General features: G+C 45.1%; 2 protein-coding genes across 2 annotated transcripts; one reads left to right on the top strand and one right to left on the bottom strand.

Annotated features, from left to right (window-relative positions):
* Positions 1–31,383: 31,383 nt before the first annotated feature.
* On the bottom strand, positions 31,384–51,684 carry ap4b1 (adaptor related protein complex 4 subunit beta 1). The gene is made up of 9 exons (XM_078420581.1): positions 50,401–51,684; positions 47,243–47,373; positions 45,712–45,859; positions 44,276–44,772; positions 39,123–39,206; positions 38,945–39,048; positions 37,842–38,049; positions 35,394–35,669; positions 31,384–33,543 (listed from the first exon to the last, which is right to left on the bottom strand). The coding sequence occupies exons 1-9, from the start codon at positions 50,736–50,738 to the stop codon at positions 33,095–33,097; spliced, it is 2,235 nt and encodes a 744-aa protein (XP_078276707.1). The 5' UTR covers positions 50,739–51,684; the 3' UTR covers positions 31,384–33,094.
* On the top strand, positions 50,910–65,305 carry LOC144605399 (uncharacterized). The gene is made up of 3 exons (XM_078420582.1): positions 50,910–52,073; positions 57,458–57,546; positions 64,646–65,305. Exons 1-3 carry the CDS (start codon positions 52,032–52,034, stop codon positions 65,061–65,063), a joined length of 549 nt encoding a protein of 182 aa, XP_078276708.1. The 5' UTR covers positions 50,910–52,031; the 3' UTR covers positions 65,064–65,305.
* The last annotated feature ends 6,784 nt before the right edge of the window (positions 65,306–72,089 follow it).

The following is a 72,089-nucleotide window of genomic DNA, read 5'->3' as shown; positions in this document are numbered from 1 at the left end:
TGTTGTTCCACTTCACACAAAGGGAAAACAGGAAGCCCAGAGCCTGAGGAAAGGGAGAAGTCACAACATCCAGAACAGATTTGAAAGAAATAAGTGTTCTCCCAAGAGCGATCTGCTCGCCCAAATAACTCATTTTATACTTTATTGTCACATGTGACAAGTCACAGTGAGATTCTTTGTTTGCATAGTCAAGGTTTGCAACAGTCGCCCATGAAGGGCGCTGAGAAAGTTACTGGATTCGCCCCCCCCCCCCCCGTGCCAGATCCCCCTTTGTTCTTCCCCCCTCTGTCCCCCCTGATGACGGTCCCCCCACGCCAGGTCCCCATTGTCCATTGTTCTACCCCCCTCACCACGGCCCCCCCATGCCAGGTCCCCACTGTCCATTGTTCTACCTCACCACGGTGCCCCCAGTCCAGGTGTCCATTGTTCTACCCCCCCCTCACCACGGTGCCCCCAGTCCAGGTCCCCATTGTCCATTGTTCTACCTCACCACGGTGCCCCCACGCCAGGTCCCCATTGTCCATTGTTCTACCCCCTCACCATGGTGCCCCTAGTCCAGGTCCCCATTGTTCATTGTTCTACCCCCTCACCACGGCCCCCCCACACCAGGTCCCCATTGTCCATTGTTCTACCCCTCACCACGGCCCCCCCATGCCGGGTCCCCATTGTCCATTGTTCTACCCCTCACCACGGTGCCAACATGCCAGGTCCCCATTGTCCATTGTTCTACCCCCCCTCGCCGGGTCCTCCTTCGTTCCCTCGTTCCACGCTCCACATGTCCGTCCTCGTCCGTCGGTCGGCGCCCCTATCGACTGCCACTCCGACCTCTCCACATCGCTGCCGGGCCCGCCTGAGGCCACCACGCCGGTGGGTTAAATAAAGGCTGAGTAATGGCAAAATTAGATAAACTAAGAATATGTTGTTGACTGAAAAACTCTGTTCTTGAGAGTCACAACAAAATCGCTGTAGTTGGACCTCGTAACCCTTCACTTAAATAGCAGACGCTTGTTACTATTATGATTTTTAACCCCCATTTTGTTTGCTTACAGCGGTTTTAAGCCGTGGTCATACGTTTTGGGTTCCTAACTAAAAATAAACGTAATTTATCAGGGCAGTGAGGAATAAACAGCAATTTGATCCAGTCAGACAGATGCTATGGATACAGGCACAGGCAAAAATGTTTTTGTGGTTCCCAGCAAAGGCATTATCCCACTGCTAAACAACACCACAGAGACATCCTCTTTATCCTAAGGACTATCACGGGTTTAGAAGGGGACCGTACTCTGCAGTATGAACCATTTCCCTCTCCTTGATAGACAAACGAGCTAATTCTTTCCCTAGATCGACACAAAATGCTGGGGTAACTCAGTGGGACAGGCAGCTTCTCTGGATAGAAGGAATGGGTGACATTTCGGATCGAGACCCTTCTTCAGAATGTCGGAAATGTCACCCATTCTTTCTTTCCAGAGATGCTGCCTGTTCCGCTGAGTTACTCCAGCATCTTCGGTGTTCACCAGCATCTACAGTTCCTTCCTACATAATTCATTCCTGATGTGAGAGCGGAAAAAATGGTTACAGACAGAATATCCTTCCTTCTTGCACCACAGCAGGCTTAAGCTAAGCAGATGAAGCACAGCCTTAACATGTCCCATCCAACAGATACCATGGCATCAACAGCAGAATACAACTGAAGTTGACTTAGTGTCCTGTGGAGGTGCTTGTGGGAAGCTTGCTCTGGAGTATTTTAGCAGTCAACCTCCACTTAATCCTTCAAGCAAGCCCATTGTACAGAGATTTTCCATTGGAATGGAAATAATTTTAGTTCCTGTAAATTCTTCCAGTGAATTGAAGATAATCAAATTCCTCATGATATACATGCTCTGGAAATAAAACAGGGAGTAACTCGGAGTAACTCAGCGGGACAGGTAGCATCTCTGGAGAGAAGGAATGGGTCTTGGTTCGAGACCCTTCTTCAGCCAATTCCTTCTCTCCAGAGATGCTGCCTGTCCCGCTGAGTTACTACAGCTTTTTGCGTCTATCTTTGGTTTAAACCAGTATCTGCAGTTCCTTCCTACACAGGGTAAAATGCCTGATATTTTTTTTAGATTGTAATAAAGTACAGCATCTGGAATATGTCATTCAGAACACGACAAATTTGGTGCAAGACTTTAAAAAAATCATGTTTTTCCCAAATTCCTGTGTGCTGATGCTGTTCTGAATTTGTGAACAAGGAACAGTTGGGGAATCTTGATATGAGGTCATCCCTTTGAAACTAACTGAGAGAGGAATGATGGAAATTAGCTGAAACGTTTTTATGAGTTGACTTATTGGACTACGGAAAGAATTACTGCAGGTAATATTTGTGGTTAATGCCGTTACACACTTTTAAGAGCTAACAGGGACAAATATTTGAAGCTGGGTAAGATCTCGGGCTTTTGAGAAAGAGCAGGGCCTGGATTCATAGACAATAGACAATAGGCAATAGGTACAGGAGGAGGCCATTCGGCCCTTCGAGCCAGCACCGCCATTCAATGTGATCATGGCTGATCATTCTCAATCAGTACCCCGTTCCTGCCTTCTCCCCATACCCCCTGACTCCGCTATCCTTAAGAGCTCTATCTAGCTCTCTCTTGAATGCATTCAGAGAATTGGCCTCCACTGCCTTCTGAGGCAGAGAATTCCACAGATTCACAACTCTCTGACTGAAAAAGTTTTTCCTCATCTCTGTTCTAAATGGCCTACCCCTTATTCTTCAACTGTGGCCCCTTGTTCTGGACTCCCCCAACATTGGGAACATGTTTCCTGCCTCTAACGTGTCCAACCCCTTAATAATCTTACACGTTTCGATAAGATCTCCTCTCATCCTTCTAAATTCCAGTGTATACAAGCCTAGTCGCTCCAGTCTTTCAACATATGACAGTACCGCCATTCCGGGAATTAACCTAGTAAACCTACGCTGCACGCCCTCAATAGCAAGAATATCCTTCCTCAAATTTGGATTCTGGATCTCCATAGCACAAATGTGTTGGACTGAAGGCTTCTTTCTGTGTCAAAAGTTGATCCCAGATTTCATTTAGCTGAAAGATTGAATAAAAATTCACAGATATTGTACAAACAGTAAATTTGTAGAGAACAGTAGCTGATACACAGCGGCTACAAATTCCACAGTTCCTTAAAAAGGCCCAGTAAAGCAAGAGCCATGGGTGAAGTCAAGAGTTTTAATTGTCATTTGTACGGACAACGGAACAATGGCATTCGTACTGGCTGCAGCATAACAAGCCTGTAACACGACACACGTAGATAATATAGAAGCAAGAAATACAATAAATTAATAAACCCCAGTACTAGTGCAAAAAAAGCTCAATGTCCTTAGTGCAACTAAAGACAGTGCAGAGTCCATCAGTGGTGTTATGTAGTGTTCAAGATCTTGATGATTTTGTTTAGTTTAGAGATACAGTGCGGAAACAGGCCCTTCAGCCTATCAGGTCCGCGCCGTCCAGCGATCCCCGCACACTAACATTATCCTGCACACACTATGGTCGATCTACAATTATACCAAGCCAATTAGTCTACACACCTGCACATCTTTGGAGCGTGGAAGGAAACCGGAGATCTCGAAGAAAACCCACGCAGGTCACTGGAAGAACGTACATATAACGTGCGGGCAGCACCTGTGGTCAGGATCGAACCCGGGTCTGCGGCGCTGCAAGCACTGTAAAGCAGCAACTCTACCGTTGCACCACTGTGACTCAGTGATTTTTATGAAAATATAGAATGACACAGCACAATAACTAACCGACTTGGCAGACCACTGGCGGCACGGTGGCGCAACGGTAGCCTTACAGCGTTTGCAGCGCTGGAGACCCGGGTTTGATCCCGACTAAGGGTGCTGTCTGTACGGAGTTTGTACGTTCTCCCCATGACCGCTTTCTCTAAGATCTTCGGTTTCCTCCCACACTCCAAAGACGTACAGGTTTGTAGGTAAATTGGCTTGGTAAATGTAAAATTTGTCCCTAGTGTGTGTAGGATAGTGTTAATGTGGGGGGATCGCTGGTCGGTGCGGACCCGGTGGGCCAAAGGACCTGTTTCCACGCTGTATCTCTAAACTAAACTAAAACTCTCTGGGAAATCTGGGCTTTCACCAGACCTTTTATAGTTTCTTCACTGCAAGTGTTTGTTCAATTCTGTTGTGAATGCTCCAGCCAATGTATTTCAAGTCATAATAACTTACTGTGTGAAATATTATCTCCTCTTTTGTTCAGCTCAAATACCAGTCCCTTCAAGTCTTCATCATCTGCATACCAATGGAAGCAGTATTCCTTTATGGAACCGATCAAAATTATCCACGACTTCTATCTATTTTTTTTAACCATCTTTACTCTTTGGAGAACAAATGAAACTTCTGAAGTCCCTCACCCCCAGTATAATTTTCATAAATTTATTGTGTATCTTCTTCAAATCTTTGCAATTCTTCCTGATGTGGAATACAGAAACACAGACCACACGAGTCCAGCAGACACCTACCTAAACATTTGGAATACCTTTCTTCTATTGAAAAAACTCAAGGAGCGAGTATTTTATTTTAAGCAGCCCCAACAATTTTTTTTGGCCGCTGTCAAAAACTTTATATCCCCAAAACTCTCTGTGCATTAACTCCCTTTACAATAGCACCATTTAATTCATGTTGCCTTCCTCGTTATTCCTTCCACAACCTATCAATTCACACTTTTGCACGTGAAATTTATTTGCCATGTGTCTGCCTATTTCATTAGCCTGTTTATAGCAAAGTTTCCATACTTTAAAACTATGCATTTTATTCTCAAGCGGAAGTCATTAATCTATGTACGAAAGAACAGTAATCCCTGTTCCGACCCGCGGAGAATACCACTGTTTAAAAACAAAAGCAACAAGCTCAAGAGTCAGAGATATGACTTCATTCTTTACAGCAATCTGATCTTGGCCTCAACTTCACATTCTTTACATGGACACAAGAGACCTCATGTTGGATTCTGGACCAAAAATCAAACTGCTGGAGGAATTCAATGGGCCAGGCAGTATCTGTGGATGGAAATTTACAGTCATCATTTCGTGTCAAGGCCTTTCATCAGTCCAGAGGATGGATCTGGACCTGAAATGATGATTGTCCACTTGGCCCAAAACGTCACCCATCCATTTTCTCCAGAGATGCTGCCTGACCCGCTGAGTTACTCCAGCATTTTGTGTCTATCTTTGGTATGTACCAGTATCTGCAGCTCCTTTCTACACAAAAGTGTACTATTTAGGTAATGAGTCTAAGAATCACTACTATCCTTTAATTGTCTCCCCGCAAAGAGGCAACAGGTTCAGACAACAAGGTTAAAAAAAATATTGGGGAAAATAAAGAAATAAAAACAAAATATATTTGTGAACCACAGAAATGAGTTTGTAATAGGCCTGCTTTTTATGGTGTGGTACTTTCCTGTGAAGGAGTTGTTCCTTATTATCTCTGTTGTTCAGTCATGTAATCAGCTTTATCTCTCAGCCATGCAAGGAGGTGACCTTTCTTTCACACTGTAAAACAAGCTGCCTGCATAACTCCACGATTAGTGATTAAACTGTCCTAGCTTAAGGACTCAATGGGTGGTCTTTAGTTTTGCCCAAATACTTCTGTTTAGGGTAACTCAGAGGGATGGGCAGCCTCCCTGGAGAGAAGGAATGGTGACGTTTCGGGTCGAGATCCTTCTTCGTCTCAACCCAATACGCCACCCATTCCTTCTCTCCGGAAAATAGACACTAAATGGTGGAGTAACTCAGCGGGACAGGCAGCATCTCTGGAGAGAAGGAATGGGTGAGGGTTTGGGCCGGAGAGCCTGTTTCCACACTGTACCTCTAAACAAAACTAAAGGAAACTAAACTGAGAGCTGCCATCTTCAGTTAGATGTGCTCCTGGAGGATATATCACATGACCTCTCATCTCTCGCTCACATGAGCCTGGGCAAAGAGTCTTTTGGGCAAATAGTCTTCTATGCCGAATCATTGTATTTTTACAACCCAAGTGTTCAAACAAAAAGGAAAATAAATGCACTTTCCCCTTCTAATGGCCTGTAATGCTCACATTCAATAGATGAAGATTGTAAAGTCGTTAAACTGTTAATTGCTGCAGCTAGTCACATCCGTAATCATCCTATGTCGTGGGACCTCTTGCGTTGCCCAAAAACCCAATCTATTAACTGATTACTTACCAGAATATGGTAACATTTTCTTTCAATATTAACCAGTCATTTATGAAATGCAATATAGATTTTAAAAAGCTAAGGGAATAGGTGACTTTTCAGGGCAAGATCCTTCTTCAGACCCCCATTCCTTCTCTCCGGAGATGCTGTCTGACCCGTTGAGTTACTCCAGCTTTTTGTGTCTATCTTCGGTTTAAACCAGCATCTACAGTTCCCTCCTACACATTTATGAAATGCAAGTACATTTAGTAAATGAAGGCTGCGTGCCAATTACTGAGCTGCACAATGGACCACACAGATCAACTTTTCATGTAATTGTACAAAATAATAAAGAAACAAAGTTTCCCCATATCAGTGATCCCATATTGTTTTTATTTATTATGGAAACAGACCCTTTAGCCCACCGATTCCACGCGAGTTTAAGGTGAAGGAGAAAACTTTAATAAGATCCCGAGGGGCACCTTTATCACACAGGGAGTGGTGGGTAGCTGGAGCAAACTGCCCGAGGTGGTTGAGGCAAGTACTATTAACAACATTAAAGAGACATTTGGACAGGTACATGGACAGGAAAGGTTTCAAGGGATATAGGACAAAAGCAGGCCGGTTGGACTAGTATCGACATGTGAAAGTTGGGCTGAAGGGCCTGTTTCCGTGCTCTATGACCATTTTTTACAACCACTCCCTACACACTTGGGGCAATTTACAGAGGCCAACCTACAACGCTATGAGGGAAGGAATTGCAGATGTTGGTCTATACCAAAGATAGACACAAAATGCTGGAGAAAAAAAACACGTGGTAGCAATTCCGAGTTAAAACATGGTCATCGAGCCTGAGAGCTGTAGGAATCACAGAGGGAGTCCAAAGAAGCGTTCCGACCCAAAACGTCACCTTGTGGCGACTCCTGAGAGTCAGGCCACTCCTCGGCCGAACCCTCAGCACTGAGATTGACAGGGTCTGGGACTGCCAGTCCACGGTGTTTCCCAGCAGGGGTTTTGTGGAGAGAGAGGAGAGTGAACATGTGCGCTGGCAGCTTGCTGTGTTAATAAAGCATCCCGACTGGACTATCCTGGCGTCTAGCCTTATTCCGGGCTGAACTGATCGCTCCCGCTACAACCTATTCTTTTTCTCCAGAAATGCTGGAATCTGAAGACGTGTTCCAGCCCGAAACGTCGCCTATCCGTTTTCTCGATGCTGCCTGACCCACTGAGTTACTCCAGCACTTTGTGTCTATCTGTCTATCTATCTAACCAACAAACTTGCACGTCTTTGGATGTGGGAACGCCCATGTAGTCACAGGGAGCACGTGCAAACTCCACACGGACAGCACCCGAGGTCTGTATCGCACCTGGGTCTCTACCAGCTGTGCCATTGTGCTGCACAAATCTTCACCATCTTCATCTATTTCCCTCTTGACCTAATTGTTATTTCCTGTTTGAGCACCAGACTGATTGCATTTTTGTGCTTCTGATCTGCAATTAACTTGCTGCAAGACCCAAAGGGGTGGCACATCCCTGTCAGCTCTCCCCAGCTGCCAGTGGCTGTGATCCACCGACGACCGAGGCAGGCTTGACAATCGTTTACTGGTTAGAATCTCAGCAGAAAAAGGTTTGGAGGCCCAGCCATCAGCTTTTCGCAAACATCAGCAAAAGAGGACATCTCACTTTACCAGGCCTCCTTCACATTTTCTCTGCTGTTGATCCGATCCACTATCTCCACATAATCGAAGGCTCTTGTCTTTATAACACAAGAACGACTTATCTTGTGTACTTCCTCTTCTCAGCTATGACACCCTTTCTGGACAAGAAGCAGCCTATCTGGGCACGATGACTGTATGATTTTCTTCTGAATTAGTTTCTGTGCTACACTGTGCTTTAGTTGGAATCCACTCTCGTGAGTGATGTGGGTGAATTTTATTAAAGTCAACCTTTTACTTCCATTTATTTGAAACTCATCCGATTATAGTTTCCAGTTTTAACTTCTTCAGGGCTGTTGAGCAAACTGAGAGGCTGGGAAGACCACAATAAACAAGCTGAGGTCACAGGCAAGGTCAGTAGGTGCAGGCTACCTCTGCCAGCTTGCAGCTGCTTGAGCTGGATTTAGCTGCCTGATTTATCACTGCTCAGGTCAACTTAATCTCATCTCCATTCAGGCATAAGGCACGACTTGTTGCTGAAACATGTCACATACGCGCATTCTTTCAATCCACCCCACTCCCCTTCCCTGCTGAAGGTGATTTTGAGTTGCCGTGTAAAGTAAGGATATGCTGGCTTAAGGCGAAGACAGACACAAAAAGCTGGAGTAACTCAGCGGGTCAAACAGCATCTCTGGAGAAAAGGAATAGGTGACATTTCGGGTCAAGACCCTTCTTCACACCCTTTTCCAGGGACTCCGCCTGTCCCGCTGAGTTACTCCAGCTTTTTTTGTGTGTAAAGGAGTCAGACATCTCTGGGAGAATGCCAGGTTTGCCTCGGAGTGTACGATGATTTGTGGAAGTTATCGGGACACCAACACTATTGGCACCAACTCTGGATCAGGGCAGTGAATGTTCAGTGCCGTGCTTTATGTTAACTGATGACTTTGGCCACAAGGGGTGACTGTCCAACTGTGTTCCTCACTGGAATAATATCTTTAGCAGAGAGCAGTGCCGTGGGTTCAATCACGGAGAGGAAATGCATCAAAATCAGCATCTGCCTCATGACCTGCAGGAGGGAGTCCACTGGCAACTCTCCTGTGAGCAGCTCTCCGGGGCTGGTGTAGGAATGTGATGTGAAACCTCCAAAGCTGCCTGCGCCCTCTGCAACAGTACCCAAGGCAACCTCACCCACACCATCCTACACCCACGTCCCATCGCCTCACATCTACATTTGATGTTATTTTGAAAATTATTTTGCCCAAGTTCCTTCTTTAATATGGAATTTGCCACAGAGCATTGGGGAAAATAAAAACAATTCTCCCACAAGAAAATTAACTCACTCCTATTAAAACTAACTTCCAATTACAGAGATAACATTCTTTGGCCTGGAAAATGCTTTGTGCCGGGAAACGCACCTTAATGCCATGAACTCTAGTGGGGCAGCACCTGTTGTGTGTGAGCCATCCACTGTAATATTCCTTCTCTCCAGAGATGCTGCCTGTCCCGCTGAGTTACTCCAGCATTTTGTATCTACCTTCGGTGTAAACCAGCGTCTGCTGTTCCTTCCCGCCCACAGTAATATTCCACTGCACCTGAGACTCTCGATGTTTTCCATCCCACAGGTCCATGTAATCACACATGCATGAAGGATTTACCCCCTGCTGGGAATTTATGGGGTCATGGGTTGTGGGTGAGAAGTGCGGTGGAAAGAGACCCTGCAACGGAAGGGGGAGAGTCAGAGTTTGCTCCAGTTGGGATGTCGGGGACAGAGGATTGCAACCAGGGATCTCAGAATTATGACCAGGTCAGTGTCAAGTGGTGTAGGGGTCCAACGTAGGCACAGCCAATGGCAAAGGGGCAACGGAAAGGAGGGTTAAAGCAAGTGGGTTGAAGGGAATGTATCTGCAGATAGATCCAAATGCATGAGGCCGGGGCATGAAGAAAGAAGGAACGTGGGCATAATGTTTTCCAAAATATCATTAAATGTACTGTGTGGCCGTGTGTTCATGGCGAGGAGTGTTCCCGGCGAGCAGCGGGTCGGGAGTGTTCCCGGTACCGGGGCAGCGGGTCGGGAGTGTTCCCGGTACCGGGGAAGCGCGGCGGGAGTGTTCACGGTGAGTGGGGCCAAGCCCTCCAGTATCCCCAGCTTGCCCACCACGACGTTGACAGGACCCGTGCCACCGCGAGAACGAGGAGGGACCCGCGAGCAAGCACTGAGAGGGAGGTGGGCCATAGGAGAGGGAGGTGGGCCATAGGAGAGGGAGGTGGGCCGTAGGAGAGGGAGGTGGACCGTAGGAGAGGGAGGTGGGCCGTAGGAGAGCGAGCTGGGCCGTAGGAGAGGGAGGTGGGCCGTAGGAGAGGGAGGTGGGCCGTCAGTGAGATGGGCTGTTGAAAACTCCTGGCAAGCACTGCAGAGCTGTCCAAGAGGCGTGTGTACTGTGTGCGCATGTGTACTGAGACAGTGGGCGGCCGAGGATGGGGCACGTGGGTGCTGGAGGTCGCATGAGGACACACCGCCTAGTGAACAAAGGGAGCCAGCATGGAGGGGGGGGGGGGGGGGGCGAGTGAACAAAGAGGGAGCATTGGAGACTGTATTGAATACTTTTGTAACTATGTCAGCGCCCTGCATACTCTTTGCATACCTTGTGTACGGAATGCAAAACAAAGACATTTCACTGTGACAATCAATCAATTTCAATCAATCAATTCAGCAAGATTAAGGCGTGTTCTCTTTGATTTTAGTTGCAGCAGAGCTCGCGTGTATCACAAGGCCTGAACATTGGTAACCACTCAGAGGAGTGAGTGAGAGGTGCCTAAATTTATATCAAGAACTGTCAAACGTCACTAGATTGCCCATTGCATCTCCAACCATTCTATAAAGTTGGAGGAACCAGAGCAATCTGGTGACTTTCATGCCTTTGATATTATAAGAAAATAACTGCAGATGCTGGTACAAATCGAAGGTATTTATTCACAAAATGCTGGAGTAACTCAGCAGGTCAGGCAGCATCTGAGGAGAGAAGGAATGGGTGACGTTTCGGGTTGAGACCCTTCTTCAGACTGATGTCAGGGGGGTGGGACAAAGGAAGGATATAGGTGGAGACAGGAAGACAGTGGGAGATCTGGGAAGGGGAGGGGAAGAGAGGGACAGAGGAACTATCTAAAATTGGAGAAGTCGATGTTCATACCACTGGGCTGCAAGCTGCCCAGGCGAAATATGAGGTGCTGTTCCTCCAATTTCCGGTGGGCCTCACTATGGCACTGGAGGAGGCCCGTGACTGAAAGGTCAGACTGGGAATGGGAGGGGGAGTTGAAGTGCTCGGACACCGGGAGATCAGATTGGTTAAAGCGGACCGAGCGCAGGTGTTGAGCGAAGCGATCGCCGAGCCTGCGTTTGGTTTCGCCGATGTAAATGAGTTGACATCTGGAGCAGCGGTTCATGCCTTTGATCGTAGGTACATACTAAACCATGATGATCTAATTGTTTCAGGGCCCTACAGTTTAAAGTGATGTTTTATAATGATCTCTAAGATTAATTGGAAGTATGTACAATTGTCATCACACAATCTACACCCTAAACAAAAAGCTCTTGAACTAATTTCTTATATGTTTTGATTAGAAAACGTATAGTTTTATAATGACCTGGGATAATTCTTCCAAAAGAATCAAGAGTGATTAGTGTATAATTTCTGGAGACTGGGCAATCACACAGGCTGGGCATCCTTAAATCCCTAGACAGCCATACTGTGTGAGCATGTGTACTGAGACAGTGAACTGCCAACAGTTATATCCAACAGTCCTGTCCTGACCCAACCTTCTTGGTGTTTTATGACAGAGGACATAAAATGAATAAGGTGATCAGGAGAAGAAAGCCCCTGTGCCTATTGGTGCAGAGGCCAATTTTAGAGTCTTTTAAAACTATTCTAGTACCTTCAAAAATCATTTAAACAGAGTTTGGCTTAACACTATCTATATACTAAACTCTCGTTTGTTTTTTCAGCCAAAACGGTACACGATAGCGCAACAATTTTACACCCACCTTACTCACCGTCGTCCCTTTGGTGCTAATGGAAGAAGTTTCATTGAAATCGGTGTTATATTTTTTAAGTTATTCGCATTTTAAAGTTTAAATCTATCTCCTAGGGAGGGAGGGGGGGTGGAGGGAGTGGGGGAGGATAAGGGGGATTGAAGGGGGATTGAAGGGGGGAGGGGAGGGGAGGGGGGTGGGGGAGGATAAGGGGGATTGAAGGGGGGAGGGAAGGGGGAGGGGGGTGGAGGGAGGGGAAGGGGGGGGAGGGGGAGGGGAGGAGGGAGTGGGAAGGAGGGAGTGGGAAGGAGGGAGGAAGGGAGGGGGAGGGGGGAGGAGAGGGTATTACACCAATGCAGGAGAGGTTTGAGTCCAACGGGTCCACTTAGTCTAGTAATTAATAAACCTGTTGCCAGTTCAACCCCTAGCTGAGTTAGCTTGCGTAGTTTAGGTTTAATTTAGAGATACAACACGAAAACAGGTCCTTCGGCCCACCGAGCCTGCGCCGATCAGCGATCCCCATATTAGAGTCTTTACTCGAGGTAAGAGTATATTCAAAACTAATTGTTCGGTTCTCTTTTCCAAACAGCTCTCTAATTAGGCTAATGGTCAGGGTTTACAGGAATAACTTGAGCCCTCACTGTGAGCTCTTCAGCATTGAGTGAGTGCATGAAGAACGATATCTTGTGTCTGACAGGCTGCAGCCAGACTAGAATGACCACCAGAGATAACAAGTCGGCACGGTGGCGCAGCGGTAGAGTTGCTGCTTTACAGCGAATGCAGCGCCGGAGACTCAGGTTCGATCCTGACTACGGGTGCTGCACTGTAAGGAGTTTGTACGTTCTCCCCGTGACCTGCGTGGGTTTTCTCCGAGATCTTCGGTTTCCTCCCACACTCCAAAGACGTACAGGTATGTAGGCTAATTGGCTGGGTAAAAATGTTATTAAAAAAAAAAAAATTGTCCCTAGTGGGTGTAGGATAGTGTTAATGTACGGGGATCGCTGGGCGGCACGGACTTGGTGGGCCGAAAAGGCCTGTTTCCGGCTGTATATATATGATATGATATGAAGTCGAGTTCCACCCGACTTATGGGCCTCTGGGTTTGGAAAGAGGCAATGGCTTTATCAAAAAGAGAGCTTGACGCAGGGAGGAACGGGTCGTTGTTGGAAGCACTCCACCGCCCCCCCCCCCCCCATCCCATCCCCAGCTAACAGCACAGCACAAACCCACAGCATTATCTCTGGGTGCAGAATGACAGCAAAGAGAACTCACAGTTACAGATGAACTGAATCAACGAATGATAAGGTCAATGATCCAGAACGGTGAATAATGCTGCCATCTAGCAGGAGGTGATCAATCTTAGTTGATTTTACTAATAACTAGACCAAGTGGACCCGCTGGGGCCAAACCTGCATTGGTTCAGCACCCTCTCCTCCCTCCCTCCCTCCCCCCCTTCCCCTTCCCCCTTCCCCTCCCTCACCTACTCCATCCCCCTCAACCCCCTTATCCTCCCTTCTCCCCCCTCCCTCCCCCCTCCCTTCCTAGGAGATAGATTTAAACTTTAAAATGTGAATAACTTTAAAAATATAACACCGATTTCAATGAAACTTCTTCCATTAGCACCAAAGGGACGACGGTGAGTAAGGTGGGCCTAAAATTTTCGTGCTCTCGTGTACCGTTTTGGCTGTAGTTCAGGAATGAACAAACAAACAAACAAACGAGAGTTTTAGTATATAGATATTAGCACAGCAGTCTACCTTATCCTTGAGAGGTGGTAAGACTTCATTTTGGTCTTTACCATCAATTGGCTATATCTTGACGTCAATTCACTAGAAAATTCAACAATATCTTGCACAAATGCTGATTCAGATTCAGATTAGTTTATTGTCATATACACCAGCGTGCAACTGCAGGAGATGTAACACCAGCACCTAACCTCCTCCCTCGCCTCCGTCCAGGGACCCCAGCAGCCCTTTCAGATGTGACAGTTTTTTACATGCAACTTCTCTAACCTCATCTACTGCATTCGATGTTCCCCATGTGGCCTTGTGTACATTAGAGAGACCAAGAGTGGACTAGGCGACCATTTTGCCAAATACTTGCATTCAGTCCGCCAAGGCCTGCTGGATCTCTCGGTTACAAATGGTTTTAACGCCCTCTCCCATTTCCATGTGGACCTTTCTGTCCTGGGCCTCCTCCGTTGCCAGAGTCAGACCAAATGCAAAGTGGAGGAGCAGCCTCACGTTTTCCACTTGGGTAGCTTACAACCTAATGGTATGAACATTGAATTCTCCAATTTTAGGTAACGCCCCACCCCCTTCTTTTCTCTTCTTTCCCCCACCCACTTCTTCTCTTTCCTGATCCTGGTGCACACTCATTCTTCCTCCTTCCGTCCCTTCCCATCTGCTTCCACCTCTATCCCTGCCTCCAGCATTACATTTCAACCAACCCCTCTTCTCTCCTTATCTGACACCCCTTTGGCTCCTTGCTCACTTTTTGTCTCCTCTAGTCTCTTTTGTCACCTTTTTGTCTCCTTTCCATCTCTCGCCTTTGTGCTTCCATATGCTAATTAACCCCCCGTGCTTACCTGTATCCACCTATCACTTACAGGGCTTTGTCCCATTCCCACCTCTTTTTTCGTCTTCTGTTCCCAACTACAGTCAGTCTGAAGAAAGGTCCTGACATGAAAAGTCACCTACCCATGTCCCCCAGAGATGTTGCCTGACCCGCTGAGTTACTCCAGCATTTAGTGTTCTATTAAATGTGAACATACAGGGACTAGAGCAGGGGACAGAGTACAGGACATCCAGGAGCACCAGTGTTGAGGGGACAACTCTGACCAACTGAAGTCTGCTGGTCAGGAAGTCCAGAAGCCAGTTGCAGATGGCCGCCCCGAGGTCAAGGGTCCAGACTAGATGTGATATATGACACGTTCATCGACAAATTGAAAGCAGGGCGTGTGCTCTCTCTATCACAAAACAAACAGGAAATTATAACGTTGAGATGTGAAGGAGAAAGAGGAACCAGGAGAAAGAGGATTACAATGGATAAATCCACAGGGATAGGTGTTGTCCACTTAATTTCTCACTAGGAACTGTGCATGCATTGTTTAGTCAGCGCTCCATTAATACTGATCTGGACACTTGAACAATAGCTGAGCATCAAAGACACAGTCTGGTCGCAGTGAGTTTGAGCTCAGAAACAGACAGTGCGTCACAACTATTTTGTGAGCGGCAGGAGCCATCACATTACCACCAGACTGGGCTTCAAACTGCTCTGGAGGCCTCGGGCACAGCACCAGCTCTGTACCCTGCACCGGTCCACACAACCCAATACTCCACATCCTTCCTGCACAACCCCAGCTGCTGTCAAAGATTGAGTACAGATGAATGAAGAGTCTCGACCCGAAACGTCACCCGTTCCTTTTCTCCAGAGATGCTGCCTGTCCCATTGAGTTACTCCAGCATTGCTCGAATGAGTAATACCACCCATGTCCACCATCCAGCATAGGTTTCTCGCTGATAATACCTGCAAATTCCCTACGTCTGTATTCAGCGAATTATCTCGTATAATAATTGAGATTCCACGCTCGTATTGGAACAAATTAGGACGGAAAAGTGTAAAAACAAGGAAATGCAGATGCTGATTTACACAAAAAGACACAAACTGCTGGAGTACCTCAGTGGGTCAGGCAGCCTCTTTGGTGAACATGGGTAAGTAATGTTTTGGGTCAGGACCTGTTTTTAACCCCTTTGAAACATCACCTATCCATGTTCTCCAAGGATGCTGCCTGACCCTCTGACCAGTGCTCCAGAACGATGTCTTTTTATGATGGGAAAATGCTTTGAACACAAAGTTGTCTCTGCTCTGTGACATTAAATCATAAAAATGAAAAATCTTAGGCTAGGTTCTCAATCTGTTAGTTGATCTTATTCAGAGAGAAGGAAAAGAAACAATCTGACGGGATTCTCACTCCTGGTTGTCTCAGAACAGCTCCAGCCGGGACAGTCTGCACTCTGCAGGTGTGGGCAGAGGTCAGGACTGGTCTCTGCTGTCAAGGCCTCTCTCGATGTGTTGCCAGCTGACAACTCAGTGTGAACACTTTGCTGAGGGATGGAAAGAGGTGCATACAGACAGCACCTGTAGTCAGGATTGAACCTGGCTCTCTGGCGCTGTAAGGCAGCAACTCAACCGCTGTGGCGCAGGGCGGCACGGTGGCGCAGCGGTAGAGTTGCTGCCTTACAGCGCCATAGAGCCAGGTTCAATCCTGACTACAGCTGCTGTCTGTATGGAGTTTGTGCGTTCTCCCTGTGACCGCGTGGGTTTTCTCCGGGTGCTCCGGTTTCCTCCCATACACCAAAGATGTATGGGTTTGTAGATTAATTGGCTTCAGTAAAAAAATTGTAAATTGTCCCTAGTTTTCCGGATGGTGCTAGTGCAAGGGATGATCGTTGGTCGGCATGGACTCAGTGGGCCGAAAGGCCTGTTTCCATGCTGTATCTCTAAAGTAAAGTGTAAAGACCGTGACCAACTGTGAGCCAATAAAGGTCAACACCTTTGGGATGGTGGAGGGGAACAGGACGTTGGCTTATATTCACTGTCTAAAAATGCGTTGTGCAAAAACCCGCTTCTTCTCTACAGTATCTTGTGAATATTCCTTCTTCTGCACTATTTCCTCAAACTGGAAGGACCAGGCCAACATCATCATCTCTAACTTCCCTCCACGTTTCACACCATCCTGAAGTGAGCACATGCAATATTGGAGATAGACACAAAACACCGGAGTAACTCAGCGGGACAGGCAGCATCTCTGGAGAGAAGGAATGGGTGACGTTTTGCGTCGAGACCCTTCTCATTGTGAAGAAGTGTCGTGGCCCTAAACATCACCCATTCCTTCTCTCCAGAGGTGCTGCCTGTCCCGCTGAGTTGCTCCAGCATTTTGTGTTGATTTTCGGTGTAAACCAGCTTCTGCAGTTCCTTCCTACACACGCAATACTGGACTACGTACTAAACTGTGAGAATATCAGGACACACACTGCAAGTGTTTAAGAAGATGTGTTAGTGCAGCTTTCCACGGACGAGTAGGGATGGATAACTAAATACTGTCCATCCTCCTGTAAATGGCACCGATTGTTGGACTGTTCTCTTCATCTGGGTGGAGATAGATGCAGGATCTGTGCTCACTGGAGGATTGTGAGCCTTTGCAGGTTTCAACAGTGTTTCAATATCGTCCTAAAATGTAGAGATGTTTTTATCCAACAAGCCCAAACAGCAAACTCCCTAATCAGCAAAAATGAACCATACACTGCGTTTGCAATGTAAATACACATTCACCAGCGGTTCTCTGAACTCAAACAGGAAGCCCAGATATTTCAGTTGTTATTGTTTTAAAACTCACAAGCCACTGCAAAGCTGCAGATCAGCATTTGTGATGATTAGGACAATGTGGGTTAGCTTGGCTTCTTTACAAAGCTGTTGCCATGTAAGCTTCAGTTTAATGACACCACACACTCAGGTCCCACACCTCTGCATTCCTCACTGAAAGAGAAAGCTGTTGTTTACTCCCTTCCCTCAAAGTACCTGCAAACAGAGGTCCCTTGTGTTTATTTTTCTTCTCCTTTCATGAAAGCATTTCTCAAGATTTTGCACAAGCTGGTTATGGAGCACGTGGGCATGGACGAGACGGCTGAAGGACCTGTTTCCATGCTGTCGAACGTGTCTTTGGGACGCGGGGGGGAAACCGGAGCACTCAGTGGAAACCCGCTGAGTTACTCCAGCATTTTGTGTTCTATCTATAGGGAGAACAAGCAAACCACCCACAGACAGCATTGAAGATCAGGATCAAACTCAGGTCAACCGAGGCAGCAGCTCTTCTAACTGCGCTACCCTAAGGACAATCCAGGATAACAGCCTGTGCAGTACTGGCTGTGTGCTCTGTGATTGCAAATGCTGTATTGCGGATGAGGTGGGTTTAAATCCCAGGCCCCTCCCTGCTCCTACTATGGCCTCTCCACCTACCTCTGTATGTGTTCAGGTTAGGACCTAGATGCGTACACCCCAGAACACCCCAGTAAAACTTGTCTTTTCATTCACGGGGGACAATTGATCTGCATGTGTATTTTGTAGCATTTTCTGCATTTATCTCATTTTGCTGTAATGGCTGTCCATTTATAGAATCAGAAAGTATTTCAAAAAGCACAATCCACTTGCATTGCTCTGAACAAAACTATCCCAATGATCAGACGATGAAGAGTTTCTGGGCCGAAGGAGAGTGAATCAATCTCCTGTGATTCTGCAGATGGTGGATGTTACTCCAGTGTCTCCATGTATTTGGAGTGTTTGATCAAAGCACCTTCATTCAAATAGCAGGTACACTGATTGCCACCCACATGTAAGTGACTTTTGTCCTAGTACAGTGCTTGCTCAGGTAAAGCTCCAACCTGCCTGCTTTCCATTGCTCTACAATTTTTAAACAATCCAGATTTCAATCCAGATTGTGTGGCACAGTGGAGCAGCGGTAGAGCTGCTGCCTTACAGCGCCAGAGACCTGAATTTGATCCTCACTACGGGTGCTGTCTGTATGGAGTTTGTACGTTCTCCCCATGACCTGCGTAGGTTTTCTCTGAGATCTTCGGTTTGCTCCCACACTCCAAATACTTGCAGGTTTATTGGTTAATTGGCTTGGTAAAAAATGTAAAATTGTCCCTTGTGTGCATAGGATAGTGTTAATGTGCAGGGATCCCTGGTCGGCGCGGACTTGGTGGGCTCTGTTTCCGCGCTGTATCTCTAAACTACCTTTGAATAACTGGCTTCAAAGTCAAAGATGAAAAGTGTTAAATTTCTAACTTTCATGAAAGGGGTCCCAGTGACAGATTGAGGCCCATATCATATACTCAACGGTTCCATTGGGTTGTTTTCACCTTTGCCACGATTAGAATTTAAATAACACTGAGAACCCAAGAGTTCACAGTGGGTGACAGCTCAGTTCCTCCAGTGCCCTATTCCACAGCTGAAGTAATAAATTATCCCCAGATTTACAAGGGTTCTGACCAGTTTAAATTTGAATAAACAATTTAAATCATCATTGGGTCCCGACTCCATCCAGATTAAATAGAAAGAAGGTTATTTTATACAAAGTCCATCTTCCAGGTCAGAACGTAACCAGAGAGCTGTCAGGTTTATGATGTAAGAAAATAACTGCAGATGCTGGTACAAATCGAAGGTATTTATTTCACAAAATGTTGGAGTAACTCAGCAGGTCAGGCAGCATCTCAGGAGAGAAGGAATGGGTTTATGATGATCATTAAAATGACTGTCAGCTGAAGTTGCTTGAAATCCACAGCTAACAGGGAGAGCAGCGTAAATACACAACAGTTCAGCAGAGCGGAGAGTTAGGACCTAACAGTGTGGAAGGAGGCCATTTTGGTTCATTGAGTCGATGCCAGTAATCCAACCCCCACTAATTTTCCAGGGAACCTGTTCTAAACAACTCGCCTGAGGAGCAACTTTTTCACACAGAGGGTGGTGATCATATGGAGAAAGCAGAAACAGGAACAATTCAAACATCTACTCTATCAAAGACGATGGAATTAGAAGTAACACTAGCAAGTTTGCACGAAGCTGGGTGGCAGTGTGAACGGTGAAGAGGATGTTAGGAGGTTGCAGGGTGACTTGGACAGGTTGAGTGAGTGGGCAGATGCATGGCAGATGCAGTATAATGTACATAAATGTGAGGTTTTCCACTTTGGCAGCAAATACAAGTAGGCAAATTATTATCTCAATGGTGTCAGATTAGGTAAAGGGCAAGTGCAACGAGACCTAGGTGTCCTTGTACATCAGTCACTGAAAGTAAGCGTGCAGGTACAGCAGGCAGTGAAGAAAGCTAATGGCATGTTGGCCTTCATAACGAGAGGATTTGAGTATAGGAGTAAAGCGGTCCTTCTGCAGTTGTATAGGGCCCTAGTGGGACCGCATCTGGAGTATTGGGTGCAGATTTGGTCTCCTAATTTGTGGGATGATGTCCTTGCTATTGAGGCAGTGTAGCGTAGGTTCACGAGGTTAATTCCCGGGATGGTGGGTCTGTCATATAAGGAAAGTTTGGGCTTGTATTCACTGAAGTTTAGAAGGATGAGAGGGGATATAAAATTATAAAAGGACTGGACAAGCTAGCTTCAAGAAAAATGTTCCCAATGTTGGGGGAGTCCAGAACCAGGGGCCACAGTCTAAGAATAAAGGGGAGGCCATTTAAAACTGAGGTGAGAATTTTTTTTTTCACATGGAGAGTTGTGAATTTGTGGAATTCTCTGCTACAGAAGGCAGTGGAGGCCAATTCACTGGATGAATTTAAAGGACAGTTAGATAGAGCTCTTGGGGCTAGCAGAATCAAGAGATATGGAGAAAAGGCAGGCACAGATTACTGATTGTGGATGATCAGCCATGATCACAATAAATGGCGGTGATGGCTCGAAGGGCCAAATGGCCTCCTCCTGCACCTATTTTCTATGTTTCTATGTAAAGTAGAGATTGATAGGTTCTTGATTTATAAAGGCATCAAAGGATACAGGGAGAAGGCAGTAGAATGGGGTTGAGGGAAGAATGGATCAGCCATGATCGAATGGCAGAACAGACTTGATGGGCCAAATGGCCTAATCTTGTTCCTATGTCTTCTGGTATTAATTTTGTTCGGTAAAACGAATGACAATAAAGCTATTCTGTATTCTGGTACCCTGACGAACAAAACCCTCCGTCTTGTTTACCTAGCCTGCCCTGTCTTTTGAAGGAATAAATTAAACACTGGGAAAACTCCACCATTTGTTTGAATTAGAGGTGAAATGATCATTGTTCATTCTAACTTAAATGGATCACGCAGTTCCCAAGAAGAGATTATTAGTGAAGAGGATGGTTAACAATTTGATAATACTGTGACTCATCAGTAATAATACTTTGTTAAGGTATTCATGGGCTTGGCAGTTTATATGGAAATCTTTTCAGTGGAAACTGAGAATTTTTAAAAACCAGGAAATAATTGGACTGGCCACAAACCATGGGGAAGTGCAAGTAGTTTTTCAGTCAGTCAGTCAGTTGGTCGGATGAAGTGAAAACCGAAGGATGAAAGCAGTCTCATTCACAATGTCAGCTGTTGCATTGACTGGGGTGCTTGGACCTGTGTAAGGAGAACTGAAAATATGGAACGTGTTGGAGTGAACTGTGAAGATGCTGGTTTGGAATGGGTGACCTTTTGAGTCCAGACCCTTTCTCAAGACCCTTCAGTCTCGACCCGAAACGTCACCCATTCCCATTCCTTCTTTCCAAGAGATGCTGCCTGTCCCGCTGAGTTACTCCAGCATTTTGTGTGTCTATCTTTGAAGATCTGGAGCTGTGGGAGAAATAAACACAGAGGTGGAAAGTGATAACAGGCTCATGATCGATGGCAACAATAAACAGAGGGAGCTGAGGAGGGTCACAGCAGAAAACAACGTCAGCAGTTTCTAAGGTGAAGTTACAGACTGAAGTGGGGGAGATAATTAAAAGGCCAGCTGACGTGGGAACCTCAACGAACTGCTAGTTTTCACAGAGGTAGGTAGGTAGGTCATTAATAATTTTTTCCAAGTTTTCTGAACTAATCTTGCATTTAAATCAAATTTGGCTCTGATTAGGAGACACCTTTTAAAAAAATATATATATATTCACCCCTTGGTGACTTCTTTCATATATATTATGTTCCAATTATAAATTGTCTTTTTGAGCTTCCTGTGTACAACTGTTGTTGAAGGGGATCTGACCACAAAGATACCTCCAGCGAGGTGTTGGTATCTATCTGTCTCGCAGTTGGGCCCTGGAAAGACCGCGCTGGTTTTGTAAGTTGTTCTGATGACCTGGTTGGGGGGGGTTTTGATATTTGGTCATGAAGTTGATGACATTACACGGGGTATTTCCATTTAATACGGTGGGCTGTGAGGGAAAACTGTCATCTCCCGCGCTGATCAAGAGGGCCTGAACTATACACAACTTGCCCATTACGTAAAATAAACCTCCCACCGCCAACACAGGAAATTTATCTCAGAAACTGAGGTATTCGGAGCAGTCTCGGGCACTGATGCTTTTCAGCAGGTTTTGCAAGCTGCACTTATCAATACAGGCAGAAGTGTTTTCGAGTTACCAGGCGCGTTATCTGATCAGACTCGGTGTAAATAATTCCTCACACTCAGTGGGTAACAATAGTCAGAACAGGTATGTGTTTACGATGCACAAGGCAGAAATGTGGTTTTAAGATGGTAAATGTATTTAGCAGCTTTCACAACCTCAGGTGGTCACAAAACATCTTACAGCCCAGAATGTATCTTTGAAGTGACTTGGGGGAATTGCAGCAGCCAGTTTTTGCAAAGATTCCACAATATTATAAATGCTTTAGTGATCTAGCCTCAAGAAGGGTCCTGACCCGAAATGTCACCTATCCATGTCCCCCAGAGATGCTGCCTGACCCGCTGAGTTACTCCAGCACTCTGTGAAACGTCACCTATTCACGTTCTCCAGAGATGCTGCCTGACCCGCTGAGTTACTCCAGCACTCTGTGAAACGTCACCTATTCATGTTCTCCAGAGATGCTGCCTGACCCGCCGAGTTACTCCAGCACTTTGTGTTCTTTTAGTAATGATATTTGAGCTGCTATTCTTTTTCAATAGCACCTGACCCTTCATAACCACCAAGGAACACAAACTGAGCTTCAATTTCATGTTCCATTTGAAAGATGGCACCTGCAACAATGATGGCACCTTCATATTTTGAACTCAAACATGTGTATCGGGTGAAAGCTGAACCCACAACTCCTGAACTCTGAGGTGAAATTGCAGCTAAGTGAACTTCAGGTGATATCCGACATCTAATGTAAAAACCTAAAATCATTTCTTCAGAAAGAAGACCATTGTGTGTGATGAGCTGGGGCTACTCCACAGATACCAAAAGGAATTCTATCATCTTTTACCATTTCCCCTCACAATTCTATAAAGCAAATGGGACCGAACTCAGGTTTAGGATTTGGATCCACGTGTCTTAATACAACGGAGCCACGTTATTTACGTACTGGTAGGGAGGAAATGCAGATGCTGGTTCAAACTGAAGAGAGACACACAAGGCTAGAGTAAAGGCTAATGAGCTTTCTGGCATGTTCTAGTTTTACACAGTGAATTTACCCATCAGATCCATTGATTAGTATGGGTGTCAGAGGTTATGGGAGAAAGCAGGAGAATGGGGTGAGGAGGGAGAGATAGATCAACCATGATTGAATGGCGGAGTAGACTTGAGGGTCCAAATGGCCCAATTCTACTCCTATCACTTATGATTAGAGCTAGGATGTTTAGGCGCTAAAAATCTCTGAAATAGGCAGGCAAATAGGCATAATAAAATTACAAAAAAGGCACGAAAAAGGCGTTTATTGACAAAAAAAGGCATAAAAAAGCATGTATTTCCACCACCAAAATATGGTTAAAAATGTGTTTAGCTGTCTGCGCATGCTGGGAGACGAACTGGGAGTTGTCTGTATAGAATATATCACTCCCGTACACTCTCACCAAATCGTTCAGTTTTTTACATGGCGTTGACTTGACTTTAGGCATTTTGACGCTTGCAGGGGTAGATCCTACAGGAGCGGGGATGCAGACCTCTACAGGCAGGACAAGTACAAGCTGAGAAGGGGAATCAGTGCTGCCAAGGAAAGGTACTCTGAGAGGTTGAGGAGTAGGTTCGCAGCTAATGACTCTTCTTCAGTTTGAAAGGGCTTGCAAGAAATCACAAGAAACAAGAGGACAATCCTTGGACAATGGTCAGCTGTCCAACGACCTGAACGAGTTCTACTGCAGGTTCAAGAAACAGAAATTTAACACTGGTAGCCCCTCCCCAACCAACACTTCACACCTACTCACAGCCTGACACCAGTTTGAAAAGACTGAACCCTTCCCCACCCACCCCTCTCCAAACACCACTTACAGCCTGACTGCAAAAGACTGGGGCCTCGTCCACTACCCACGGATGAACGACTGAAGGGGGCGTCTCCGGTTTCGCCCCGGTGGTGGATATTTTCATGTAAGTTACCTTAACACGGCAAAAAAAGGCTGGTTTAGGCACTCGATCGTGAAAAAGGCGTTATCTTGCTGAAATAATATAAAAAGGTATTTATGGCAAAATCCTGGCTCTACTCATGATCCTCTGTCCATCAGCCCGGCATGGAATCAGAGACCCATTGATTTCAAATAAGATTCTCAATCTACAGATTAGGAAACAAAATACATTTTTTGAATTTGATTTAAATTATAATTAAATAATTTAGTTTTGTTTGGAGATACGACACGGAAACAGGCCATTCTGCCAACCGTATCTCTAAACCAAAACCAGAGAAAACCCATGCAGGTCGTGGGGAGAACGTACAAATTCCACACAGACAGCACCCGTAGTCAGGATTGAACCCGGGTCTCTGGCGCCGTAAGGCAGCAACTCTACTGCCGAGACACAGTGCCGCCCCTTATTAAATTCAAATTAGCAGGTGTCTATCCTCAAAGTTGCCTTCACTAAAATACGTCAAGGGTGGTAAATTAGGACCACACCTTTCAAGAGTTTGTCACATTGGTCTCACCGCCATGGCTAATGGAACACAGGACACCAAGACCAGCCTCCCACCCACAACCCAGCCAGTCACAAGCCTCCATGGAGGACAGAATAGCCCAATATTCACATTGGTTTATTAATGTCACCGAGATAGTGAAACACTATTATATAAACACACCGCACTCAAGCACAGTCATACATACACAGGCACAATCACACCGTACACAAGTGCAAATATAATGTGTACAGACATATATACACATGGACAAACATACATACACAATTACAACCACAACGTACACGGATTCAGTCATACGTACACAAATACAGTCACACCATACACAAGTACAGTCATACTATGTGCATAACTGCAACCACACTATACACAAGTACAACAGGTTGTAAAATAGAGAAAGGAAACTGAAGAATACAGTGTTACAGCTACATAGAAAGTGCAGATTTGAAAACTACAGAGGGACGAGATAGATTGCCAAAGTGTTATACATCCTTAACAGGATGTATGCCCACTTTGGCAATCTACAATATTTCGTTGTGCCTCTGCAGTTTTCAAATCTGCACTTCCTATGCAACTGTAACACTGTATTCTGTAATCAGTAGCAGGATGTGTGAGAGGCCCATCCACATGCATGGTCCATGTGAGGTATCTCCCACTTCAGCTCAATGCCATTTTATCTGATTTTGTATCTCTTTGCTGCCCCTCTGCAGTACATTAGGGTGTTTTGCCATGTTTAAGGCACTTGACTGGGAAAATACAAGGTTCTAATGGAAGGCTCATATAATCAGAGGATGCTACAGAATATTATTACCTATGTTCAATGAGTGGGGCTGAGATAATGGACGATGTAAGATCTGGGTATAAAGAGACCCTTCTTCATCAGTCTGAAGAAGGGTCACGACCCAAAACGTCACCCATTCCTTCTCTCCTGAGATGCTGCCTGACCTGCTGAGTTACTCCAACATTTTGTGGGTATAAAGAGAGGTTAGCTGCATTTGTAACTTTGCTGGCAAGTTTTTAACTCAACTCAAGGATAAATAGTCACCAACATCAAGCACACTGAGGGGGGTTCCTAGCCTGCTGACAAATCATAGGGATTAAATTGCAGCTATTTTCGGGCTGAACCTAAGACCTGTTGTCACACTAATTACCATGGTGACTCCTTGCAACTCCACGGAAACTGTGCAGAGTAGCAGATGCTGTTTGATTTATTGTCTGCTTTTAATTATTCTGTGCTGGGAATGCACAAGCAGAGGACCATTGTCAGCTTTGCACCACCTCCTACAATACGATTAATCCTGGCCACACCGAAATTCTGGCATTTGCAGAATTTCGTTGTTTTTATACTTCTAAAATAGCTAAATTATTTCAGCTGCCCACAATAAACACAGGACAATCAACAGCCTGAACTCAATCCCTGGACTGTAGTCAGTCATTGCATACAAACGCATACATTAGGGGCAGGAGTAAGCCACTCAGTTCATGGGGTCTTCACTGAGGTCATGTCTGATCCGGTGGTGCTCACCTCCACTTTCCCCGCTACCCCAGTAATGTTTCACATCTTGGCTTGTTAAGAATCAACCTCCCATTTAGAGAATGCAGCAGGGAAATGGGACCTTTACCTAACTCGTTAGTCCGACTGGCTTCCCCCTGCCTCATACCCCTTCAAAACCTCCCTATCCATGTATTGTCCAGGTCTTGTATATGTCGCAAGACTCTACCTGCCTCTACCACAGCCTCTGTCAGCTTGTTCCTTATACACACCACCGTCTGTGTGAAAATGTTTCCTCTGGGGTCTCTTTTAAATCTTTCCTCTCTTAGCTAAAACCTATGCCCTCTAGTTTAAACTCTTTATACTCTGGGGGGAAAAAAGACTGACTATTGAACCTTGTTTATGCTCTTAACGATTTTATAAAGGTATATAAGGTATATAAGGTCACCTCTTAACTTTCTACACTCCAGAAAAAAAAGACCCAGCCAATCCTTACAACTCATACTTTCTAGACACGGTAATCTCCTCAAATTTTTTTGCACCCTGTCCAGTTTAATGACAACCTCCTACATGGTGACCAGAACTGTACACAATACTCCAAACGTGACCTTACCAATGACCTGAACAGCTGTAACATGACATACCAACACCTGTCCTCAATACTCTGACCGATAAAGGCAAGTCTGCCAAATCCCTCCTTTATCACCCTGTCATTCCTGAAAGAGTTCCTAATACACCTTGCCTTATTCGGCTTGAATAAGTATCCCTGTGTTTTAAAAAGAGTAACCTTTAGTTTTATCGTTCGTTTTCGTGGCTATCCCTCGAGGTCAAGGATGGTGGTCTACGTTCTGAAGAACGATGATGCCTGTGTTTGTTTAACGTGTACTTGGTGTTGCACTCCAAGAAACACACGGTCCTTCACAAATCAATCAACTAATTCCAATGGCAAGGGAACCAAGACGATCGGAGCTGATAGATCTGTTGTAGCCTTCATCCGCCTGGTCCGCCGTTGAGGTCTTGTACGTTGGATCGTTCTTAGTCTGGACCCTCATCCTCGACCTTACCGCCATGGGTGGCCCTACCAGAAGCTAGTGCTTCCGACGGCATCGCTCTCGGAATCATGGGGGCACGCAAGCCTCTTCACTACAACAGTTTTATATTCTCCAATAGTTTTATATTCTCCCATTAAAGATAATAAACTCAGGAAATCCATACTGTCAAGGTTCCTCAGCATCCTACACATTTTGAATTAAGTCACATCTCACTCCTCTAAACGTCAGTGAATACAAGCCTGGCCTGTCCAACCTTACTCCACAAGGCAATCCACTCATTCCAGGTAATGATCTAATGATTTTTTTCTCTTAACTGCTTCCAGCACATTCACAATCTCCCTTAGAGCAGACCAAAATTCCACAATCCATCTCTATACGCCTGGATTCAATTCCCCTTGCAGTAAACAATAACACTGGCAAACAACATTTTCCGTTTTCTTACATTTGATTCCTCTTCACAGATCTTTGACCACTCATTCATGCTATGGGTATCCCTTTGTAGCTTCCCACTGTCTTCTTCACAATTTACTTTGCTAACTATCTTTATGTCAATAGCAAATAAAGCCATTGCATCTTCAGTGCCTTAATCCACTCTACACCCATCACATCTTGACAAGCAGTAAAAGACCCTTCTGTCCACACCAATACTTAATCTCCAAGACCATGTACTTTTGTTTCCAAAACAATAGAATAACCAAACTATCCATTTCACAAAATCATGTTGATTATGTCAGATTACATTGATTTTTACTAAGGGCATGTTATAAGATCTTTATTAATAGTTGCTGACCTTTTCACCCATTAAATTGACCCAGCTGTAGTTTCTTGCTTTCTGTCTTCCTCCCTTTTCTAATCTAATTTTGCTTCTCCAAATCATGATTATTGAATCATAAAACCAATGCATTAAAATCTCGTTAGTCAATTATTTTAACGTTATTCAATGCCTGGAGATTTGCAGCCTACGCTCCAGCTATTTGTTCAGTACCACTTCCCTTGCCCAGTCATTCTACACTTCCATCCCCCACAAGGATGGTCTTGAAGCCCTCCGTTTCTTCCTCGACCGTAGAAACAGCCAATCCCCATCTACTAACACTCTCCTCCGCCTAGCAGAGCTGGTTCTTACCCTTAACAACTTCTCCTTTGACTCCTCCCACTTCCTCCAAACCAGAGGCGTAGCTATGGGCACTCGCATGGGCCCTAGCTATGCCTGCCTCTTTGTCGGGTACGTCGAACAATCCCTGTTCCGGACGTACACTGGCCCCATCCCCGAACTCTACCTCCGCTACATCGACGACTGCATTGGTGCTACCTCTTGTACCCATGCAGAACTCACTGACTTCATAAACTCCACCTCCAATTTCCATCCTGCCCTTAAATATACTTGGACTATCTCTGACATGTCCCTCCCATTTCTGGACCTCACCATCTCCATCACAGGAGACAGACTAGTGACTGACATCTACTAAAAACCCACTGACTCGCACAGCTATCTGGACTACACTTCTTCCCACCCTGTCTCCTGCAAAAAGTCTATCCCCTACTCCTAATTCCTCCGTCTACGCCACATCTGCGCCCGGGTTGAGGTGTTTCACACTAAGGCATCAGAGATGTCCTCATTCTTCAGGAAACGGGGCTTCCCCTCTTCCATTATAGATGGGTGGGTCCCGGATGTCATCTATCCATGTTCTCCAGAGATGCTGACCCGCTGAGTTACTCCAGCACTTTGTGTCCTTTTGGTGGGTGAAGAAGGGCTCGATGTACACCTTGTGAGTGGAGTCGGAAGCCGGGATCTAAACAGCCGGGGTGATGGTAGAAGCCGGGGATGGGTCAGCAGGTCGGTCCGCTATATCCGACATCTGTTATAAGGGGGTCGTTAAAATTAGGGTTCACAGTATTTGCAAAACAGTTAGGAGAGAGCATAGTTAATTGTTTCATGACGGAAGGACAGGGAGGTGCTCAGGGACGTTCATAATCTTGTTCAAATTATATTGGTGGTGGACCACCAGTTGCCAGAGAAAAAAAAAACTATTCAACTTGTATCTGGATATTGTATTTAGCTACTTGCATGAAGAAAATGAATACTAGCCATTAATATTTTCTTATATTATATGAATACTAGCCAAGTTCTTTGAAGCAAAGGCAAACACATTTTTTGCTTATTTGTGGTGGCAATAGCCAGCAATCAATAAAGAAATGCTGACCAGCTGCAGAGTGCTTCAGGATATAGCAGATGCACATCCTTGAACAATGCCACATGAAAGTACAGAATGGGAAGCAGGGAACTGCAGATGCTGGTTTACACTGTAGACACAAAATGCTGGAATAACTCAGCAGGACAGTCAGCATCTTTGGAGAGAAGGAATGGGTGAAGTTTCAGGTCAAGACCCTTCTTCAGACTGGGAGCATTCTGAAGAAGGGTCTGGACCCGACACGTCACCCATTCCTTCTCGCCAGAGATGCTGATTGTCCTGCTGAGTTATTCCAGCATTTTGTGTCTATCTAAAGTACAGAATGACCCAGCCAGTTATCAACACAACTGCACTCCCACCCTGTCTGTGAGGGTATCACAGCATCTGGGGCGAGGAAGGGGTGTTCAAACTTGACTAATACATTATCTTTACTTCTCTAGATGCCGCAGCTTGCACTGACTCATTCACTTGAATGGAGTCATCACCCGTGTTTATACAGTGAAAGGGTAAGCCTTTCTTATTCATTCAAATGGTCAATAATTACTGTGGTAATTGTAAAATCGATTATTAATTTGCACAAGTTGGTTATCTTAATGTTTCTTTTTTTTTTAATGTTAAGAGTTTCCCACTGTTTGTAAAAGTCTCTGATTTGCATTATGCAGAGCTTTTGGCAAGGACTATTTGTGCTGCCTGCAACCTACCCACCACTCATGGCCCGCTCTACCTGGTAGAATGGCAGTGTCCAGATCATTTTGTACCTCTCACTAGCACTGTATAATGGTGACTGCAGGGCACAGGCCAGTTACAAGATGATTTGAGGATAGACACAAAATGCTGGAGTAACTCAGCGGGGCAGACAGCATCGCTGGATAGAAGTAATGGGTGAAGTTTCATGTCGAGACCCTTCTTCAGACTGAGAGTCAGGAGAGGAAAACGAGAGGAATGGAAGGGTAAAGTATTGAATTGAGAGATTAAAGAGGATGAAGATCAAGGAAAATGTAGAAGAGAGCATTGTTAGTTAGGGCAGTGGGCAAGTCCTAAATGGGACTTGTACGGAAGTTGGACGACCCCGCCCTCACGATGTCTCCACTGTCTTGTGTGCATGCCACATGTACAGTCGGCAAGTCATTGGTTCCAGCGGCTTTAGGGCTTGTCTACCTAGCATGTGAAGCCTGGGTTCGGCGAATTGCGCGGAGGAAACCACCAGAAGGTTTAACGGGCAGAAAGACGATCCCAGCAAAGCGCCGAGGAGCGCAAACAGGGCAGAGTGAGATACGTAGGACACTTCTGACCATCCACTGCATCCTGACCTGTCCCCAGCCGTCCCGACTATGTCTTGCTGCTGGAACCCGATAGGCCGGGACGAGAGAGTGAGGCCGATGGTCTGCACAACTCCCCCTCACTTAAACCCAAGTCAAGGGCAAGTCATGACTTCAACTCCATACCAACTGAAAGTGAAGTCATGGTCATCTTCGAACCCGAAGGACGAACAACAACAGTTAGGGGAAGGTGACAATGAGGCATACGATGTAAAATTTAATCAGGAGGGCAGTCAGACTGGTTGGAGAACTAGGATGGGGAAGGGTTGGAGAGAGGGAAAGCAAGGGTTACTTGAAGTCAGTATTCATACTGCTGGGTTGTGAGCTGCCCAAGTGAAATACGAGGTGTTGTTCCTCTAATTTGCATTGGGCCACACTCTGAGTGGAGGAGGCCCTGACCAGAAGACGATCTATAAGATGATCAAGCCCATAAACTCAATTTGTGGTCAGTGGAGGAACAGTGATTAGCGCTAATCTTAAAGCAAGCCTTCCAAAACGATAGTGGAATCAAGGGATATGGGGAGAAGGCAGGCACAGGTTACTGATTGTAGATGATCAGCCATGATCACAATGAATGGCAGTGCTAGCTCAAAGGGCCAAACAGCCTCCTCCAGCACCTATTTTCTATGTCTCTATGTTTCTATACAACCTCTGTCGCAAGAACATCCTGTTTTCTACCACCTTCTGTTATCAGACATAAGTTCAATGTGATACCTGGGGCCGTGTGGTTATCATCAAGCGAGCTGGTACATTAAAAGAATCCTCACAGCACAGCAGGAAGCAAAAAAGCAACTTTAATTATTTTTACAAAATTTACAAATAATGCAAACTGAGAAATAGCCGGCAGTCTTGACACCATTACATGTGTGAAATGGAGATCATGGTTACCAGTTCAACTCTCATGTGAGTAGTTATTTCTTTTAACATGCCCTCAAAATGATAACCATATTCCATACTGCACAATTCTCAAAGAACAAAAGCCTCCTATTTTGCCACGTTAACACACTGGCTACACATTCAGCATTTTTCATCTCACATTTCTACCAAGTGGTGCGATCTCAACAGATATTGCTGAATTTCAAGCCTGAATGTGCCATCTTAATGCAGATTCCCATCTTATTGAAACGTATAAGATTATTAAGGGATTGGACACGCTAGAGGCAGGAAAATGTTCCCGATGTTGGGGGAGTCCTGAACCAGGGGCCACAGTTTAAGAATAAGGGGTAGGCCATTTAGAACGGAGATGAGGAAAAACTTTTTCACTCAGAGTTGTGAAGCTGTGGAACTCTCTGCCTCAGAAGGCAGTGGAGGCCAATTCCCTGGATGCTTTCAAGAGAGAGTTAGATAGAGCTCTTAATGATAGCGGAGTCAAGGGATATGGGGAGAAGGCAGGAACGGGGTACTGAGTGTGGATGACCAGCCATGATCACGGTGAATGGCGGTGCTGGCTTGAAGGGCCGAGTGGCCTTCTCCTGCTCCTATCGTCTATTGTTTATTGTCTATAGTAACAGCAAACTTTATTTGGAACTTGGCTCGGGTCACTGTTTCATGTTTGTTCTTAATTGGCGAAAGGTATGACATAAATAAGTGAAGAAATTAAATCAAGGGTACATGGTGCTTATTTAGATAAGCTCTTCCCCTGACCCGCTCCTTCCTGCTGCTACAATTGAAAGAGCAGAGCACCCACATTTCGCAACAGACTTAATGAATGAGACATTGCAGGCACTCACTGTTAATAGGCAAGTAACTCTTCACTCTCAACTGAAACCCTAATGCACTTCAGTCAAACAAAGGTATTGCTCTTCTGTGCAAGTGGAAGCATCTGAAAAATTGCAAATAGTTTTAACAAAATCCGTTTGCAAACTTTGGGTGAAGGTCTTCACATCTTTTTCTGCTTCACAACTGCCCACATTACAGAGCCACAATGAGATAAATGAATCTCGGGAAGCTGTCCGAATGAGTTGGAAAGATTGCAGAAGAGATTCACCAGGATATTACTTGGGCTTGAGTTATAGGGAGAGGTTAGATAGGTTGGATATTTTTCCTTTGGAGCGCAGGAGACTGAGGGCTGACCTTACAGATGTACAAGATCACGAGGGGGGATGGATAATGTGAACATTCAATCTTTTACCAAGGGTAGAGGATTCTAAAGCTGAACAGCACAGGGTCAAGGTGAAAAGAGAAGGATTGGAGATGTCTTGCGCAGTAGCGAGGAAATGTAAATTGTAGGAAATTCCATATTTTGAATAAAACATTAGACAGAGCAGCCTGTTCAAACAGGATGTGTAGGAAGGAACTGCAGATGCTGGTTTAAACCAAAGATAGACGCAAAATGCTAGAGTAACTCGGTGGGACAGGCAGCATCTCTGGAGAGAAGGAATGGGTGATGTTTTGGGTCAAGACTCTTTTTCAGACTGATCCATCTGATTCATCACTCTGAAGAAGGGTCTCGACCCAAAATGTGTAAAGCCAGTTATATCTGTTGACGATTAACACACCATCTATTTTCTTCCATTAATATGGCTTTAATGGATGAACAAATAAAACTCTCGCATCTTAGTGAGGACAGTGTTGCTCTTGAGTGGCTAACAAAGCATTTTTAAGATCTTCGGTCTTGCCCAAGGTTTGAATCACAGACTCGACAACTGTGGTGAAACTGTTGAGCAGCTCGCCGCTGGTATTCTTTTGTTTAACAGTAATCTGCAAACTCTTCGTGCCAGTGTCAATGAACAATTCTGTGAGAAACAGTGAGCCAGTCTCATTTCTGGCAAACAGGTAAGCTTTCCAAGGGTGTGCTCCTGCTCGGCTGATGGCAATAGACTGAATGTGAACAGTCTGAAAGGCAGCCTGGATGGCCTCAGGGCAGGGGTTCTTGTGCCAGTCCACAGTCACTACTTTCGCATCTTCCAGGCATGTCCAGTACTCTTCAAACTGCTCTGGTGAGAGCTGGGCACCGCTTTCCAAACTGACTGATCCAGAATCCTCCCCGTGTTGTGGGTTTGAGTCTTTACAGAAAAATAAACAGAGTTACTAAGTTTACGTCATAGAATAACTCTAAATTATCTAGAGCACATTACTGGATCGGCAATGCACTTTTTTCTCTTTCCCGAAGGGAACACTAGTCCCTGAAAGGAGGGCTTGCCAAAATGTCAACAATTTGGAGGAGACCTTTGTACCTCAGAAAGATTCATTATGTATGAATCTGCACCACAATTGTTAGCCGAAGATGCAACTCTAGGGTCACTAAAGCCAAGCGTCATGCCACCCATACAAGAGTCTTTCCAACATGTGCCACTGGATACTGATAAACAAATACTGTTCCCTCTTCAAGACCAATTTATAGAAGCTGGGGTGTTGTCTGAATTGAAATCAACACTCACAATACATGCTATCAACCTGGCTATCTACTGTACCACCCTCCCCTTTAGACATTTGAGGCAAGAACATTTAAAGCAGTAATCCATAACACTTTCTCTTACTGTTTAAAATTCTATACAAAACTGTAGCAAAATGCATTAACGTTACATGGTTATCATATACCTCATTAATCAAACATCTATGTCATAGTGTTAATCTTTTCTAAATTAAATAATTTAGACACAAATGCCACATCAAAGTCACGTTAAACCCACACAGAGGCCAATTATAAAAATTAAAACTACTCCATATGTTACCATTGTCACAAATGAAGCAGCTTCAAAGGGCTCCTCCAGGAAGTACCTTGTGCACAACACTCAGCAAAGTCATTTGCAGATCTTGGTCTAAAGATAATTGCTCAAACTTACAATAATGGGGTCAGGATAATTACACAAAAAGTAATGAGATACTTGTCTGCAGAGAATCCACATGCTGATTTATTTATTTATTGCAACAGTAAAAGCACTGCCAATGACATTTTCCACATCGTGAGTAAGAAGATATTGAATAAAATTTACATTGCTTCCTTTTGGTGATAGTAATGTAGGAAAGATGATATTTACTGGTGGAAACATCTGAAATGAAAAATATCTTAAACTGGAGAGAGCTTTGAACAGATTGCACAGGACGACTTAAAAAAAAGCATTCCCCAAGAGACAAAGAAGAGTCCAGGAAGAAAGCCGGGACAGTTGCAGGGAGCAGATAACAATGGGCAAAAGTGCTGCCATCTTTAGCATTGTCCAACACCAAAAAAAGATGAAAGAGCAAACACAAGATTCACATCATAGTAAGGATTGTCAAGCAGTAATATTTCTGGACCTGCAAACAAGAGGTCCTTCTGCAGTTGTACAGGGCCCTAGTGAGACCGCACCTGGAATACTGTGTGCAGTTTTGGTCTCCATATTTGAGGAAGGATATTCTTGCTATTGAGGGCATGCAGGAATTACTATGTTAATTCCCGGAATGGCGGGACTGTCATATGTTGAAAGGCTGGAGCGACTAGGCTTGTCTACACTGGAATTTAGAAGGATGAGAGTGGATCTTATCGAAACATATAAGATTATTAAGGGGTTGGACACGTTAGAGGCAGGAAACATGTTCCCAATGTTGGGGAGTCCAGAACAAGGGGCCATAGTTTAAGAATAAGGGGTAGGCCATTTAGAACTGAGATGAGGAAAAACTTTTTCAGTCAGAGAGTTGTGAATCTGTGGAATTCTCTGCCTCAGAAGGCAGTGGAGACCAATTCTCTAAATGCATTCAAGAGAGAGCTAGATAGAGCTCTTAAGGATAGCGGAGTCAGGGGGTATGGGGAGAAGGCAGGAACGGGGTAATGATTGAGAATGATCAGCCATGATCACATTGAATGGCGGTGCTGGCTCGAAGGGCCGAATGGCCTCCTCCTGCACCTATTGTCTATAAGATTGCATTGAGTTCTTACCCATCTCAGAGTTTATTTCTGGTAACTGTAGATTTCCAAAGGAGCTTTCCTTCTGTGCCATCATGCGATTCCAATGTTCCTGACCGTAGACTGGTATCAGTGTGTTGAAGTCTCTTGCCCAGGCATTGACCGCCTCATTGGCCTGGCCACTGATTACACCCAAGGATGGATCCGATCTTGGCCCGCACACTATCTGCTTGACCTGTTCAACTCCTTGCTGAAGTAATCGATAGTATAACAATCCACGATCACGCACAACCATATCCAACTCTTCCTCTGCCAATGATTCAACAAGTATCTGCAGTTAGAATAGCAGTGATCTGAAAAATCTTACTTCAAGTATATTCATGCAACTTTTTGGATTGAAACCCATCAGATCTCAGATTTGATCAGTCGCCTGGGTAAAACATGAGACGATGACTGCAGACCCAACATGCACATGTATAAATCTGGTATGTTTTATGGGACTTTAACATCACGGAGCTTGTGATCCCTTCGTCGGGGATCGAAGCTCCAACCGCGGGGCCTGTGGACTTTTAACATTGTGAAGCCCGCGGTCTCTGGTAAGAAGAGGCCGCCTCGGGAGCTCCATGCCGCGGGGAGTTTCAACCGCCCCGATGCGGGAGTTACGATCATCCCGACGGGGGCTTCGATCGTCGGCTGCAGGGGCTTTAGGGGATTTGAGTATAGGAGCAGGGAGGTTCTGCTGCAGTTGTACAGGGCATTGGTGAGACCACACCTGGAGTATTGCATGCAGTTTTGGTCCCCTAATCTGAGGAAAGACATTCTTGCCATAGAGGGAGTACAGAGAAGGTTCACCAGATTGATTCCTGGGATGGCAGGACTTTCATATGAAGAAAGACTGGATAGACTTGGCTTGTACTCGCTGGAATTTAGAAGACTGAGGGGGGATCTTATAGAAACTTACAAAATTCTTAAGGGGTTGGACAGGCTAGATGCAGGAAGATTGTTCCCGATGTTGGGGAAGTCCAGAACAAGGGGTCACAGTTTAAGGATAAGGGGGAAGTCTTTTAGGACCGAGATGAGAATGTTTTTTTTTCACACAGAGAGTGGTGAATCTGTGGAATTCTCTGCCACAGAAGGTAGTTGAGGCCAGTTCATTGGCTATATTTAAGAGGGAGTTAGATGTGGCCCTTGTGGCTAAAGGGATCAGGGGGTATGGAGAGAAGGCAGGTACAGGATACTGAGTTGGATGATCAGCCATGATCATATTGAATGGCGGTGCAGGCTCGAAGGGCCGAATGGCCTACTCCTGCACCTATTTTCTATGTTTCTATGTTTGGATCAACCATGATGGCTCCCATTGTGAACCGACTCTGAAGCGCAAGGCTTTCTGAGCACAAACACCGTCAAATGATGGAACCTAAACAATCTCCTCTCATGAAAACCCTGTATGCACACGTAAGCACACAGAAACACCTGGTGGCGCCACCAGCAGTGGCTGCCTTGCCAACAGTGTCTGTCTTTTCTTCGTTTTGTTATTTTTAGCATGTGTTAAAAGTATGTTTTAGTGTTCCTTGGTTTGTTTTATACGGGGAGTGGGGGGGTGGCGTGGGGTTGGGAGAAACTTTTTTTCAATCTCTTTCCTCAACGGAGATGCGCTTTTTTTCCGTATTGTATCTCCGTCCCCACTGCGGCCTAACATCGTGGAGTTGGCGGCTTTTCCTGGAGACCGACGGGCGTTCCAAGCCATGGGTGTCTGCGGGACTTTAACATCATGGAGCTTGCAATCCCTTTGTCGGGGATCGAAGCTCCAACCGCTGGAGCTCCATGCAGCGGGGAGTTTCAACCGCCCCGACGCGGGAGTTACGATCATCCCGAAGGGGGCTTCGATCGTCGGCTGCAGGGGCTTTCATCGCCCCGACTGCAGATGGTTTGACTGACCCGACCGCAGAACAAAGAGGGAGAAGATTGAACTTTATTGCCTTCCATCACAGTGAGGAATGTGGAATCCACTGTGATGGATGTTTATGTTGACTTTTATGTGGTTGTGGGTCTTGTTGCTTTTCACTGAGCATGGCTGTATGGTAACTCAAATTTCACTGTACCATAATCAGTATCATATCATATATATACAGCCGGAAACAGGCCTTTTCGGCCCACCAAGTCCGTGCCGCCCAGCGATCCCCGCACATTAACACTATCCCACACCCACTAGGGACAATTTTTACCGTTACCCAGCCAATTAACCTACATACCTGTACGTCTTTGGACGTACATGTGACATGTGACCCCCCCCCCAATACAAGCTAACCCTGATTCAAATACATGGATAGGACAGGTTTGGAGGGATATGGACCAAATGCAGGCAGGTGGGACTAGTGTAGCTGGGACATGTTGGCCAGCGTGGGCAGGTTGGGCTGAAGGGCCTGTTTCCACACTGTATCACTCTATGACTCTAAATGATCTTTCACGTGTGATCCATACCAATAGCATAATGGAGCAGTCTGCCCAAGGTATCTTGACATTCAGCTGGACGTGTGACAAACAGGCGCACCATCGCAGTCAGTAGCTCCAGTTTCACTGCCGCAGAGGTCTCCATTTTCACATTATCAACAAACTCCTCCAATACGTAGGGAGCATGGGGGACTTGCTTGCCATGCATACCAAGGAGCCAGATTAAAGCCTGCTTCCCCTGGTAGTATTTATAGGGGGGGGGGGGGGGGAGGAAATAGCAAAGAGTGAAAGAAGGCAAGTTAATTAGTTTAGTATCAATTTTTAAATCCAGCCCATCTTCACAAGCTAGATGATATCACAGTAATTTGAAACATGCTACATGTTTTTTTAAGTCTATGCAATGAGTTGTCAGACCATTTAACCAAGTGGATATTACAAATGAGTTCCATCTCAACATTATCAAACGTTACCGATTCCAATAATGGACTGTGAGCGTCAAAGAGAACGGTGGCTCAACAATTTCCCCAAACTTTGCCAAGATCATCGTGCTATTATCTGGTTGTGAACTATTTTAACTTCCCTTCCCATACTGACCTTTCTGTTCTGGGTCTCAGTTGCCAGAGTGAGGCCACTCACAAACTGGAGGAACAGCACCTCACATTCCGCTTGGACAGCTTACAACCCAACGGTACGAACATTGGATTCTCAACTCCCTCTACTCTTCCACCCATCTTTCCTCCCACCGCTGCAATCAGTCTGAGGGATTCTAAAACATCACCTGTCCATGTTCTCGAGGGATGCTTCCTGACCAGCTGAGTTAATCCAACATTTTGTGTCTTTCCCGAGTGTGAATCTGGTCTATTCAAACCAGTGGGGGAAAACTCGCCTGGGTGGGGTAGAGAGAGAACACGGCGCGGATATGGTGTAAATTTGGAACTGTCAGCGCCCTTTATGTGGTGGCTATTTGCATACCTTGGGTATGCAAGCAAAGAATTCCACCGTGACTTGTCGCATGTGACAATAAAGTATTCATTCATCCATTTCACGTCTACATGACTTAATATCATGACACAAGGTAAATTCCCACGCAAGACATCTGATTAACAACAGCTGCTGCACCCCCATTACCCTACCTCACTGTCTTTGATGTATTCCTCACAGCCTGGCAGTGCCTCACACACAGTCTCTGTACACTGAGGACATAGCCATACCAGGTCGCAAAAGGTCTGAATCACAGCTGAAGACAGAGAAGCGGTTTAGTACAACGGTCTTGGGCCTGAGCAAATGCTGAAAGCTGGAAGTGTGCCGTACCTGAGGTGACGTGCTCCTGTTTCAAGCCCAGCAGCCCCTTCAAAATAACCACACACTTCTCACTGTACATCCGGGCAATTCGTCCTAGGAATTACAACATCATTAAAGAAAACATAACATACCAGTTTATCATATCATATCATATCATATATATACAGCCGGAAACAGGCCTTTTCGGCCCTCCAAGTCCATGCCGCCCAGTGATCCCCACACATTAACACTATCCTACACCCACTAGGGACAATTTTTACATTTACCCAGCCAATTAAACTACATACCTGTACGTCTTTGGAATGTGGGAGGAAACCGAAGATCTCGGAGAAAACCCACGCAGGTCACGGGGAGAACGTACAAACTCCTTACAGTGCAGCACCCGTAGTCAGGATCGAACCTGAGTCTCCGGCGCTGCATTCGCTGTAAAGCAGCAACTCTACCGCTGCGCTACCGTGCCGCCCTCAACCCACATTTTCAATCAGAAGTACCTTAACCAAAAAAAAAAACCCGATGAGATACCTCTATTTTCTTCAATCAGCAGAATAAAAGCAGAACTATATCTGTGGTCTGTCAATGGCTCAGCTAGTTACATGAGCGAACAGCTGAAATGTGCCTACATGGAAGTTGTAAGCTTTTAACCGTAGACTCTGCAGCTACCCAATCTCAAATTGGAACATCATGAAGATTACCAAACCCGGTCTACATACATCTCACCCAACATGGGGAGGGTTGCTTCACAACAAAAGGTTCAACAGGATGGTTTGTATCCACAGGAATGTAGAGTAGGAGGTGGTGACACGATTGAAACACACAAGATCTCCAGGGTTCCCTCACAGGGTGGTTGCAATGAAGATGCTTCCCCTTGCTGGAATTTAAAACCATAGACTGCTGTTTAAAAGTTTAAAAAACAAACTGATGACAAGTCAGACAGCATCTGTGGAGGAAAATGGACAGGTGACATTTTGGGTGAGAACATCTATCACTGCCTAAAATTAAGGAGCATCATCTATTTAAGGCAGATGGGACCCAAGCAACAGTACTGGTATAGTTGAGGAAAGGTGTAGGAAGGAACTGCAGATACCGATGAGTTACTCCAGCTTTTTGTGCCTATCTTCAATGTTGAGGAAAGACTAGAGAGGACTGGTTCACATGACCTAAAATGAGACTTATGAGTGTCAAAACTAATTATGTTTATAAGATAAGCATTCAAACAAGAGCTAGATAGAGCTCTTAAGGATAGCGGAGTCAGGGGGTATGGGGAGAAGGCAGGAACGGGGTACTGATTGAGAATGATCAGCCATGATCACATTGAATGGCGGTGCTGGCTTGAAGAGCCGAATGGCCTCCTCCTGCACCTATTGTCTATAACTAAAAGCATATAAAAACATAGAATGTCTATCCATGTTATCCAGAGATGCTGCATGATACACTGAGTTACTCCAGCACTTTGCGTCTTTTAGCATAGAAAAACAATTGATTTAATTTTACATTGGAATACGACAAAGATAAAACTGACAAGATAATTAGTGAATTATTGTCAAGAAACATTTTACAATGCTTAACAAATAGAATGAACTCCCAGATACGGGGACTGTCTTAGGACGGAGGAGCAGAAAACAAAACAATAGCAGGTGCCAGAGATGAAATAAAAGCAGAATAGACAATAGGTGCAGGAGGAGGCCTTTCGGCCCTTCGAGCCAGCACTGCCATTCAATGTGATCATTTTCAATCAGTACCCCGTTCCTGCCTTCTCCCCATACCCCCTGACTCCGCTATCCTTAAGAGCTCTATCCAGCTCTCTCTTGAATGCATTCAGAGAATTGGCCTCCACTGCCTTCTGAGGCAGAGAATTCCACAGATTCACAACTCTGACTGAAAAAGTTTTTCCTCGGGGTTTCCTCAGAAAGTACCAAATAGATTTTGATGAAATGTTAATAACTTGAAGCATCAAGTGCTTCTCTCTCCAGAGGCTGCCGAATGCAGAATATACTCATTTTATTTTACCACCCCTCCCCCACATAAAAAAATTAACATTTGGAACAATTTGGGAGATTTTATCATCAAATAACTTAATTAAACTTCACAATTTACCAAATTTACTGATTGACACAATACAATTAGCTCAACAGCACCACCAGTAGGAATTCAGTAGTAAAAACAAAAACAGTTGGCAGGAGACTACACAAAAATTGTCAGCGATCTTTCGATAGTGAACAAGACTTCTCTGGGAATTTAGACTTTAGAGATACAGCGTGGAAACAGGCCCTTCTAGCATTTATTTCAAGAGGGCTTGTGTACAAAAATAGGGATGTAATGTTGAGGTTCTTTCAAGTGCTGGTAAGGCCGCATTTGGAATATTGTGAGCAATTTTGGACACCATATCTGAGGAAGGATGTGCTGGCCCTGGAGAGGGTCCACAGGAGGTTTACAAGAATGATCCCAGGAATGAGTAGGTTCACCTATGATAAGCATTTGTCGACACTGGGCCTGTACTCGCTGGAGTTCAGAAGAATGGGGGGGACCTCATTGAAACATACAGAATTGTGAAAGGCTTGGATAGAGTGGATGTGTAGAGGAAGTTTCCACTAGTGGGAGAGTCTAGGATCAGAGGTCATAGCCTCAGAATTAAAGGATGTTCTTTTAGGAAGGAGATGAGGAGAAATTTATTTCGTCAGAGGGTGGTGAATCTGTGGAATTCTTTGCCATAGAAGGCTGTGGAGGCCAAGTCAGTGGATATTTTTAAGGCAGAGATAGATTTTTGATTGGTACAGGTGTCAAAGGTTACGGGGAGAAGGCAGGAGAATGGGGTTAAGAGGAAGAGATAGATCAGCCATGATTGAATGGCAGAGTAGACTTGATTGGCTGAATAATAGGGTAACTCCTATTCCTTATGACCTTATGCACATTGAGTCTGTGTCGACCAGCGATCACCCCTTACACTAACACTATCCCACACATTAGGGACAATTTACAATTTAACTGAAACCAATTAACCTAAAGGGCGGCACGGTGGCGCAGTGGTAGAGTTGCTGCCTTACAGCGAATGCAGCACCGGAGACTCAGGTTCGATCCCGACTACGGGCGCCGTCTGTACGGAGTTTGTACGTTCTCCCCGTGACCTGCGTGGGTTTTCTCCGAGATCTTCGGTTTCCTCCCACACTCCAAAGACGTACAGGTATGTAGGTTAATTGGCTGGGTAAAATGTAAAAATTGTCCCTAGTGTGTGTAGGATAGTGTTAATGTGCGGGGATCGCTGGGCGGCGCGGACTCGGTGAGCCGAAGGGCCTGTTTCCGCGCTGTATCTCTAAATCTAAAACTACAAACCTGTACATTCTTGGAGTGAGGGAGGAAACCGGAGCTTCCTGAGAAAACCCATGCGGTCACAGGGAGAACATACAAACTCCGTACAGACAGCACCCACAGTCAAGATGGAACCCAGGTCTCTGGCGTTGAATGGCAGCAACTCTACTACTACCCCCCTGTGCCACCCTGAGGAATTGAGGAAATCTTTGGGGAAAACTAGAGCATGGATATAATGAGATGTACTATTTGGAAATTCACTGGGTGCAGTTACACACACTTGCAAGCTAATTACTGGGAGGCGCAACTCTTACTACATCTAAGATAGATAGAAAATGTTGGATAACTCAGTGGGTCAGGCAGCATCTCGAGAGAAAGGGAATAAGTGACGTTTCGGGTCGAGACCCTTCTTCAGGCGGAGAGCTGGGGAGAGGGAAACTAGAGGTACAAAAAGTTACATAACAAATCAGACCTGGCAATGATGACTCAGGAAACGTGGAGCCCACAATGGTTCATTGTTGGCTGTGGAAGAGGTGACAATGAAGGGATATGAACAGTGGAACTACCAAGAGGAATGGGGTAGGGGAGGGATGGAGTGAGAGGGAATGCAAAGATTACTTGAAATTCGAGAAATCAATATTCATACCATTGGGTTCAGCTGCCCAAGCAAAATATGAGATGCTGTTCCTCCAATTTGCGTGTGGTCTCACTCTGACAATGGAGGAAGTCCAGGACAGAAAGGTCAGTAGGGAATGGGAGTTAAAATGTTTGGCAACTAGGAGTCCACGTAGGCCAAGGCGGACTGAGCATGTATGTTCAGCAAAACGATCGCCCAGTCTTTGCTTGGTCTCTCCTATATATGGGACTCCACACCTGGAACAGCGGATACAGTAGACGAGGTCGGAGGAGGTGCAAGTGAACCTCTGCCTCACCTGAAAGGACTGTCGGCATCCCTGGATGGAGTCGAGGGAGGAGGTACAAGCACAGGTGTTGCACCACCTGCAGTTGCAGGGGAAAGTACCTGGGGAGGGGGTAGTTTGGGTGGGAACGGGCGGCACAGTAGCGCAGCGGTAGAGTTGCTGCTTTACAGCGAATGCAGCGCCGGAGACCCAGGTTCGATCCTGACTACGGGTGCTGCACTGTAAGGAGTTTGTACGTTCTCCCCGTGACCTGCGTGGGTTTTCTCCGAGATCTTCGGTTTCCTCCCACACTCCAAAGACGTACAGGTATGTAGGTTAATTGGCTGGGTAAATGTAAAAAAAATTGTCCCTAGTGGGTGTAGGATAGTGTTAATGTATGGGGATCGCTGGGCGGCACGGGCTTGGAGGGCCGAAAAGGCCTGTTTCCGGCTGTATATATATGATATGATATGAAAGGAGTGAACCAAGGCATTGCCGAGGGAAAGATTTCTTCGGAAAAAGGAAAGGGGTAGAGATGGGAAGATGTGACTAGTGGTGGGATCCCGTTAGAGGTGGCGAAAATGTCAGAGGATTATGTGCTGATGGGTGGAAGGTGAGGACTAGATGAACTCTGTCCCTGTTGCAACTGAAGGGAGGGGGAGCAAAAACGGAGCTGCAGGATAACGAGGAGACCCGTGTGATGGCCTCATCTATGATAGAAGAGGGGAACCCCTAAAGAATGAGGACATCTCGGATGTCCTGGTATGGAACACTTCATATTGGGCGCAGAGGCGGCAGAGACGGAGGAATTGGGAATATGGGATAGAGGCTTTGCAGGAGGTAGGGTGGGAAGGTGTAGTCTAAATAGCTGCGGGAGACAGTAGGTTTCTAACTGGAACTGTTGTACAATTGCATTCAATTGAAAGGCATCAACATGCAAAATAGATTAACTTCTTTCACCTATATTTAAGATGGCCATCTGAGCTAGTTCTACGGAAACATCGGTACAGTAGGTCTGGAGCTCTTCAAGTATTTGCTGAACATTTTCATCATTTACCAGATCCCGCAAAATCTCCATCTTCTGATACTTGATGTAATTTGGTTCAGAGTATGTGCAGTAGAACTTCTTGTAGTGACCGCTGAAGTGCCCGGGGGAGCTGCGCAGAATCTCCCGGGCGTGACACAGGCCCAGGAAACACACTTCATAGCACTCCGAGGTGCAGATGGTCAACAGAGGCCCTTTGATCCTGTCCAAAACGTCCGTCTGCACATTGGGGAAATCTTCGGCTAAGAGGAGGAAAAGTTTGGTGGTCGCCATGGCAACGTTGGGCTGGCTGCTCTTGAGAAACCCATCGAGTACATTCAGAATAGCAAACATTTCATCTTCAGTTCGAGGCTTGTAGCGAACTAAGAACATCAGCACTTCACTCTGACCCCAGTGATCCAAGTCTTTCATTCTAAATAAAAATGAAGTAGTGTGTCAATAAATTGCTTCACTCCATTTCATCATGTTCCCATTTCCACACATTTCTCAATTCTGAAACATTCCCATAACTGTCAGAGAGAATGATTTGATGCTGAAGTACTGTCCCAAGGAAGCTAGACACTACCCATTGATTTCGCTCGATGTCCTCAGATAATGAGCGCTGACAGGTTATTTGGCTACAATGATGTTACAGGAAATGTCACATAATGGCAATCTGGATTATATACCCTTTCCTAGGTTACAGTCAAACAGACCATTTGCACCCGATGACTACACTTAAGAGTCAGAGAGTGATACAGTGTGGAAACAGGCCCTTCGGCCCAACTTGCCCACACCGGCCAACATGCTCCAGCTACACTAGTCCCACCTGCCTGCATTTGGTCCATATCCCTCCAAATCTGTCCTATCCCTGTACCTGTCTAACTGTTTCTTAAATGTTGGGATAGTCCTTGCCTCAACTACCTTCTCTGGCAGCTTGTTCCATACACCCACCACACTTTGTGTGAAAAAGTTACCCCTCAGATTCCTATTAAATCTTTTCCCATTCACCTTCAACCTATGTTCTCTGACAACTATGCCCTGTTCATAATATATATGGAAGCAAGTGGCAAGGCTTTGATCTCCATCCCAATATTTCAATATAATGGCTGAGACATGAAAAATATGGGTTTGAATTCAATCGAGGTTAACTAACAATATAAAATCTTGCCCTTCAAGGCAGCAAGTAATATAATAAGAAATGGAAATAAATTAGTTTAATGTCATCTCAGGAAGCATCCTTTAAAATGACACCTACCCATGAAGTAATCCTGAAGCCCTTTATTGCCACCATGTTGATAGGCAAAAAACTGCTGCTGAATATCTAGAGTAAGGAAGCATATTAAAAGAATGTCAACTGCAGAAAACTAACCTGTTTAAAAGGTGATGTGCTATCGGCTTATTGATGACAACACCTCCTTCACGTTTCAAGATCTCTTCCAATGCTCTCAAGCAGTTCACCAGAACAATTGGATCGGGGTCACGCAGCATTGCATAGAGTTCATTTACCATTGCCCCATCTGATGGAAGGGGGAGGAGGCACAAGAGAGGTCGACACATTACAACACAACCAGTCATACCTCCGAACAGTAATTAATGCCAACAAGAAACTCTACTGTATTAGACACAAAATGCTGGAGTAACTCAGAGGGACAGGCAGCATCTCTGGAGAGAAGGAATGGGTGACGTTTCGGGTCGAGACCCTTCATTCCTCTGTACTCAATCTTTGACAGCAGTTGGAGTTGTGCAGGAGGATGTGGAGTATTGGGTTGTGTGGAGGGATGCAGGGTATAGAGCTGGTGCGGTGCCTGAGGCCCCCAGAGCAGTTTGAAGCCCAGTCTGGGAAACGACCTGAAATGTCACCCATTCCTTCTCTCAGGAGATGCTGCCTATCCCGCTGAATAATTCCAGCATTTTGTGTCTATCTTCATTTTAAACCAGCATCTGCAGTTCTTTCTTACACTCTACTCTATTAGCCGTAAACAAAAAGGACACAAATCAGGATCATATTTATAACCACTAATGCAAGATAATAAGAGTTGTTTCATAGAAAATGTCATCATATGCACAATATAATCTCAGCAAACAAAAACGCAGCCAATTGGCAATTCAAGCTCATTTAAGACAGCTCCATATGAAGTAAACTGTTGTGTATAATTGTCTTGACAATTGTTCAGCAATCCCTCTGGTTTGGTACGCTCCATTTCCTCCCTAGAACCCAGTGCACTATTCTAAACTTAGCAGGTTCCCTGGAAAGTTCGTCATAACACCATGAAATGAAAAAGTGAATTGAAAGTGTTTGGTAGTATTAATTGTAATAACATCCAATAGTGCATACTCACCAACAAAGTCCTGAGACTCACCAACAAAGTCCTGAGCGTGCTAGATTTTAGATTTAGATATACAGCGCAGAAGCAGGCCCTTCGGCCCACCGGGTCCGCGCCGCCCAGCGGTCCCCGCACATCAACACTATTCCACACCCACTAGAGACAATTTTTACATTTTCCCAGCCAATTAACCTACAAACCTGTACGTCTTTGGAGTGTGGGAGGAAACCGAAGATCTCGGAGAAAACCCACGCAGGTCACGGGGAGAACGTACAAACTCCGTACAGTACAGCACCCGTAGTCAGGATCGAACCCGAGTCTCCGGCACTGCATTCGCTGTAAGGCAGCAACTCTACTGCTGCGCCACCGTGCCGCCCTAATATCACCCTAAGATTAACAGTGCTAGTGTACTTCTAACAGGTCAACAAGTCAGCAATCAGTTAGAACTCAAAAGAATTACACCATATACAATCGCCTTTCACCAAACCAAAAATATTAAATATGCTTGAAGCTGGCATGAACCCAATGGCCATCCTGTTTAGCAATAAGCAAGGAAAAGATATTTGTTGTACTTACCAACTTCTGCCACTCCCTGAAGAGTCTGCATTTTAGCACATCCCAGGACTGCTGCTCTCCTGACATAGGATGCTTTATCTCTCAATCCATTCAGCACTGGCTGCTGAATATATTCGCTTATGCCAGGCATTCTAAACAAAACACAGTGAACTTAAGCATCATTGATTCAGTGATGTGTTATTTATCCAAATTTGCAGAAAAGGCAAACACGTTTAATACCAGGTTGCAGAGGTTCTCAGTGAAACAAGGTCCATGAAGCTGACAGTTTACAGGGTGTTGCGGAAGGTTACCAGCTTAACAGCTGTATTTCCATTCCATCATGATGGAATCAAGCATTATGTCATTCTCTACATTTTAAGAATAAGGGGTAGGCCATTTAGGATTGAGATGAGGAAAAACTTTTTCACCCAAAGTTATGAATCTGTGGGATCCTCTGCCACAGAAAGCAGTGGAGGTCAATTCACATGATATATTCAAGAGAGAGTTAGATATAGTCTTAGGGCTAACGGAATGAAGAAATATGGGGTGGAAGCAGGAACGTGGTACTGATTTCTGATGATCAGCCATGATCATATTGAATGGCGGTGCTGGCTCGAAGGGCCGAATGGCCTACCCCCACCTATTTTCTATGTTTCCATGTTTACATCAAATGTCACATGGTCAGATATTGCCATAACAAAATGTCCAGTTTTTTTGCTTCATGTGACTGGCCAAATGGCAACACTCATTATGCTGAGCCCCTGTGAAAGCCCCCAAAGAGAGACCTGTAAGAATTCATTTCCAAGGACACCCGTCATCCAGCAGTTGTAGTGGCATCAGACTGACTGAACATCCAACCACATTTGAAGAATTCAGAGGAGAAAACAAGCAAGGTAAAAAGATAATCCAAAGAAATCTGTATTTTGGGAGGTAGTATGATTGCCATTCTGTATTTATGACACAGAAAAAACTCAGATCTCGACTTGTGCCCCAAAAGTGGAACAACATCAGGGGACAGAGCAGATGTTATCACCACACCTAACTTCTCTTGATTACACTGAAGGACATCTGGAGAACCACATTACTAACAACTGCACCATTTCTACATTTTAGTTACACCTCCACCCAGGGATTGTAGTAGCTGTCACTTTCACAGTGCATTAATGGCTAAAACTCATATCTTGTGCAGTTCTGGTCACTCCATTACAGGCAGTGTGTGGAGGCTTTGGATAGGGTGAGGAAGAGGGGAAGGGAAGGGGAGGGAAATGGGGGAGAGGGGAGAGAGTGCTGCACCAATGCAGGAGAGGTTTGGGCCCAACGGAGCCACTTGTATTTATTTGTTTTTGCATTTATTGCATATATGTTTGTACGCACCGTCAGGATTGGCTGTTTTTTAATTTCGTTGTACTCGTTGCAATGACAATAAATGAATATTATTATTATTATTATTATTGTTCTAGTTTGGTATTATATTTGGCACAGGCATTGTGAACCTAAGGGCCTGTTCCTGTGCTGTACTATGTTCAATTATGACTGCACCTCTATACAGCTAGAGTGCTGGCTCCTGCCAAACGTTATGCCATCACTGCACTCAAGTGGTCATTCTTTATGTTGTATACATCATGCAGGTGATTGGAAAGTGTCCGTACAATTTTACCCAATTTGTAAAATCAAATCACGGCTATTCTTTGGAAAAGGACAATTTTTTGTTGACATAGAGTAAATGATTAGAAATAAACCTCACTGCGATGGAAAACGTGCCATGGGAAATAAATTGGGGGATTCAAATTCCATTCCAAAATCCAAGTCAATCATAGATTGAACGAGTGAAAGTAAATGAATGCATAGCTGAGGAGTTAATGGTAGGGAGCAGGGATTCAGAAGAGGGACCCGGAGTGATTGAGGCGTGCATAACGACGAAGCTTTGAATAGTGCTGCATTCAGGTTATTTGACAGAGCACGAGGTGATATTTTGGGCAGCGCAGGCATAATTATTTCACTGCGCTGAGATTTGTAACTGACATTTTAGTCGAATGTTAGGCAAAAGCATAAACAGCTCTCACATCCATTTTGATTACAGTTTCTTCTCATTGGACTTGATGGCTGAAATAGATATGCATCCTTGACTGACGTTCAGAGGCATTGTCTTTGCCCAGCGATGCCTTAGTGAAGTAAGGCAATTACATTAGTTTCAGATTAGTTTATTGTCAAGTAGAATGAGGTAATTAGTACGGGTTAGTTCTTGATTAGTATGTCCGAGGTTATGGGGAGAAAGCAGGTGAATGGGGTTAGGTGGGAGAGATAGATCAGCCATGATTGAATGGTGGAGTAGACTTGATGGGCCGAATGGCCTAATTCTGCTCCTATTATTTACAATCTTATGAGAATATAGAATGGAGAAGTGTCCAGCTTATAATGGCCATGTTGAACATAATGCCAAGGTCAGCTCTTATCTACCTACACATTATCCATATCCCTCCATACGCCTATCCAAAAGTCTCTGAAATGCTATTATCATATCTACCTCTCAGCACCCTGTGAGAAAAACTTGCTCAGCACATTTCCTTTAAACTTTGCCCATCTCATACTGGGAAAAAGGTTCTGACAGTCTACCCTATCTGTCTTTCATAATTTTAAAAACTTTTATCAGATCTCCTTGCAACCTTCTGCATTCCAGCGAAAAAGAAATTCCTTGTCTACATGAATCTCATAGAACATGGCAATGATAGATACAACGATAAGTGCAAAACAGCAGAATGGTGCAAAGATTGTGGCAAACAGCTTTCCTAAAAGATTGGGTTCTTGAAACAAGCTGCCCAACCCTCATCCACCTCAAAAACAGAACATCACAGATCACTTCTCACACTACCTTGGCCTTGATTTCCAATTGAGTTTTGCAGTATTTTTCTTTTCACTGCCACGTACAATGTAGGTACAAATTATGTTTGCTGTTGTTTGAGTCACTGTTGCTGCAGCGTGCAAGATTTGCATTGTATCTGTCCCGAGGGTCTTAAAACTCCCTTCATGTGCTTAGGGAATCCTTGTCCTCATTTCATGAGCAATCCACCCCTGTCCACTTCCCCCAAAGCAGTAGACTAGACACCAAGATGCTGGAGTAACTCAATGGGACAGGCAGCATCTCTGGAGAGAAGGACTTAGCAAAACAGACATGAACAAACCTGAGACTGCACATGCTTCTCAGCGCCAGACCCCTGACCATGGGGTTGGGGTCAGTGGTGTCCTTGCGCAGGGTGTTGATGGCCAGCAGCGCCAGGTTGGGCTTCAGGGCAGCGTAGGTGCACATGTACAGGTAGACCAGCTTCTTCTGCACCACGTCCACGGTGGCGCTGGCCTTCACCATCTCCATGAAGAGAGCGGAGACGTCCAGCCCTTGGCTCATGTAGCGGATCACCCTCAGCACCAGGTTCCTGTACCTCGCCTTGTCCGTCTGCAGCCCGGGGTTAGACAGGAGCCGCCGCAGCTCATTCACCGTGTCCTCGGACCCGTAGTAGGGCATGGCCGCCCGCGGTCACCGCAATGCCCGGCCCAGCACGGCACGGCCTCTGGTGGCGGGCGGGGCTGAGCCTGGCCTGGGGCAGGAGTGACTGTGACCGCCGCCCGGCCTCTGCTCTGGCCGCCGGGCTCAGACTGAGTGAGGGGAGCGGCCTTGCCCCAGGCAGCGACACTCCTCACCGCTGGACTCTCCCGGCCTTGTCACTCTGACAGGCCCTGGGCCCAGCCTGTGGTCGTCGGTCTGAGGAGCGGCCCACACCGCCGACTCTCCTCCCCCGCTGGATGTGGCGGCCGGTGGCCGGGCTGAGTGAGGGGAGCGGCCTTGCTCCAGGCAGCGACACTCCTCACCGCTGGACTCTCCCGCCGGGAGGCCTCAGCCTCGGCCTGTGGTTGCCTGTGGCCGCCGGGCTGAGTGAGGGGAGCGGCCCTGCCCCACCGACACTACTCACCGCTGGACCCTCCCGGCCTTGTCACTCTGACAGGCCCTGGGCCCAGCCTGTGGTCGCCGGGCTGAGTGAGGGGAGCGGCCTTGCTCCAGGCAGCGACACTCCTCACCGCTGAGAAGCCTCGGCCTCGGGTTGAGGGGACGCCCAGCCCGCAGACACTCCTCCCCGCAGGGCAGGGCAGGACACGCCCGGCCCGGTGCTCCCCTCACTCCACGGGCCTCCCCTCCGCTCCTCCTCTTCCTCACTGCGAGCACACACCCACTCCGGGCAGCATCTTGTGTCTGTCTTAGATTTAAACCATCATCTACACTGCCACTGCTTCCCTGCACCCGCCGATGAGCTGCCTGCCTGCCTGCCTGCCGGCTCAGTGAACAGCACAGACACGAGAGGGTCGACCCTCCAGAATGCTGCTGAGTTACTCCAGCATTTTGTGAATAAATACCTTCGACCCTCCAGTACTGCTCCTCTAGTATCTGGTGAACAGACTGCGAGTCGAGCAGATTGCTGAGAGTGAACAAGGCTCACTCACCCACTCACTCACTCACTCACCCACTCACTCACTCACCCACTCACTCACTCACCCACTCACTCACTCACTCACTCACTCACTCACTCACTCACTCACTCACTCACTCACCCACTCACTCACTCACTTACCCACTCACTCACTCACTCACCCACTCACTCACCCACTCACCCACTCACTCACTCACACTCACTCACTCACTCACTTACCCACTCACTCACTCATTCACCCACTCACTCACTCACTCACTTACCCACTCACCCACTCACTCACTCACTCACTCACTCACTCACTCACTCACTCACACCCAGCCGCCTGAAAGGAGATGGGACAAAACGTGGGGAAATCCACACTCAACACTATAAAAGTAAGATCATATTAGTTAACAATGTGTTTTGTTCCATCAGATTAGAGTATCACAAGGACACTGTAGATTTTATAACTGTAGTTGAAGAATGTTTTATGTGTAAAACTTAATGTTTAGCCAAACACAATCGGTACTTTTTAAGTGCCTTTAACTCAACAAACTCCAGCTTTCGTAACGGTGTAATGAATGGCATGTTAGAATTTAAATGATGACGACTGGAAGCTCAGAGTCACCCTGCTGAGTGGAGATGTCCTTCAAACCGGGTACCCAACATGTGTGTTTAGACTCCACAGTGCAGAAGAGACCATAACGTATCATGAGCCATGTGCTAAAGTGGGAAGTGCAAGCAAATAGTTATTTCACAATGAAATTCTGTCCCCAGGTGGTAGGAAGACAATAGGCAAAAGGGTAGGTGTTTCTTTACCTGTGGTTGCATGGAAAAACACAGTGATACATAGGGTGAATGGTGGAGATAGAAGTGGAAACCAGAAAGTCGTGGCGACAATAGTCACGTCAGAATACGGAAAGGTGAAGGATAAGTTATGTCTATTGGCAGAATCCTGTTGAATGTGATGGAAACTAATACGGGTGATTGTTGACTATGCAGGTTGGTGGGTCAAAAGTTGGCAACAAAAAGATGCCTAACTTGGCTTTCACTGGGAGTCCCAGATATTATGAATGTTGATAATAGAGTGATGCAGTTGAGCTCTCAGTCATCTATGGCTATGGGGAAGCCGTGGTGATGTATAAAGCACAACACCTGAGACAGCTTCAAAGGCACGTATATGGAAAACCTCATCAACAGAAAGGGATGGACAAGGAAGAGTGGAATGGAGCCCTTGCAGGAAGCAGGGTAGTAGCAGGGAGGTAGTGGTGATAATTGTGAGCTTCAATGGGCTTGCAATGAACGTTGGTTACAAACCAATGCCTAAGATTGAGGTAGGAATACCAAGATGGAGAATATACCGTATGATGATGAGAGCTGGGTGAAAACTGGCAGCAATGGTGAAAAAAGTGTCTATTCTTTAATTTGCATTTATCAGGGAATAGTTTGATCTCTTCAGAATTGAACTGAATCAGCTAGAGAGTGTATTATAAAAACATTTTCATCAGAAGAACTTTATCAGTTCAAGAAGGTGACTGGCCATTACCTTCTCTAGGGCAATTTAGAACAGGCAATAAATGCTGACTTCAGCAATGCCTAGATCCTAAAAATCTAATAAATAAAAAAGTGAAATGCCCTTTATCAATAGAACCATGGAAACACACAGCGAAGAAGCAGGGCCTTTGGCCGCTAATCCCAATAGGGCTTTTTCTGGTTGATTACCAGACGAGCGGAGTTCCGCAGGGGTTGGTGCTGGGGCGACTACTCTTCAGGTTGTTGATCAATGATTTGGATGAGGGAATTGAAGGCTTTGTGGCCAAGTTTGTGGATGATACGAAAATAGGTGGAGGGCCAGGTAGTGTAGAGAAAGCAGGGACTCTGCAGAAGGAGTTGGACAGGATGGGAGTCCGAGCAAAGTGGCAGATGGAATATAGTGTAGTAAAATGTGGAGTCATGCATTTTGGTAGTAGGAATAAAGATGTAGACTATTTTCCAAATGGGGAGAGGATTCAGAAATTGGAGGTACAAAGAGACTTGGGAGTGCTGGTGCAAGATTCCCAAAAAGTTAATTTGCAAGTGGAATCTGCAGTAAGGAAGGCAAATACAATGTTAGCATTTATTTTGAGAGAGCTAGAAGAAAAAAAAACAGGGATGTAATGCTGAGGCTTTATTAGGCACTGACCAGGCCGCATTTGGAGTAATGTGAGCATTTTGGGTCCCATATCTGAGGAAGAATATGCTGGCATTGGGGAGGGTTCAGAGGAGGTTTACAAGAATGATCCTGGGGATGATTGGGTTAATATATGATGAGCTTTTGATGGCACTGGGTCTGAACTCACTGGAGTTCAGAAGGATGAGGGGGGAACCTCACTGAAACTTATCGAGAAATGAAAGGCCAGGATAGAGTGGATGTGGAGAGGATGTTTCCACCAGAAGAGTCTAGACCCAGAGGGCATAGCCTCAGAATAAAAGGACGTACCTTGACAAAGGAGATGAGGAGGAATAATTTAGTTAGAGGGTGGTGAATCTGTGGAATTCTTTGCCACAGATGGCTGTGGAGGCCAAGTCAATGGATATTTTTAAGGCAGAGATAGATAGATTCTTGATTAGTATGGGTGTCTGGGGTTATGGGGAGAAAGCAGGAGAATGGGGTTAGGAGAGAGAGATAGATCAGCCATGATTGAATGGTGGAGTAGTTATTCACAAAATGCTAGAGTAACTCAGCAGGTCTGGCAGCATCTCAGGAGAGAAGGAATGGGTGACGTTTCGGGTCGAGACCCTTCTTCAGACTGATCAGTCCAGACCAGATCAGTCTGAAGAAGGGTCTCGACCCGAAACGTCGCCCATTCCTTCTCTCCTGAGATGCTGCCCGACCTGCTGAGTTACTCCAGCATTTTGTGAATAAATATCTTCGATTTGTACCAGCATCTGCAGTTATTTTCTTACACTGAATGGTGGAGTAGACTTGATGGGCCGAATGGCCTACTTCTGCTTCTATGACTTATGAACATCCACCAATATTCCTTCCTCTAGATTCATAATTTGTAACTCTTCAATCCTTTTGTCTCACACCTGTCCTTTGTCCAACCATCTGTTTATCAAAAAAAAACCTCCTCATCTGCATCAATCTATTATTTGCTCTGCTCAGCTGCCTCTCCTCTTATCCAGCTTTCGTGTGTCCCCCCTCCCCCCAAATCACTCTGAAGAAGGGTCCCAACCCATCCATGGTATCCAGAAATGCTGCCCTGTCCCGCTGAGTTACTCCAGCACTTTTGTCTTTTGATTCATATTTCTTTACCCAGAGCATCGGAAATCTAGAACCGGGGACATGGGTGTTGGGTAAGAGGGGAGAGATTTAGTAGGAACCTGAGGGGCAACTTTCTCACTGGTGGGTAAATGGAACACGCTGCCAGAGGAGGTAGTTGAGGCAGGAACAATAACAACATATAAAGACATTTGGACAGCTACATGGATAGGAAAGGTTTAAGAGGGCTCTGACCAAACTAGTGTAGATGAGGCATGGTGGGCCGAAGTGTCTGCTTCAGTGCTGTATCACTTATCTGCCTCTTAACCAAGGTTCATGAAAATAAGTCTGGTTGCCAGTTTATAAATTGTTGCCGCAAAACACTTCCCTCTGCTTAGGTTTAAATTGCTGCGTTGTGCTTGGTGCAGTGGGGCATGACTGTCCCAGCTCAGATGCATGGTTGAAGCGCTGGAGATGCCCGTTCAGCAACAGACGCCTGCGGGATCTGCAAGCGTTAGGTGCAAGCGGCTGCTGCTGCTGCTGAATACGATGCATGAGGATGTGAGAGTTCAGACTATCTCTGCACCACCTCCTCCTCCGCAGTGGGTTTCCGGCCAGCCGACGACAACCCCTTCATCCGCGCCATTCTCCTGCGCAGTCACAGCGCCTTTCTGCCCATCGCCGTGTGCTATCTCAGCGCTCCGGGGGCGAGGGGACTATCTGAGCCACGCTGAGGTGAGCGACCCGCGGGAGAGTGGGTGTGTGAACGGGATAGCATAGAACTAGTGTGAATGGGTCGACGTGGACTCTTTGGAGCGAAGGACTTGTTTTCATGCTGTATCAATCAGTTCTAATTTTTTTTTTAAAAATCAGTTCAAATGAAGAATATTTATTAACCCATTTGCTTTCACTTTTAAGATTCAACCACATTGTTAGTTAGGGCAGCAGGAAATAGTCTGGGAACTATAAGCCAGTGAGCTTAACATCTGTAGTTGGGAAGTTCAGGAATGGATGAACAATAAATGCCAGATTCACCAGCACTGATCCAATTCCAGGAAATGGATCTCAAAAATTCTTTCTTAAATGCCAACTACTCCCTTCCCACTGTTGGGTACACCTTCCTCAGATTCCTTCATTTAACAATTGTCAAAGAAGCCCATGACATTCAAATCAAAGTCATTCCCCTTCCCCCTTCAAACAGCCTGGGATAGACAATAGACATGCAGGAGTAGGCCATTCCGCCCTTTGAGCCAGCACCGCCATTCACTGAGATCATGGCTGATCATCCACAATCAGTACCCCGTTCCTGCCTTCTCTCCATATCCCTTGACTCCGCTATCTTTAAGAGCTCTATCTAACTCTCTCTTGAAAGCATCCAGAGAATTGTGCTTCACTGCCTTCTGGGGCAGAGAATTCCACAGATTCACAACTCTCTTTGTGAAAAGGTTTTTCCTCACCTCCGTTCTAAATGGCCTATCTCTTATTCTTGAACTGTGGCCCCTGGTTCTGGACTCCCCAACACCGGGAACATGTTTCCTGCTTCTAGCGTATCCAATCCCTTAATAATCTTACATGTTTCAATAAGATCCCCTCTCATCCTTCTAAATTCCAGATGTGCAGGAAAGAACTGTTGTGTCTATCCAGGATATAGGATCTCCATTATTATCCTTATAGGAAAGATATTGTCAAGCATGAAAGGGTTCAGGGAAGATTTATGAGGATGTTGCCAGGACTAGAGGGTCTGAGCTATAGGGAGAGGTTGAGCAGGCTGGGTCTCTATTCCTTGGAGTGCAGGAGGACGAGAGGTGATCTTATGGAGGTGTATAAAATCAGGAGAGGAATAGATTGGGTAGATGCACAGAGTCTCTTGCGCAGAGTAGGGGAATCAAGGACCAGAGAACGTAGGTTCAAGGTGGATGGGAAAAGATTTAAAATGATTCCGAGGGGTGACTTTTTCACACAAAGGGTGTTGGGTGTATGGAACAAGCTGCCAAAGGAGGTAGTTGAAGCTGGGACTATCCCAACTTTTAAGAAACAGTTAGACAGGTACATGGATAGGACAGGTTTGGAGGGATATGGACCATGCGCAGGCAGGTGGGTCTAGTGCAGCTAGGGCATGTTGGCTGGTGAGGGCAAGTTAGGCCAAAGGGCCTGTTTCCACACTATCATTCTAAGACTATTATCATAAGGTCATGTGATAGGAGCAGAATTAGGCAAATTGGCCCGTCAAGTCTGCTCCGCCATTCAATTATAGCTGATCTATCTCTCTCTCTCCTAACCCCATTCTCCTGCCGTCTCCCCATAACCCCTGACACCCACATATTATATGCAACCAAAGTGGTTTCAAACAGAGCCCTGTGTGTATTCAATCTGCACCACAGCAAAAGCTGATAAGATGCAACTTGCTTTTTGAGTTCAACAAGAACCCCCCAAAAAAATGAAATAAATATTATTGAATTATCACGGTGTCAACAATCCAGTGTTTATATTGTTTAATTTGATGCTTTGAGTTAATCAACTTGTCCTTGATTTTAGGGGATGGCTGAACTGGCAAGTGAATTTGACAGAAGCGTTGAGATTGAAATCACCAACCACAGTGAGAATCAATTCTTAACCACACCTGCGTAAGTGCTCAAAGGTGGTATTACATGCTCCAGTAAAGGAGGGGTCAGGGATTTCTTACTCTTCCAAAGCTGTGGCTGCCAAATGACACAACTGTATGGCTACCTGAGCTGCACAGCATGGTTTGGAACAGTGATGGAAATGGGTTTTAGGAACTAGGGGTACTCTAAGGTCTGTGAGGCTGAGGTTGGGAAGGAAGGGGGGGGGGGATTTTTTTAATGTGCGGTCATACCCATGTAAGAGTACAAGAATGCATAACTTGTTTATTGTGTATTATATGTCATAGCTGCTCTCTCTCTCTCTCTCTCTCTCTCTCTCTCTCTCTCTCTCTCTCTCTCTCTCTCTCTCTCTCTCTCTCTCTCTCTCTCTCTCTCTCTCTCTCTCTCTCTCTCTCTCTCTCTCTCTCCCTCCCTCCCTCCCTCCCTCCCTCCCTCCCTCCCTCCCTCCCTCCCTCCCTCCCTCCCTCCCTCCCTCCCTCCCTCCCTCCCTCTCTCTCTCTCTCTCCCTTCCCCCCCCTCCCCCTCTCTCTCTCTCTCTCTCTCCCCCTCCCTCCCTCTCTCCCTCTCTCTCTCACAAAATGTTCCATAATGGTATATAATCTGCATTTTTTTCTGTCACCTCCTCTTTCTTTCTGTATGCCGTTTCTTCAGCACGCCTTCTGCCACTAAGAAGCCACGTCCTCACATATTCTTCGGGGTTGAATTTTGACAGAGGAGGTCCCACCAACTTAACAAATAGAAGAGTTCAGAAATGATCAGTTTGAAGTCTTGCACGTTGTGGTGACATGCAGAAATTCATGCCACTGAAGCTTCTTTCACATTCTGCTGTTGATACCGGAATTGTATTTACAGCCGTTACCAGCTACTGAAAATCTGCAGAAACTATCCTCCCTTTAGATTCCTTGAATTCTCTGAAGGCTCTGACACAAAGCCGACCGTTGAAGCCAAATTGTTCTGCCATTTCTTCTTCATCATTATCCCCAAACGTAAAAAGTGAATCTTCTGGGATATTGTTAATATCTAAATATTTCGACTTGTTAATTAACTTTTTACATTTATCATTGGAAGCTGTTGTAGATTCAAGCAGCCTGGATTTCATATTATTGACCAAACTCCTCAAAAACTGTTGTCTATGTATAGTAGGTACTTTACCATCTCTCAAATTTATTCCATTAAATATCATCTGGCTTGTTGCTTTCTCCACTTGAGTATAAAATTTTCCTGGCTTCTCTATTTGACATTCAAGAATCTTGATAGTTCGTTTAATTTCCTCATGTGCTTTACTAAGTGTACAATTTCGGTTCTGCAGTTCAAGTGACAGTTCAGACAACTCTAGCAAACTGTCCATCAACAAGCCCAAATTATTTACAAAAGCTGATGACTTTTTTCAGCCCCTCGTACTTTGCTCTCTCTGCACTAGATCTTGAAGCATCACAGCGTGCTTTTCCAAAATGCTCCCAAATAACTTTATAAGACTGCCACATTGCCTTTACAGTTCGGTAAGACGAAGCAACCCATCTCACACTGAAAACACGACCAATTTTCAACAGTTGACAGTGAAGAGCCTCAGCACATGCAGTTAACTCATCCTGATTCTTCGGAGACCTATGATATAAGGAATACAATTTATCACAAAATATCCGAAAATGATTCGAACCTGCAACTTCATTTATAGCATCACCTACACTGAGTTCAAGCCTGTGACTGGCACAGTGCCAAACAGTTGCATTAGGGAAATCTTCAAGAAATAGTTTTGCAGCCCCTGCATTTCGTTCTAACATTACTGATGCACCATCAGTTACAAGTGATATCACATTTTCTTTTAGGTACTGTATTGAAAAACCACCTCTTTGTAAGCAACTTGGAAGCCCATCATATATAGATTTTGCATTTGCACCAAGTTTCATATGTTCTAAGTCAAAATAGAATGAAATAGGTTGGGAAGATTCACCAACTGCTGCTCTCAAGCAGACTACTAGAACAGTTTTCCCATTAATAGTAGTAGATTCATCAATCATAATAGACATTTTAGATTGTTTTGAAATTATATTTTCCACCACTGTCTTTTGCATCAGTTCCCTATGTGGTGAGAAACATCTGCACATGACTTACGAGAGTGTAGAACGTACCCTAAGTCGATGCCGTTTCTTTCTTGCAGTTTAATATCAGAAGACATATCTGTGTAGGGCCTACCTTTGTGTACAATATTATAGACAGTTCTAAAAACTCGACCTGCTTTTGCTTCGTCCATTTCTTGTGTCCAACAGTCTGGAAGATCACATTTTTCAATATCTTTTGAAATGTCTTCACATGCAGCATCAGGCGAAACAACTGCATCAGTCACATGCCGCATCTTCACATGCAGCATCAGGCGAAACAGCTGCATCAGTTACATTATCATTTTCAAGTAATTTTGCCTTCTTTTCTGGCTGTGTTTTCATTATCATTTATTTCTTCATCGATCTGAAGACGCTGTCTTTTAAAGTATCTCAGTATGCTCATTTTCACAGGGGTGCACAAATCTGAAATTTATAGATATTTGACAGTGATATATAATAAAATTTGATAGTGATATATGATAAAATATTTCCACTTGCACTATTGTTTTGCTAAATAAAACCACCCACAATAAAATATTCACCACTCACGATTTGGGCTGGAAAAAAATATTGGTACTACTTATTTAATTTTCTCCCCATCCATCATAATTTAACTGAAACAACTGAGGCACACAGAGGCACAGCGGAAGAGCGGCAAATAAAATAACATGGAATAATAAAATAACGTGACTTTACCTGAGCCCGTGCTCGCGGTCCAGTAGCCCTGACAGTGAGTTTAAGAAATTCTCCCTTGAATTTTATTCAAAGGAACGCGGTGTCATTAATACATGGTCAAAACACAATTACATTTACTGAGGAATGTGGATCGATGTATTGATGACACATTGTATAACTACTACCTGTTAACTACTGGCTGTTAACAAGTGCTAACAGTGGCAGTTAACAAATCGTTTTCGTCTGAGTTGAATAAAGTGATAAACGACTCGAATCTTTCTGCAGTACTCATTAAACCCGAGCTGGAAATTGAAAACTAGGGTAAGGCCGTCCCCCTGTGTACCCCCCCCATTTCCATCACTGGTTTGGAAACAGCTCCATCCAAGACCACAAGAAATTGCAGAGAGTTTAGTTTAGAGATACAGCGCGGAAACAGGCTCTTCGGCCAACCGAGTCCGCGCCGACCAGCGATCCCTGCACGTTAACGCTACCCCACACACACTAGGGACAGTTTACACTTATTCCAAGCCAATTAACCTACAAACCTGTACATCTTTGGAGTGTGGGAGGAAACCGAAGATCTTGGAGAAAACCCACGCGGTCATTGGGAGAACGTACAAACTCCGTACAGACAGCACCCGTACTCGAATCGAACCCGGGTCTCCGGCGCTGCAAGCGCTGTAAGGCAGCAACTCTACTGCTGCGCCACCGTGTCGCACATATAGCACAGTGGACATAGCGCAGATCATCATGCAAACCAACCTCCCTTCCATTGACTCCATCCACACTGCCACAAGGCCGCCAGCATAATCAAGGACCAGTTTTACCCTGGTCATGGCCTCTTCTCCCCTCACCCATCAGGCAAGAGGTACAGAAGTTTGAAAACGCATATCTCTAGATTCAGGAACAATTTCTTCCCAGCTGTTATCAGGCAACTGAACGGTCCTCTCATCGGCTAGAGTACGGTCCTGACCTCCCATCTACCTCGTAGAAGACCTTTGAACTATCTTAGATGGACTTCATCGTGCACTAAATGTTATACCTTTTTCCATTATCTGTCACGGTGAATGGCTTGATTGCATTTATTATAGTCTTTTCTTTGACTACAAAAGCTTTTCACTGTACCTCTGTACAAGTTGCAATAATAAACTAAACTGAACAGTGCCAGGTTTTTGGCTTCTGTCTGTGTGGAGTCTGCATGTTCTTCCTGTGACTGCGGTTCCCCTCTGCATCATAAAGATGTACAAATCGGCAGGTTAATTGGCCACTGTAATTGAGCCCAGTGAAAGTCCTTAGTTAATGTAGGATTAGTGTAAATGTGTTGTTGATGGTTGGACCGAGGGCTTGTTTTTGTGCTATATCGATGATCTGTAAAACAAGATAAGATGCCCAGGAGGTTTAAATTGGTTCCTATGGAGGCTAAACACAAGCGGAAGACCGGTCGGATTGATTGGCCTGTTTATAGCTCTACGTTCCACACAATGTTATTCCAATTCAAGAAAATAAAACTTTGTTTGCAAATATTTTAAGAAAGGCTAGTAACCAGTCTAAAATAAACCAGGCAGATACTTTGAGAGAAGTGGAAGCAAGGAACTGCGGGTTCTGGTTTACAAAAGAAGGACACAAAGTGTTGGAGTAACTCAGGCAGCATCTCGGGAGAACATGGATAGCTGACGTTTTGGGTTGGGACCCTTCTTCAGACGGATTCTGTAGAGCAGGAAAGCAGCAGGAATCTCAGATGGGGAGCAGTGGGAGGTGGTTTGACAGGCCGTGGCTGACAAGAAAAGTCAAGGGCAGTATAAAGCTAAAAGGGAAGGCATATAACATTGCAAAGATTAGTGGGAAGCCAGAGGTTTGGGAAGCGTTTAAAGATCAACAGAAGGTAACTAAAAAGGCAATATGGGGAGAAAAGATGAAATACGAAGGTGAGCTAGCGAATAATATAAAAGAGGATAGCAAGAGTTTCTTCAGTTATATAAAGAGTGAGAAAGAGGCAAGAGTGGACGTTGAACTACTGGAAAATAATGCAGGAGAAGTGATAATGGGGAATAAAGAAATGGCAGAGGAGTTGAATAATTTTTTTGAATCAGTCTTCACAGTGGAAGACACCAGCAACGTGCCTGAAATTCAAGCGAGTCAGGGGGTGGAAGTTAGTGGAATGGCTATTACTAGGGAACACGTGCTTGGGAAGCTGAAAGGGCTGAAGGTGGATAAGCCACCTGGGCCAGATGGACTGCACCCTAGGGTTCTGAAAGAGGTGGCTTTAGAGAGTGTGGCGGCATTGTTAGTGATATTTCAAGAATCACTAGCAGTTTCAGATGATTTGAAAATTGCCAATATTACCCTGATGCACAAGAAGGGAGCAGAGCAGAATAGTGGGAACTATAGGCAGGTTAGTCTGACTTCGGTGATTGGTAAGCTTTTAGAATCCATTATAAAGGATAAGGTTATGGAGTATTTAGAAGTTCACGATAAAATAGGCCAAAGTCAGCATGGCTTTGTGAGGGGGAGGTCTTGCCTGGACAAATTTGCTGGAATTCTTTGAAGAAGTAAATAGCAGGATAGACAAAGGAGTCCGTAGATGTTGTTTATCTAGATTTTCAGAAAGCCTTTGATAAGGTGCCACACGGGAGGCTGTTTAGGAAGATGAGAGCCCACGATATCGAAGGGCAGGTACTAGCATGGATATCAGGTTGGCTGAATGGCAGAAGGCAAAGAGTGGCAAAAAAGGGGGCTTTTTCTGGTTGGCTGCCACTGACTAGTGGTGTTCCGCAGGGCTTGGTGCTGGGACCCTACTCTTCACGTTCTTGATCAATGATTTGGATGAAGGAATTGAAGGCTTTGTAGCCAAGTTTGTGGATGATATGAAAATGGGTGGAGGAGCAGGTAGTGTAGGGAAAACAGAGAGGGCTTGTATTTTGAGAGGGCTTGTATACAAAAACAGGGATGTAATGCTGAGGCTCTATAAGGCGCTGGTCAGGCCGCATTTGGAATATTGTGAGCAATTTTGGGCACCATATCTGAGGAAGGATGTGCTGGCTCCAGAGAGGGTCCACAGGAGGTTTACAAGAATGATCCCAGGAATGAGTGGGTTAACATAATATTTGACAGCACTGGGCCTATACTCGCTGGATTTTAGACAAATGAGGGTGGAGCTCATTGAAACGTACAGTGAAAGGCTTGGACAGAGTGGATGTGCAGAGGATGTTTCCACTCGTGGTAGCGTCTCGGACTAGAGGTCATAACCTCAGAATTAAAGAACATTCTTTTAGGAAGGAGATGAGGAGGAATTTCTCCACTCAGAGGGTGGTGAATCTGTGGATTTCTTTGCCACAGAAGGCTGTGGAGGCAAAGTCAGTGGATATATTTAAGGCAGACATAGAGAGATTCTTGATTAGTATGGGTGTTAGAGGTTATGGGGAGAAGGCAGGAGAATAAAATTAGGAGGGAGAGATAAATCAGCCATGATTGAATGGCAGAGTAGACGATAGGCCAAATGGCCTAATTCTGCTCCTATCACATGATCTTATGAAATCTGTTGGAGAGAGGAAAACTTCTTTAATGTAGGCATACCTTGAGATAATGCAGTAGAAGTGTAAAATGTAGATACTTTGACATGAACGTGCGAGGACAAAAATCCAAGATGGTGCTGGAGAATGGAGATCCTTTCTTTGAGGTTTGGCCCCAGAAGAGGATCTGCTATCATCCATTACAATTATTCCACTCTTTTAAATGTTTATTTCAACAGCAGATCCAACTTCAATGTTAGTGTAAGAAAATAACTGCAGAAGGTACAAATCGAAGGTTTTTATTCACAAAATGCTGGAGTAACTCAGCAGGTCAGGCAGCATCTCAAGAGAGAAGGAATAGGTGACGTTTCGGGTCGAGACCCTTCCTCAGATTGAGGAAGGGTCTCGACCCGAAACGTCACCCATTCCTTCTCTTCTGAGATGCTGCCTGACCTGCTGAGTTACTCCAGCATTTTGTGAATAAACAACTTCAATGTTATATCTTCACAAATGTTGTACTCTGTAACCATCATCTGTGCACTGTGGGCAGTTAGATTGTATTCATGTATAGTCTTTTCTGTGACTGGATAGCACACAAACAAAACCTTTCGCTCTTCATTGGTGCGCGTGACAATAATAATAAAACTAAACTAAACCAGGTCATTAGCAGATTGTTATGAATGAATTTGTACAATTCACCTTCTATTTACCCTTTTGTTTGTCGGAACGATTCTTTCTTGAGTCGGAAACCCAAGAACATGATTTTGGATCCTGAGATGAACTCATCCTAAATGCACTTCTTTTAATTTTGTTTTACAGGACTTACATTTACAGTGGTTACATCGCCAGCTTACCGACTCCCTTGATTAACCCTGGGAAAAAAGGGAATGCTATCTTTACTCGGACTGCCAGTACAGCTCGAGGCAGTGTTGGGGTACTTACCTACACATTTGGTCGTACCCAGATCTCAATGCTTTTCTCCAATCCGTATGATTACAACTTGTACCCAATTGTTTTTGCATTGTACATCCCTCCTTTACCTGAACTAACAGATGAAAACCTATACTACAGGATGTATTTTGAGCTGTCACCATCTGAATCCTTCGCTAAAGCTGAACTGAGCTCTGGCACTCAAAAGATTTCAGTTACTGGAGGTAATCTGGTAATTTCAGCTACTGTTAAAAAAATGGAGAATGCCCTCATTGATGTAGTTATCACAGATGTTTTTTCAGGCTAGTAAAGTCTGAATTAGATTCTTCAGTGATTAATGTTATCTTCTGATTCAGATTTTTTAATGATGAATATGTTATGCTTTAGATAATTTTGAGCTAAAGTTTCACTTTGGTTATTAGAAATTTAAATTCATATTGAAATACTTAACTGGATAGGTAACGTGTATGGTGGTATCACTTTAAGAATTGTTTTATTCACAAAATGCTGGAGTAACTCAGCAGGTCAGGCAGCATCTCGGGAGAGAAGGAATGGGTGACGTTTCGGGTCAAGACCCTTCTTCAGACTCAAGTCTGAAGAAGGGTCTCGACCCGAAACGTCACCCATTCCTTCTCTCCCGAGATGTTGCCTGACCTACTGAGTTACTCCAGCATTTTGTGAATAAATCGATTTGTACCAGCATCTGCAGTTATTTTCTTATACTACTTTAAGAATTGTACCATGTGATCGACTGCCCATCATGCAAATGTTGTAATAATGTTTATGATAGACATTTTCACAATTATTCAGCCTTCCTGAGGGAAAGGGATATCTGTCTGACGTGGGAGATCCACACAGCAGATAAATGATACCTTGCACTATATAAAATAATTTGTCAATAAAGTATCTTTGTTCAAATAAAAAACTAACATCTAGTATCTTACTAAGGAAGGATAATGAGAAAAATCTTCCTCAGATTTAGATGGATAGATCAACTTGCATAGATCAACGCATAGATCAACTTGCACTTTACCCTGTCCAAAACTGTTACAACTGTTTCGTTTCGTTGGGTTGCTGCTGTCTAAATTACCTAAATTATTGCATCGTATGGGAGGCGCATTCCCAATCTCGTTGTACCCCTGGGTACAATGACAATAAAGATATATTGTATTGTATTGTATTGTATTGTATTGTATTGTATTGTAAGTCTAATTGACTGAGTGCTGATCGCAAAGACAAAGTTTAAACATCTTGTTGTGATATAGTTTTGACTCTGGTATCAAGGGAATGCTAACTGATTGAAATACAATGTGTAGAAGTTGTCCTACACTTAGGTTCAATCATATTTGGAATATTATTGTCAGTTCTGGGCACTCTCTCTCAGGAGATGGATCAGCCTTGGCAGCAACTTAATTTTATTGAAACGTTCCTGGACTCCAAGAGTAAATTACAGAAGGAGGTTATATTTCAGAATTTTAGCTCGAGGCAATTTAAACTTTGCAAGCGATTAAGGTAACTGATAGGGAGAAACTATAGCCCTTGGTTAGAGTTTGCAGGTATGTGCATGTGTCTGCTATGTGGGCGTGGCTAGTGAATGGTCGAAGAATCAAAGATAGACCTTATTGGAGTAAAGATAGACACAAAATGCTGGAGTAACTCAGCGAGGCAGGCAGCATCTGTGGAGAGAAGGAATGGGTGACGTTTCAGGTCAAGATCCTTCTTCTCAACCCAAAACCTCACCCATTACTTCTCTCCAGAGATGCTGCCTATCCCGCTGAGTTACTCTAGCATTTTGTGTCTATCTTCAGTTTCGCTTGCGGTGCCAGAGACACAGGTTCGATCCCAACTCCGGGTGCTGTCTGCACGGAGTTTGTACGTTCTCCCTGTAACGGCGTGGACTTTATCCGAGATCTTCGGTTTCCTCCCACACTGGTTAATTGGCTTGGTATAAGTGTAAATTGTCACTAGTGTGTGTAGGGTAACGTTAATGTGTGGGGATTGCTGGTCGGTGCGGACCTGGTGGGCCAAAGTGCCTGTTTCCGCGCTGTATCTCTAAACTAAACTAAACTCTCTGCAATTTCTTGTGGTCTTGGATGGAGCTGTTCCCAAACCATGCTGTGCAGCTCAGGTAGCCACACCGTGGCGTCATTTGGCAGCCACAGCTTTGGAAGAGTAAGAAATCCCTGACCCCTCCTTTACTGGAGCATGTGATGTTGTTCGTCCTTCGGGTTCGAAGATGACCATGACTTCACTTTCAGTTGGAGGATTGGTGACTGTGGGTCCGGAAGTGACTGTTGAGGCCAATCCGGGCCCGGAAGGCACGCTCACACGTAGGACACAAGTGGATGGGTGCTGCAGTGGAAGTGGAGGTAGCCCGGGCCTTGCGCGCGGTGCGTTTCCTCTGGGCCTCTGCAGTGCGTCTGTTCTCTGCTGCATGGGCTCCTGTGGTGAGCTTGCTACGCCAGGTTGGACGGTCCAGAGCAAGAGACTCCCAAGTGCTGAGGTTGATATCCAAGTCTTTGAGGGACACTTTGAGGCAGTCCTTAAACCGTTTCTTCTGACCTCCTACTGAGCGCTTGCCCTGACACAGTTCTCCATACAGAAGCTGTTTTGGCAGTCGACTTTCGGGCATTCTGACGACATGGCCTGCCCATCTGGCTTGGGCTTTCCGTAGGAGGGTGCGGACGCTGGGAATTCCGGCCCGTTCCAAGACCTCTGTGTCGGGAATTTTGTCCTGCCACCTGATGTGAAGGAGTCTATGTAGGCAGCTCAAGTGAAAGTGGTTGAGCTGTTTGGCATGTCTGCTGTAGACAGTCCAGGAACATGGAATACCACCTTTACCAAAGGCGTACAGATATGTAGGTAAATTGGCTTGTTAATTGTAAAAATTATTCTTAGTGTTAAGGATAGCGTTAATATGCAGGGATCGCTGGTCGGCACGGATCCGGTGGGCCGAAGGGCCTGTTTCCCCGCAGTATCTCTAAAACTAAAACTAAAACAATATGCTTTCATGTGCAGATGGTAGTTTCAAACTTTGTAGCTCAACTTTCAAATTTAAGAAACACATATGTAATGCACATTACCTGGAGTCAGATTAGAGATTAACAAAGATATCATTAAATGTTGGAGTGAGGTCAGGGACTAAACACCTGTATTATAAAATAATTTGTATTATAAATAGAATTTATCTCCACTGTAGAGATATTGGCACTGGTTCACAAGTTTTCCTGTGATCCTTCATTTTGTACAATGAATTAAAAACACCTGGGTTTGGGTTTAGAGATACAGCGCGGAAACAGGCCCTTTCGGCTCACTGGGTCCGCGCCGACCAGCGATCCCTGCACATTAACACTATCCTACACCCACTAGGGACTATTTTTACATTTACCAAGCCAATTAACCTACAAACCTGTACGTCTTTGGAGTGTGGGAGGAAACCTTACAGCGCTTGCAGCACCAGAGACCCGGGTTCCATCCCGTCTACGGGTGCTGTCTGTACAGTTTGTACATTCTCTCCGTGACCATGTGAGTTTCCTCCGAGATCTTCGGTTTCCTCCCACACTCCAAAGAAGACAGGTTTGTAAGTTAATTGGCTTGGTATAAATGTGAAAATTGACCCTAGAAGGTGTAGGATAGTGTTAATGTGCGGGATCGCTGGTCGGTGTGGACTCGGTGGGCCGAAGAGCCTGTTTCCGTGCTGTATCTCTTAACGAAACTCATATTTACTTTCAATAATCCCTTTCAGTTTACATTCCTATAAAAAGCCCTTCCATTCTTTTTACAATTTTGTGCGATGTTTCACTTTCATCTTCTTGATCAGAATCAGAATAACCTTTATTGTCATCCAAAAAAACAAGTCTCTTGGACAAAATTCCGTTACCCACAGTCCAACAATAAGAGCAATAAAAATAAGCAATAACACACACAATCACAAACCAACACAAACCAAAAAAAAGAAACATCCATCACAGTGAGTCTCCTCCAGTCACCTCCTCACTGTGATGGAAGGCCAGAATGTCTTTTCTCTTCCCCTGCCGTCTTCTCCCGCGGTCAGGCTGTTGAAGTTACCACGTCGGGGCGATCCATTTCTTGGTAATACTTTGTTGACTCTTAAAACTCTTCCATTCAACACGCTTTCCAGTCATTCTGACAAAGTTTTAAACTTTTAATGTAATTAACTGTCATTAACCTCTCTTGGTAATTGTGGCTGTACCCATATTCTTGTGGGGATTGTAATCCTCAACATATTGTAAAAAATGTAGATTGTTTTCTTTAAATATTTCCTTATGGTCATCTACCATGAGACCATTTAATCTAACTTTCCAATTCACCCGTGACTGGTTTTGTTTCTACCTATTTTAGTTTAGTTCAGAGATGTGGGCATCACGGTGGCGTAGTAGTAAACCTACTGCCTTACAGAGCCAGAGAGCTGGGTTCGATCCTGACTACATGTGCTTGTCTGTACGGAGTTTGTACGTTCTCCCCGTGACCTATGTGGGTTTTCTCCGAGATCTTTAGTTTCCTCCCACACTCCAGATGACAGTTAATGGGCGGCACGGTGGCGCAGTGGTAGAGTTGCTGCCTTACAGCGAATGCAGCGCCGGAGACTCAGGTTCGATCCTGACTATGGGCGCCGTCTGTACGGAGTTTGTAAGTTCTCCCCGTGAACTGCGTGGGTTTTCTCCGAGATCTTCGGTTTCCTCCCACACTCCAAAGACGTACAGGTATGTACGTTAATTGACTGGGTAAATGTAAAAAAAAATTGTCCTTAGTGTGTGTAGGATAGTGTTAATGTGCGTGGATCGCTGGGCGGCGCGGACTCGGTGTGCCTGAGAGCCTGTTTCCGCGCTGTATCTCTAAATCTAAAAAAAAATCCAAAGATGTACAGGTTTGTACATGAATTGACTTGGTTTAAAAGTAGAATGTAAAATTGTCCCCACTGTGCGTAGGGTAGTGTTAATGTGCAGGGATCGCTGGTCAGTGCGGACTCGGTGGGCCTGAGGGCCTGTGTCCGCGCTGCATGTCTAAACTAAACTAAACTAAACACAGAATGGAAACAGACCCTTTGGCCTACAGAGTCCAGGCCGACCATTGATCGCCTGTTTGCACTGGTTTTGTGGGAGGAAACCCTCATGGTCAGAGGGAGAAGGTGCAAACTCCACATAGATGGCACCAGAGCTCAGGATTGAACCCTGGCCTCTGGCGCCGTGAGGCAGCAGCTCTACCAGCTGTGCCACTGTGCTGCCCTTGCACGCATTCTCAGTTCCTGGAATGAAGTACTTGGCTTGGATTTTAACATCTGTCCTGCTCACCGATGGAAGAAAAGGGGTAAGAGCAATGTAAGTTGCTTAGGGTTTTGTAGGCATTGGCTCAGATTGTGAACTACAAAAGGTAGGCGTTTAGGAAGAAATGAAAGGAGATAAAACGTCTTACAGAATCTCTCCCTTCAATAGAGAAGGGCTCTACCCATTCCATAACTACCACCACCTTCATTCAAATGTTCCAGGATGCAATGTGAATTGGTCATATGGAACCCTGAGCACTTACAGACGGCCAAAAAGAAAGGTTCAGTGATCACTCTCGGAAGGAAGACAGATTAATTGGAAGGAAATCAAATAACGGAGATAGAGCCAGTACATTAACATTGTCTCACATAAAAAAAAGTTCTGCATATCATCCCATGTTGGGCATTTTATTTTTCAATAAACATACATTGGGAGCTGAAATTTTCACATTGAGCAAGCTGGGTCTCTATTCCATGGAGCACAGCAGGATGAGGGGAGATCTAAAAGAGGTATACAAAATCATGAGAGGAGTGGATCGGGTAGTTGCACAGAGTATTTTGCCCAGAGTAGGGGAATCAAGGGCCAGAGGACATAGGTTCAAGGTGAAGGGGAAAAGATTTAATAGGAATCCGAGGGGTTACTTTTTCACACAAAGGGTGGTTGGTGAATGGAACAAGCAGCCAGAGAAGGTAGTTGAGGCTGGGACTATCCCATTGTTTAAGAAACAATTAGACAGGTACATGGATAGGACAGGTTTGGAGGGATATGGACCAAGAGCAGGCAAGTGGGACTACTGTAGCTGGGACATTATTGCCAGATGTGGGCGAGTTGGGCCGAAGGGCCTGTTTCCACACGGTATCACTCTATGAATATGACTCTATTGCAGCCAAAATGTGTTCAGAAATCTCCAGATTAGGTTGCAGTATCAAATCTCTGCTAAAAGTAAGTTTCATAATTACTAGCGTTAACATTTCAATGAAACAATGGAACCAAACCACACAATACAATGTGTAGGAAGGAACTGCAGAAGCCGAGTTACCGCACCAAAGATAAACACACAATGCTGGAGTAACTCAGTGGGACAGGCAGCATCTCTAGAGAGAAGGAATGGGTGACAGATTCTTCAGGTCTGAAGAATGGTCTCAACCCGAAACATCCCCCATTCCTTCTCTCCAGAGATGCTGCCTGTCCCGCTGAGTTACCCCAGCATTGTGTGTCTATCTTCAACACAATATAACGCATTCGTTTCTCTTTTTTCCTTCTATTAAAACTTATTGACTGGTGTATTTAACAGTAGTTACCTGATGCACTAACACACCCTTGAAAATACTTTTGGTTTATTAATTTGGTGTAGACACTTTAGACTAGTGTGATTAGTTTCTCTGTAAATTGATTGGAGAAAGCTTTTAGGATATTTTCTCTGGTGCCTGTGTAGCATTTGACGAGTCTTCCTGAATCAAAGGAATAGTTGGAATCGTAGTTTTGACCACAGGGTGGGGCCAGTTATGTGAGAAAGGTTGAACCAAGTTAAGTTTAGTCATAATATAAAACTGCAGAAAACCCAAGCATTCCTTAGATGTAACTGAGTAAATCTCTCCTATTAATTTTTTTCGCTGTTTTGGCACTTGCCACTATGATGATCCACTGTATCTAAAAAAAAACAAGTTAACTCCCCTCAATTCCTGTCCTGCTGGTTCCGATAACAGCTGCCAGAGCTTCCCCTTGAGTGACTCTAAACTCAAATTGGAGTGTTCCATCTCTTATGATATTTGGAAATATCAGGTGTTATTGTGATTGTACTGGCATGTAAAATGGAGTTTGTACCAGGAAAGGGCCACAGGTAGAAATGGGCTCTTTGACCCATCATGTCCCTGCGAGCCATCAAGTACCCATCTATACCTATCACAAGTTGCAGCCTGCCGTCTTGCTTCAGTCCATGCTTCAGTGATTCAGTGCTCATTTCAATACTTCTTCAACGTTGTGAGTATCTCTGCCTCCACCAACCTCTCTGTGTGCGCTGGATTCCCATCTGGGTGGAAATAATCCCT

Source organism: Rhinoraja longicauda, chromosome 24 (genome assembly GCF_053455715.1).
Source record: "Rhinoraja longicauda isolate Sanriku21f chromosome 24, sRhiLon1.1, whole genome shotgun sequence".
Lineage (NCBI taxonomy): Eukaryota > Metazoa > Chordata > Chondrichthyes > Rajiformes > Arhynchobatidae > Rhinoraja > Rhinoraja longicauda.
Note: the sequence above shows the minus strand (reverse complement) of the source record. Positions and strands in the feature narration are given on the sequence as shown.

Bases quoted from the DNA above. Each gene is read 5' to 3' on its own strand.
- ap4b1 (XM_078420581.1), bottom strand. From the start codon at position 50,738: ATGCCCTACTACGGGTCCGAGGACACGGTGAATGAGCTGCGGCGGCTC. The intron at 45,860-47,242 runs GTAAGTACAACA...CCCTTCCATCAG, and splicing joins TCAGGGAGTGGCAGAAGTTG to ATGGGGCAATGGTAAATGAA. The intron at 39,049-39,122 runs GTACGGCACACT...CTCTGTCTTCAG, and splicing joins ACAGGAGCACGTCACCTCAG to CTGTGATTCAGACCTTTTGC.
- LOC144605399 (XM_078420582.1), top strand. From the start codon at position 52,032: ATGGGACAAAACGTGGGGAAATCCACACTCAACACTATAAAA. The intron at 52,074-57,457 runs GTAAGATCATAT...CCTTGATTTTAG, and splicing joins CCACACTCAACACTATAAAA to GGGATGGCTGAACTGGCAAG. The intron at 57,547-64,645 runs GTAAGTGCTCAA...TTTGTTTTACAG, and splicing joins CAATTCTTAACCACACCTGC to GACTTACATTTACAGTGGTT.